The 72,089-nt window shown below is 37.0% G+C and overlaps 1 protein-coding gene across 1 annotated transcript; it reads left to right on the top strand.

Annotated features, from left to right (window-relative positions):
- Nucleotides 1-49,243: 49,243 nt before the first annotated feature.
- LOC142622473 (peroxidase 12) lies at nucleotides 49,244-53,144 on the top strand. Its single transcript, XM_075795941.1, has 3 exons — nucleotides 49,244-49,637; nucleotides 51,032-51,226; nucleotides 52,240-53,144. The coding sequence occupies exons 1-3, from the start codon at nucleotides 49,368-49,370 to the stop codon at nucleotides 52,864-52,866; spliced, it is 1,092 nt and encodes a 363-aa protein (XP_075652056.1). The 5' UTR covers nucleotides 49,244-49,367; the 3' UTR covers nucleotides 52,867-53,144.
- The last annotated feature ends 18,945 nt before the right edge of the window (nucleotides 53,145-72,089 follow it).

Here is a 72,089-nt window from a genome sequence, read left to right as displayed (position 1 = left end):
TCAGAGACTTAGGACCATCACAAGCAGAGAAAATTGACCTTGTCACATCGTGCATTGCACCTAATAACAAACTTATATTAGAATCAAAGAATAAACTTGTTTGGAACTACTTGGACAAGTTCAGTGGCTATGTCTTTCACGCTAGTTATAATGGTACCAGCTATAACATTGACAAGAAACACATTCCAGATGTTGAAAAGAAAAAACATTATAGAACGCTTTCTCCTTCCTCTCACTACTGGAAATAGACTTCTCTATTGAGGAAAATAACTTCATTTATATGGGGAACACCTTACAAAACTAAACTCAAGATGTTGCTTGGAAGGTAACCTATTACCAGCTCGTTATATTTCTTGCACCAAGGCACAAAATAAATTTACATTGCGACGACAGCCCCCAAGAGAAAATTTCTGTAGGGCTGATCTAAATCAAGGTGCTTGGTGCTTCTTTCCCAATTATAATTCAAGCCCTCTTAATAATTTTAAAATGTACAGAGATTGAGGGATTAATTATAAGAATATTACGTTTCTCGCAATAAACCTATGACTAAAAGTTAGAGAAAACTGAGAATATAATACCAAAATCGGGCTGGTGGTTGGATAAGAGAAAGAAATGTCATTAGTTTACTCATCAACCGAATGCACTGTTCAAACAAATTTTGTATCTATGATGGAAAAAGGATGAAGAGGCTCTACTGAAGGCCCTATTAAAACACATTCGTTAGTAATGATGGAATTGGAAGAATAATCTCTATATCATGCTCTAAATACAATCAAATGAATAATTAAATAACTTGGCAAACAACTGCAATGCTGAAGCCACATGAATAAACAGAAAGCACAACTAATATCTCTGAAAGGGAGACAAGTAGAAGTCTCAATATCTTATAGTATTAAAAAAAATTCCAATAATTTAAACGAAAAAATTGTAGAAATAAATTGATAATATCAATTATTTGTGCAATTTATTACAATGAAAATCTTGCAGTGAAATTGCAACAAAGATATATTATTGTAATAATCTTTTAACAATTATTTTACAATCTATTACAATGACAAACATGAAGTAATATGAAATTAATTGAGAATATTGTTGCACAAACTTGACTAGAATTATTTTTGTAAATTATTTGTATTTATTACAATAAGAGCTGTAAATTGATATCAATTAAGGCCTCTATTGCAACAAAAAATTATAATTTATTACAACTAATTATTTTTTATACAATAATTTACCGCTTTTAAGTTACTATTACAACAATAGTAATTTTTGTTGTATTAACAATTGATGTAATAGAGTTATTTTTGTGTAGTGAATCTAAAGAGTTAAGATTTGGTCTCTAGAGTTAAAAAATGGACATCTATTTTTTCTCAACTTATTTAATGTTTACTTGACGAAAGGAATTTTGAGACACCTCATTTTCAAGTGGTCAAATCTATCCAACCACATGTTGAAAGACTAATATTGTACCAATCCCACCTACTGCCACACATCTTTAGCATGATTGTTACTCCATAAGTACAAATTTTTGTGGGGGGAGTTGGGGGGCAAGAATTTCACGCACATATATACTTAGATTATGTTATAGTAGAATTTTATCTCAGATTATAAATAAAAAAAATTTGAACCAATGCAATAATTAAGGCAACAAAATTGAACCAACACCATATTTAAGAGACCAAAATCAAACTAATCAAATTAATAAAGGGAAAAAATTATTTCCTTTTTGAATTAATTTTAAAGAAAATCCAAACAATTTAAATGAGGAAGGAGCCAAACTAGACTTACCCTAAATGTAAGGGATCAAGGGTATAATTCTCTCTCTCTCTCTCTCTCTCTCTCTCTCTCTCTCTCTCTCTCTCTCTCTCTCTATATATATATATATATATATATATAATATTGTCAAATTATGTAAAATTATTATTTTTATAAATATATAGTTGTATTATAATTCAAAATGCTTTTCCTTTATCATATTCTTCCTCTCTATGAATAATAAAATAATGGTATTTGTTTTTCAAAGTATTAATTTTTTAGGGAGCTTTTTACTTCTTATGCAACTTAGGTTGTTGGAATTTTTATGCAACCATTACGTAGCGGTTAAAAAAACTACCTACATCTATTATTTAAGTCACATGACTTATTAAATATGTTATATATACTATTTATATAAAAGGATTTCCCTCCTTGAGCTACATTTTTTTAAGTAAAAAATAACCTAATCCAGTATCCAGTAACTTCTCTTATAAATGTTTTAAGAATATGGTCAATAATGTCAAAAAGAGAAGTCCTAAATTTTAGGTTTTTTTTTTCCTAAAATTTCTCTCACGTTCTTCCCCCCCCCCCCCCCTAAAATTTAGCTCTTTTTTATTCATTTCTCCCCCTTTATGTTGATCTTTTTATTTTCCCTAAATTTTAGATTTTTTTTTTCTTTTAAAAAGAGAAGTCCTAAAATTTAGGTTTTCTTTTTTCTTTTTATAGGACGGTTTTCTTTTCTTTTCAAGTTTGTTTTATCTTATTTTTTCAAATTGTGTTCAATAGAAAATTATGACACTAAACCCTCAAAAAAAGAGCCTCATGCACGTGCAGAGCGTGTGCAATGAGGCTAGTTTTGGTTACAAATACATATGGATGATTTTTTTATTTAAAAACTCCTTCAACCTAAATTCCATAAAAACCTTATCCTTAATTTTTCTATCATTCCTACCAAACAACCACAATGGAAAATGATAATATTCTTTTTACACTTAATTTTCTATCAAACAAAATTTCCTTCTTTAAAAACATGGGAGGCATTCCAGAAGGTAAAATGAGAAAAGGTTGACTTAATATCACGTATGGTATCATCTATTCTATAGACCACTATTGGCCTTTGTTAAAGTAAGGATGTAACAAAAATATATCATCGATTGCAAGGAAGATAGAAAATTGGGTGGACGGAAGGGATAGGAAGGTTAGGCCGCCTCTGAGCATCCACATCAGTAGATGTAAAGTCTTGCAAAATGCAAAAAAACCCTTCATTTTACACATTTTGAACAAAAAAACACCCACTGATGTGGGTGTAGAAATGTGCATAAATGCACAATTGCTACAGTAATCGTGCATATATACACGATTACTGTAGCACTTGCATTTAATATTTTAGTATTTTTTTTTTCTCTCTTTGTCTTTGGTTGCTCTCCATTTTTCTCATTTAATATTCTACTCTGCTTTCTTCTTAGCCATCCTCTGCTTCTTTTTCCTTCTCTCTTCTCCTTCTGGCTACAACCCTTGCTGATCTCTCAGCTCCTATGGCGGCTTCGATTAGGAGCACCACGTCACTCGCTCGACTCGCTACCGCTCCAACTTTGGCCTCACCATCCTCGTCATTGACGTTGCTGGCTTCGTCGGAACCCATATCTCCATGGCCTTGAAGTGATGAGGCGACGGGGTTTTGGGTCTTGACAACTTTAACCTCTATTTTGAATTGAGTGGGTTTCAGCTTGAATGGGTTCGTTTTCCTTGATGATGCTGGTTGGGTGGGTGATGATGGTGGCTGGGTGTGGAGTGATCAAGTGATGATGATGATGGTTAGGTCTATTCGCCGATCGGGGTAGTGATGATGGTGGTTGGGTCTGAGAGAGAGAGAGAGGCAGTGAGTGAGAAAATAATAAAAAATGGTAAAAGAATGAATATTTTTATTTAATAAATGTGTAAAATAGATAGACTGATGTGGGTGTTTTGTAAAAGTGGATATGTAAAATAGAAAAAGTAATTTTTTGTGAGCAAAATAGATGAAAAGTTTGCATCCATTGATGTGGATGCTCTAATGTAGCTAAATGGGGTTTGTCTTGTAATTTCTTGGGAATCATTCCCATCTCCTCTACGATGTCCTAAAGGAACGAGAAGAAGGGGGCTGTTGCCAAGCTTTTTTGGGCTAGTTTCTTTGCAATAAAGCATTTTTTTCCAAAAAAAATGGCCAATATCGATTTATAAATAATACCATATGTGATATTAAGTCAAACCTTTCTCATTTTGCCTTTTGGAATGTCACTCATGTTTTTAGAGTGTAATTTTGTAACCCATAATCTAGCTAAATGGGCTTTGTTTGGCCAAAATGGCCAAAAACCACCATTTTGCAAAATATTTTGCAATACACCACTGTTTGTGAAATATTTTGCAACCTAACACTTTTTTGAAACTCAAGTTTGCCATGTAACTCAAGTTCTATAAACTCAAGTTCTTTGAAAAAATAGCTTTCAAATTTGACAAGTTTTTTTCCATGGAACTCGAGTACCATGGAAAACTCGAGTTCCCCAAACTTGAGTATTTAAAAAGTGGTAGATTCCTATACATTTCCCAAACAATGGTAGATTGATATATATTTTGGTAAACAGTGCTATTGTGCCATTTTGGCTGGCTTTGTCTTGTAATTTTTTGGGAACCATTCCCATTTCTTCTATGATGTCCTAAAGGAAAGAGAAGAAGGTGGCTGTTCCCAAGCTTTTGTGGGCTAGTTTCTTTCCGATTAGGCTTTTAATAAATAAATAAAAAATTAAAAAGGGAAAAAAAGGCCAACAATGTGATAGGTCCTAATTACATAATTAGTTATATACTGAATTTTAAGTAAGTTTGGGAATGCTATGTTATTCAAGTTGAATCGAATCCCCCCCTCCCCCTTTTTTTTTTTTTTTTTTTTAATGGTTAGAAATACTTACATAATAGCTCAAACTCACTCCCCCTATTCCACCAAGCACTATATCAACCTGCCAAGGTGGTAAATTGAATAAAATGTAGGGGTAATTATAGATAATGTACTTGAGGTTACTTGTTTTCACTTTGCCTACATGTGTATCAAAAGTTTGTATTTTATCCACCTAAGGTAAACTCTGTTAAACTTCTATAACCCATCTAATGGCTTTTATCATTAAAAACACACAAAAAAAAAGAAAAAAAGAAATAAAGAACAATAGAACAACTAGCTTTTTTCCTTGTCTTTCTATTAAAAATCTCATAAAATCTCCACTCCTTTTAAGTACACATAAAATAAAGTGATAGAATCAGAAATTGAATACATTAAGATTTTGAAATTCATGGAAATACGATTTATTTGGAAAAAACACTGAAGCATCCAAATAAGTTTGACTGGAATCCAAATAAGTTCAAACTATGCAAAAAAACAAGGATAACCATTCAATGTTCTCTGTCACACAAAATAAATATTTACATAAAAAAATAAAGAATTAAAATTTTTAGCAATTGAATCAAGTATCAAGACCTTCTCCAAAATTTGGGAGTAAAAAAAAAAACCAATTTTAGGGAGCCTTCATGATATGAAGGTAGGAAGGAACCAAGTAAATTCAATCACTTGTTCTGTTCCATTATCCATAGCTCCATCTCGTGGGTTCCAGTTAGTTCAACTGGTAAAGTTTCTGATGGTTGTATAAGAGATCTGGGGTTCAATCACCGCCTACACCAAAAATTGATTAATGTCTTGGTTTGATGATAAAAAGTTATCATCAGGAGCGGACACTATAGGTTGAAACTCTCTAAAAAAAAAAACCATAGCTCCCACCCCTTATTTGGGTCAAGAACATGCACAAAAAATCCCAGCCATCCATGATCCTCTAATCAAGATCAAATCATTTCAAATCACCTCGAATCGGACCTGTAAACAAAACCAAGAAAAATCACGCCCATAAAACCTCACATTTTCCTAAGAAACAAACAAGTTCCTCTCTCTCTCTCTCTCTCTCTCTCTCTCTCTCTCTCTCTAAGCTCAGATTGAACCTCTTCCTGATCTGTCACAATTGATCTACTTCGAGTCTCCTCTCCTTTCCTTCGTCTTTAGCTTTGCAATTGGTCCGTCACTCGGTTTCATTTGTCTCTCCTTTAATCTGGAGCTTGAAGGCCAATGCTCTCTTGCTTTAATTGCTGCTATGAACTTGCGATTGTTGCGGCTTTGCTCTTAATTCAAAACACTAATTCGTCAAATACTAAAAAGCATAAACCATAGACCTAGAACCCTAAAGCAACTTTTGGTTTCTCCACTGCTAGTCTCAACTTGAGAAAGGCTTGGGCTTGTTTGGGGGTTCTTTGATGGTGGGTTTTTTGCTTTGATGGTGAGTCTCTTTGATGGTAGATTTTTAGATAGTGGGTTTCGATTTTATTTTTTGTTTGAAGAGAGTTCTTTAGGTTTGGATTGGTGGTGTACAGGTCTCTTTTCCATCTCTCTTTTTGGGTTTGTGTGAATATGAAATTTTTGTTTGGATTGATTGGCTCAAGATTGTTATTACCAAGAGGAAGAGTGTTCTACTTTACGATTTTAACAAATATGTTTAGATTTTTTTTTCTGTGTTTTTGTCATTTTTTATATATATTTTTTTTTTGTATTTTTAATGGTGAAAGGAATGAGATGGATTACAGAAGTTTAACCGAGTTTACCTTAGATATGTAAAGTGTGAATTTTTGAACCAAAGTTAGGCAAAGTAAAAAAAGGACATAACTTTTGGTGATTTATTTGTAATTATCCCTAAAATCTATTATTCTTTTTGAAGGGTGCAGCTTGTGTCCAGCGGCCAGTGCCACTGGACAAAGCTCCTCCTTCTCTTCTCTTTCTCTCAGGTAAATGCCCAAGATCATGGCTTGCAATCAAAGTTCACCTCAACTGCAAAACATCGGCTTAACCAACAAAACCAAACAATTTAATAAAAGAAAGAATTCTTCCCTTTCCTCTCGTTCTCTTTCTGCCATAAAGGGTGTAGACCTAAAGCTTTTTGGTCTACAAATGATCATAGAGTTGAAATCAAACTAGTATGCCAACATCAATAATTTGAAATCATTTAGATTTTCAAATATAAGTGGTGAAGATAGTGTTCCATAAGCTCAAGCATTTAGCCAAATGTCTCTACCCCAAGTTGAATCCACAGCTAAGAAAATACAACGCAGCACCAACTTCTCCGTCCAAGAAGACAATCTTCTTGTGTCTGCTTTCTCAATGTTAACCAAGATGTAGTGCAAAGTACTGTGGGTGCAAGTGGGGAGGGGGGGGTACACCTTGGTCGAGTGGACCGGGGTGGAGAAGGAAAAATGGAGTTGTCACCTAGATTAGGTCTAGGAACCATAAATATAGTATCCTTCATGGAATGATTGATCTACTACCAAAGCACGAGTCCGAAATTAGGTATAGGGATGAGAAAGTGTTACACACCCAACCCCACCCGACCCGTGGGTCAGCTTCCATTCATTGTATCTTATGTCTTAATCTTATTAAAGACACATTCAATATTGTCATTTTAGACTCACACACACACACACACTAGCATACATCTAGCAATCAACATAGCATTTTTCATCCCAAACCCCAACATACATCTATCGTGCACCTCATTACATTTTAAACCCTAACATACACTTATCATACATTTCATCACATCATATCCAAAGGCAGTAAACAAAAAAACATATATCATATCTAAGGCAAAAACATAGGCATGTTAAAATCAAACAAACATGTTATCATATCCAAGGCAAAGAATTTGCAAATACTATTCATATTCATCAAAGTAAGATCAAGATCATATCTCAAATAAATGCATGTTCATATGAATGCATGACTTACCTTACTTACCTTACTGCATCACAATACCTATGCATCAATGCATGATCGTATCATATGCATATTCATGGCAAAAAACAAAATTGGAAGATAAAACCCTAATCTAGCATGCAGAGAACAAACAAAGCAAACAACATGGAAGCAGAGACTCAAAAGCATAAAATAAGACAAGGAAGTGGCATCTGATATAAACAAGACAAAGAAACAGAAGAAAAAAGGCTCGGATTAGAGTTTCTGGGCACAAGTATGTGTGCGCATACATAGGGCTATGTGCGCAGCCCAGTTATATTCGTACACATACTTCGAGTATGAATGCACGTGTAGTAAGCATGCGTACACATACACGCCCTAACCCTAACTCAGAAAACAAGAACACAATAGACAGAAACTTTAAATCTAGCAATCTAGCATGCTTAAAAATAGAAAAAGCTACATAAACCTAAACTAAACAAACATGTAATAACATAAACAAACAAGCGGAACAAGAGAAAAACATAATTAAACAAAAAAGAAAAGGAGGAAAGAAAAGCTGGAACCTTTTCCTCCAAAATAAAGGCTCATTGGCTTGATTTTGACCGTTCCCTTCAGCCAATCTATTCACAACCTAAATAAGATTAATTAGCAAACTTTGAAATTTGAAGACCAAGACCAGAATATGTCCCAATCAGAAAAATATTGACTTGAGGATGTTTTGTGAAAACTCCATCTTTGATTCATTGTTTCTAGTGAATCTTATATTTTCCCTTATGATTTTTTGTGTGTTTTGCAAAGGTACCACGTATGGATTTTTATTGTTCGAAAATGGGGGTTTGGTATGGCTCCCATACGATGTGGGATTCATTCCAGAACCTAACTTTAATGCAGAAAAACTTGTCTTTCATAGTTTCTGGAACCCTAGCATGCGCACGCAGGTTGGAGCATGCGTGTGCATACGTATGTATGGGTATGCATGCCCTAAGGTTTCCGTTACCTTTTTTTTTTTTTCCAAAAATAGCTTATTTAGTTCATAAAAGAGTTGCATTTTCCAAAAATACTTTCCTCAAGTTAATTTTAATCTGATCGGGCTTTAAACTAACCTTGGGCTTCAGAATTCCAACATCATTAGGGAATGGGGGTCAAGTTGTAAGAGGTACAAAATGCAGTGTCTACAAGTACTAACCAAAAAAGGATCTTACTAGTATAAAATTTGAGAGTACTACTAGAAGTGGATGGCCTTTAAGTCTACGTGTACTCAAAATTCTCTAATGAATTGGTGGTCAATGATTCAATAATGCCCCAATAAATTTTGTGGGTATTTGTCACAAATTGAATCAATGAATCAAAGTGGTATGATTGAGGAAACCAAGGTACATCTTACGAAGAAACTTGTGTTAATTTGCTTATTTGTTCCAATTGTTTAAAGATCTATAATATATTTGTGTGAATTTGCTAATTTGTTCCAATTGTTTAATTATAATTTGTTTCAATTTTTCTAAAATATTCTTTTATTAGAAGAGTACGCTCATGCAAGAGGTATTCTGTTTTTTCTTCTTTCTTTTCTTCTTCTATTAATTTTGATATGGTTTGATGCATGAATATGTTTTGCATGTTTTATTATGTCTTGTTCTTGATATATAATTACCATGCTTAGATACTTTGCTAGAATTTTCTTTAACATGTTCTTAGATGGTTGTTTATTGTAATTCTTTTTCTTAAATTTCAAAATCTGCTAATGACTATCAAAGATTATTTTAAAATTCAAAACCTGATTTGTATTTTCTTAAATAAAAACTTATCAGTATTTTCAGAACTGATTTTTTTTTTTAACTCAAAACCGATCTATATTTTCAGATCTAATTTTTTAACACAAAACTGATCTGTATTTTCATTAAATACAGATCTAGTTTTTTCAACTCAAAAACTAATTTTTATTTTCATTAAATACAGATCTGATTCTTTTAGAAATTTTTTCTTTGTTACAAAATTGCAGATTTTGAAATTTAAAAGAAGGGATTGAAAGTTAGGTTGAAGTCTTCTCATGAATGTGAATCCTCTTTCAAAAAGTCTTTTTTTTTTTTTCCCTAAAAACAGATCTGATTTTTCTTTTACAAACCAAAAATTATTTGTTACTTTTCAAAACAGATCTGGTTCTTTTTGATAAAACCCCATTTTTTTTTTCTTTTACAAACAACAGATCTGATTTTTCTTGACAAAATCACTTTTTCTAACTTTACACAAAAACGGATTTGATTTTTTCAACAAAATCTTATTCTCCTTGTTTCCAAAAACAAATCTATCCTTTTTTTTAACAAAACAAGTCTTAGTTTTTTTAATTTTCAAATTGATCTGATTTTTCTTTAAAAAGAGGACATATTCATAAGGCAAATTTATTTAGATTAATTTTTTTCAAGCGTTTGTCATGTGTGTTCAATGTATTATTCAAAATCATGCAAAAAATGGTATATTGGTCATTAGAGTCTAAAAAACCAGACTCTATCTGGACGGAATGGGTGTCTAATACCTTCCCATTCCGTAACCTAGCCCTTGAGCTTAGGGTTTTTGGATAGGAAGATTAGTATTTTGTCTTTTGTTTTTTTTGTCTTTTTTTTATATTACTTTTTAATAATTTCTAGTAGATTGTAACTAGGACCAAAGTTTTGTATTCTTTTGCATAGATTGTAACTAGGACCCAAAGCCTTGTAAGGTTAATTTACCAAAATTGTATTTTTCTTTATTTAATTAATGACACTTGAAGTATTTTGAATATGTATTTTGTATTTAGTTTTTTTTTTTTGTATAAAAAGAATAAGTGGTGACTCGACACCATTACCCTAAAAGAGAGGTGCCCTCACAAGCACCTGAATCTCTTTTTGAAAGGTTCCAAATTTTGCGGCCTCTCATAGGTTTGCATTTTTTTTTTGTAAGGATGATTTTTGGGTGCTGTTTTGTTTATTAATTATGGGTGTTCATAGGGTTTTCCTTTTTTTAATCTATGGATGATTGTTGGATTTGTTAATTTTTTTTATTTTATAACGATGATTGTTGGATTAGGTGTTTATGAAATATGGATGATTGTAAGGTTTGCCTTGTTATAATCTATGGTTGATTGGGGGATTTGCATTTTTTTTAGAAGGATGATTGTTGGGTTAGGCGTTGATGAAGTTATTCAGGTTGTAGGGTTTCATTATTTGAAATCTATGGTTGATTGTTTGGTTTGCTTTTGTAATTTTTCATTTGTTAGAAATACTCAATTTAATAGTATTGTATTTTTCACTGAAATAATATACATGAGTGCCTTTATATAGGAGGCATTTGAGTGCTGTACAAGTAAATAGAGTGCAGTACAAGTAAGAGTGTAGTACAATGTGTGCTATACAATTAAGTAACCTAGTTGGGCCAAGCCCACAATACTATGCATACGTTAACATCATTTAATTATACGCTATGGAGACACATTCAGATGATGTTGTTATTAGGAATATTTGTAAGAGGTATTTCCTATGTTGATGGTTCATTTTTCATTTTTTTGGTTGGATTACAGGTTGAGGTGTAGATTGTTGAGGATAACATATTTATTTTTATATCTTGCCTTTCATAACCTAGCTGAAAAGTGTGTTATTGCATTGTGTAGGTCACTTATAGCGTCGGAAAATGAATGGTTAGATACATTCCTACAATATGACTTCGATGATGCCTACTTCAACCACGTTGATTCTAATAATGTCGGTGAAGATATTTACGATGACTGGATGGATTCAGAATGTGATAGCAAAGAAGAATCAGAGTTCAATTAAGTGAATCCTATAGTTGGGGAGATGTATGCCTACATGCAGTGGCATTTCGATAAACAACCAATGCGTACAAGTATGTTGACCGGCAGTGCATATATGGACGAACTCTATGAAGGTAATCCACGTAAGTGTTGTGAGATGTTCTGTATGACACGTCCATTACTGGATCATTTAGTGGACAAGTTGAATCGGCATGGTTATTTGAGGGACGGACAGGGTGGGGTGAATGCCACCTAGGTGATTGCCATGTTATTGTACATACTTGGGCACAACACCTGTTATAGATGTGTTGCAGACAGGTTTCAGCACTCAACTAAAACCGTGTTCCGGCATTTTCATCGGGCGTTGCGGGCTGTCCACTCATATGTGAAGCATTTGATTAAACCTGATCTGGATGTTGTGGGTCTCCTTGAACATGTTCAAGTGAACAAGTACTGGCCATGGTTTGAGGTACAATAAATTCCCCTACTTAACTAACTTACTACCCTGAACAGTAATATATCATGCTATTTAATATGTGGTACCTAAGATTGATGGAAACTTTCATGTGTAGAAATGTGTAGGAGCGATTGATGGCACACACATGAGCACCCGACCTCTTGCAAATGCGACTCAGGCACACAGGAGCCGCAAGAGTACTATAACAACCAATGTGTTGTGTGTATGTAACATGGACATGCAGTTCACTTATGTCCATGCTAGGTGGGAGGGCAGTGCCAATTACTCAAGGGTACTCAAAGAAGCGATTAGTGACCGAAAGCATGGATTCCCATGGCCACTAACAGGTACTATCCAGTACTGTGACTTTATCTGTTATTCGGATTTTGTTATATGTTTATGAAAGTAATAAGTGCGTACTGGCTGATTATGTGTGTGTGTGTAGGGTCATATTACTTGGTGGATTCGGGTCTACCAATTGACACTAGTTTTCTTTCCCCTCAGAAGTCCACTAGGTACCATGCTCAGGAGTTCTGCTCGAGCAATAGACGACCAACATCCAAGAAATAGTTATACAACTATAGACACTCGTCATTGCAAATTGTTATTGAGCGATCTTTTGGAGTGATAAAGGCTCGTTTTCCCATTTTGAATTTAATGCCAAACTTCAAGCGAAGTAGACAGCGTTCCATAATTATTGTGTGCTATGCCCTGCACAATTTCATACGCATTACCAATCAAGGTGATGAACTGTTCAGCACATGGGGGGATCACACACAGTCTGAAGGAGGTGAGTCCAATAACGAGGGCAATGACAATACTGGAGCATCAAGTAGCTTAGAAACCCAAAGGCATGTAATGGAAATGTCAGATGAAGCGAAAAGACTCATGGCCCAATTTAGGGACGATATCACTGTCGCAATGTGGGTTGATTACGTTGACCGCAGCCATTGACCTTTCATGTTGTTGCATTGTAAACGCTACTGATTTTTCAACTTATGAACTTGGTAGCCTATGTCAAGTAATTAGCATTTACGTAAGCGGATGTAGGGATTAGTTATTTATGTAACATTATTGCACTATTTTGCAACAATATCACAATGCGCACATGCATGCGTGTAATATATTATCAGCATAATTATGTAATATTATTGCGCTATTTTGGAACTATAGGTTTTGTAACGTGCACATGTATGTACTATAGTATTGGTATAATTATAAACTTGTTATGATGCTGTCATTTCTGTCAAGAGATGGACATAGATTTCATTGACTAATAAGCCTTTCCAATATATATATATATATATATATGCGCGCGCGCGTGTGCAGCTATTGCCAATAATATAACAAATATTGGCATTACTTAATTGCATTGTAAGAAATGTCCAAAATGGTACCCCTCCAACTACTGTTAAATATATAGCTTAATAAAATATGCCAAGGAAACAGTGTCAGAAAATGAAATCATGGCAGGCACAGTCGCATCTGTCCATGGCCCCCAAATACAGTAGAAAATACAAAATACTCTCCAAGAACAATCTAGGACATAAATAAAGCCACCCTATACTTGTACAGTTTCTCTTCAGCAATCTAGAGTGCGAGTTTTAGCCCTGCGCTTTGCTATCCTTTCCCGCTCCTGAGCTATTCCATTGCACGGGCATTATCCTTCTCATTTCTAGCGGCCTCAGTCTCAGCTGCCAGCCTTGTAAACCTTTCCCACACAATTGCTGCTGTTTCACGGCCACGAGGACATTTGTTCTTGTCTAACCATCAAAAGAACTTACAATGCTGATCGGAGTCTTACAATAAAATGCATACCATATATATGATGGGCAACTAAGGCGATTCAGAAGTTTACATAAAAATATAGTACAATACTAAAAGGATATGAAAGAAACTGGCGACCAATGTTGACATCCATAAAACCTCCTTTCAAAATTCCAGGGAGATAGGGACGTCCTAAGCACACACCAGTCCATGTCACACATATGCCGACTAGAAGTGGAGCTGTAAGTCTGTAACTATTGGCCTCAGACATCGTCTGCGTCGTCCCCAAGAATACAAAACAACACAAACAGGGAAAATAGTAGAAATTGTTACGCTCAACTTATATAGCAGTCCATAGCAACAAGTGTTATTAATTACTTCTATCGCTTTATGAAATAAAGCTATCTTCATGCTTGTTTCTCACGTACTCTCCAATATTATGATACCTAATCATAGAATTGGAGTTTTAGACAAATTTTAGGTTGTAAAGGAGATATTTAATTTAAAATTTTATTCAACTTGTTTGCAAGAGACCTTGAGGTTAACTTTTGTTAACAATATCCAAGTGTATATAACATTCTGTAGCATATAAATTAAAATGAAAATGAAGACATTAAGCATATTTATGTGATACATTATTTGCAAGAGTACCCAGCAGGTCACAGCCTGCATCAATTTTGAAACAATCACCCAGAAACAATCACAGCCTGCGGGGTCTAATGAATTTTTTTTTTCAACATTTTGAACCAAAATATACAATGAATTTAGCATACTTGTTGGGAAAAATTATTCTTAACACACACAAACTACTTCTGACAATAATGTGGCTCTCTGTGTCTCTCTTAATAATTGAAGATTGTTGCAAGTAATGCAATCTATTATGCTTAACTTATAACTTTTTTAAGTTCTTTTTTTTTTTAATTTTCATGACCCAATGAGAAGAGGATTGCAACTCTGAACATTACCACCACAAAATAGTACCACATTTTGTACATAACACAAAATCAAAATAGGAAAATTGACTGAAGCAAATCATCAAACGCTAAAGCTACAGAATGAAGTAAAGACATATTCAAGAACCCATACTAATTACACATTCACAGCGAGCAAGTGTTATCAATTTTTTTTTATTTTTTTATGTATTAACGAAAATTGAATAAAGAAAAATTTACCCACAAAGGGACGATGGTGATCAGAAATTTCACGGGGCAAGGATCGGTGAGGGATACACACAACATTGAAGAACCCATAAGTAATAATCACACATTTACAGCGAAATTTGTGTTATCAATTTTATTATATATTAAAAAAATTGAATAAAGAAGAAGACGTACCCATGGAGGAACAACGGTGGGAACAAAACTAGGATTCAAACTTATGAGGGGCCAAAGTTCTTTATTCAAGAATTTTAGAAGTTGGAATATTAATATTAGAGGTTGACAAAGATGCATTATTAGAATTTTTTTTTGTATTTTTTATTTTATTTTTTTAAATCAATAATAGATATTTATAATTAGAAATTCTGTAATAGTTAATTGACACGTCTTGATATTTTCAAGGTCTGAGGTTAGACCAATTCTTTATTCTGTCCACATTATAATTTTTTTTTTAAATCTATTTATTCTTTTCACATAATTCTATACTTAATAACTTCATAATGCTATATATAAAAGATTCTAAAAAAATAAATACAAAAACCATAGTTAAAAGTTCAAATCCATGTCTAGTATTACATTAATAAAACAACTAAAATAATGGTTAATCAACATCATGCACTAATATTCAACGAAAAAAAGAATGAGACAATTATTGGTGTCTTCGTTAAAGAATTTTTTATTTATAATTACTTGGTTAAGGTTGAGATAGCATAAAGATGTGAGATTTTTTCCGTAAAAATTTTCCATTTTGAAAAAGTAGTAAAAAAATAAAAGAAAAAGAAATCTGTTAAACAATCACATGATAATGAACGGTAACTTTGAGTCTTCAACTTTGTAAATAACAAAACTTTTCCCATCACTACATTAATTTAGCTAAGGCACAAATTTGATTACCAATAGACTAATCATACACATGTTTTGGTGACATTTTAGGTTAGGTACAAAACAATAGATTGTTGTTTTACACGTGTATTAAATTTATGCATGCATTCCAAGTGTGTCCAAAAGTTAATAATGATGGAAAATTACATGTTTGTATCGCATACAAAATATATGCAGCTGAAAAATAACGGATCTACTTCATTCGCAATTGTTAACATGTACTATGCAAATTTCAGAATACAAGAACAAGAGAGCGTACCTTGGTGTGGTGAAAATCAAAACCAAAGTCAGAAATACTCGGGAACACTTTTAATCTTCACTCTAATTCCACTATACGCCTAATAAGTGTAGTCTTCCAATCAGTTTCCAAGGGAGAATGAAAATGTGTCTCACTTTCACATACACACTATTTCACAATGATGTCTCTCTTTTTCATACATTAAAATTATGTATGTTTCTCTCCTTATAACTGATTATCTAATTAGGCCAGCCTTTTGAGCCTTTCCAATTGGGCTTTAGTGTGTGGCTTGGAATGGGACCAAAAGGGACCAATAAGACACTAGCTCCAATGGGCCTTAAGCTCTTCTGTCAACTCTTGACAAGTCCAAAGTTACTATTAACTATATTTAATACCACTATATAAATATAGTTGCATTTTAGACCTTATTTATAAATTATATTTCAAGACTTTATTATACACGCAACCCCTTAATAAAATATTCGTAGTAATATAAAGTTATGAATGTAGACTACCACTTTGTAAATTATTACATCTTATCCTTGAGTACCCGGTTTAATCCTTTAAAATTATTCATTATATATTTATGAAATCCAATTTCATAAATATATACTTTAGTAACTTCCTACCAAAGTGGTTAGGCCTAACTCTCTGAATAACTAAACCCATTAAACTTATCTCAAGAGAATATTTTATATCTCCGCTATGAGATAATGAATTCCATCTTGAGAATATATGTTCCATCAACACTAAATGTGGCTGTCTAACATACTGAGATTTTGACCGTTAATTTAGATCTCACTCCTGATATATCAAAGCAACCTACATTTCATGATCAGGTCCATTATCCTATCAGGATTAAGAGTTCAGGTAAATAGAAGTCGTGAGATTTATTATTCATTTGACAGTCATTAGGAGAATAATAAATCTCACAGCGGTCCAGTTCAATATGTCTTAACTCTTAAAACATATCAACAAATCAACTAGAAGTCTACACTTTCATGATCAAGACAAATCATCTTAGTTGATATGTTATAGTCTTCGCAGATGAAATGCCCAATTTCATCACCGACTACGAACTACAATTCTGAATTTACAAAGAACTTGTGATTTATATCTTCTGTGACTTTTCACGTAAATCACATACTATGCATCTCATAGACTATATGATAATGTCCCATATCCATGTTACCATTATTTTAGATAATAATAAAACGACTTTATTAATCACAACATTAAGTCATACATAATGTCAAACATAATAACGTACATAGTATCATAGATAGCATCATACAATAGGATTTAAAAGCACTAATCCTAACAAATAAAACATTAAAAATTAATAAAATTCTATCATTCAAAGAAAATAAAAATTTTCCACGGGTTGTGTTAAAGAGTAGCAACTCTTTAAAAAAATAATTTTTTTTAATGGGTTATGTTAAAGACAACAACTGATCCAAGTTACTGGTGACACTAATTGGTGTGTGGATAGAGTGATTAGTAGCATAGGAGTTGTCTTTGTGACTATGGGATGGAGGCATTTGAGAGGGACAAAGTGCTCTCAAATTAAAGGTAAAAATTGGGTAAAGGTTATTAGGTTTTTGTGATTTTTTTTGCTAAGATTTATAATTGATTTGTTATATTTTTTTTTTACTTAGACCGTGTCCAAAGATTTTTTTAATTATCTAAATATGTGAATTGTTTTGTAGATTTTCCTTGTTGTCCAGATTTGTAAATTGTCCAAATATTTAGCTAAATGTTTTTCTCGATATTCTTGGAACATCCAGACAAGGGATGATTTGATAATTTTTCATTTTTGGTTTCATGGGTTGGCTTGTAAACTGTTTGGGAGAGGGGGGCCAAGTATATTAATTTTGGAGCCAAAAATAAATTTTTATGCGAATATATATACTAGGGAATCTTTTTCCAGGGGGGGCCATGGCCCCCCTCAACCCCTAGGTAGTTTCGTCCCTGGTCTCTTCAACCACCACCGACAGAATCGAGGAGCAGAGCATGAATGGAACTTACTGCTGGGTTCAGTTTCGGCGCTGAGGACAGAGGAAGGACATTGTGATGCTGTTGTGGGTTTAGTTTCAGGGAGGAGAATGGAGGAAGAAATCGGTGGCATCATTGGCAACGTCGGTGCTTGTGGGTGACGATTGAGTGGAGGACGTTGGAGGTGTTGAGGCTGCGAGGGGAAATGGAGAAATCTAGTTTGGTAAAGTTGGGTTTTGGGGTGAGTGGAGTTAACAAGGGCCGTATAGGGGTTCAGGTGCACAGGTAGCATAGGTCAGAGTGTGGGTCCCAATTTTTTGAGTTTTTGATGTTGAAAACAGAATTGGGTTTCAATGCCAAACAGGCTTTAGGAGATATTTGGAAATTATTGAGCGATAAGAAATGAGTTATAGAGTGATAATGATGATATTTGAGTGATGAGTGATCATTTTTTTTACACCCAAACAAGGCCTTACTTTCTTAGTAATGGAAAGGACAAGCCAACGTGACCATCGACCACAAAAAAATATAATTTACTTAGGGTTAGTTTAAGATCTGCTTATTTTGCTAAAATTAAAAATTTTTTGTGTGAAAGTACTATAGATAAAGGTAAAAGTTAGCTGAAATAGTACAGTGACACCTATGAATAGTACCAGAAAGTGTAGTGGCACCCATGAATAGTAACAAAAATAAGCTGAATAATAAAATAAGATGGTTTTTTAATTTGAAGTTAAATGCACACTAATGATCCGTTTGAATTGAGGAAGAGGGAAGGGGAGTAGAGTAGATTTAATACATAATTAGCTTATTTTTAGCTAACTTTACTCTACTCCTCTTCACTCTCCCTTCTTACCCCTCCATCCAAACAGGCCATAAGAAGATTAAGTTCTTTGTTGCCATTTTATTTGTACCAGGCTACTAGTCAAGGAATATTTTAGTTATATAAAAACACAACTTCAATTTTAATTTATGATTAGTTTTACTTTTCCTCTTAATAGATGTTGAAAAAAAAATTCGCCCTGCCTACCCTTTTTAGTTATTTATAAAAAAGAAAAAAGAAAAAAAAAAGAAAAAAAAGAAGGTGTTGAGAAAAAAAAGTTTGATAAAGGGGTTATTAGGCTTAAACAAAATAAAGAAAGATTTAAAAATGTGGGGTACATCATGAACCATCATGATGGTATTGGTGGGGGAGTGGCATTTGTTTTATATGTTTTTTGTTTTCCACAACATCATACACAAAGCTATAATTATTAACGAAGGGGGCCCAGTCCTCATTTTTTACTGAAAAAATGATGGGAAATGGCGGCCGACGCAACAATATCTTGCAAGTAGCAAGTAGAAAGTCGCTAGAGGTCAAAAATCTAATATCCTTTCCTTCCTTGGGTAACCTGGTTTAATGGTATTAGCATTCAACACGATACGAGACTTTTCATCTAAGGCTGTGTTTGTTTAGGGGTAAATGAAATTTGGAAAATATTTTACACCAAGCAGCGTATTTGGGTGCACATGTAAAATAAAATTTTCTGAAAAATCTTAAACTTTGACCGTAAAATAAGGCCTTTGACCCGGAAAATCATTTACGCATCCCTTTTACCTTCAAATGATTTCTGAATTTAGAGACCCGAAGAGAGAGAGGGAGAGAAAGAGCAAGAAGAGAGAGTAAAAAGAGTGAGCTAGAAGCACAAATAAGCCATCAGACCACCGCCCCAACTCCAGATGTACCGCCGAGATTGCAACGCGAGATTGCGCCGCCGAGATTGCATAGCGAGATCGCGCCGCTGAGATCGCACCGCGAGATTGCGCTGCCGAGATCGCACAGCAAGATCGCGCCGCCGCCGCCGCCGCCGCCACCCTCTAGATCAAACTCTCATCGTCTCAATCTCGGTGCTGCCTGAAGCTTGCCGCCACTTGACCTTTCTCGTAGCCCATGACTGACCCATGTCCGATCTCTCTCTTTCTCGATCTACCTCGCCCTTTCCCTCACTTTGTGATCACTCTTTCTTCCTCCCTCTCTCAGTTTGACTAAATTTTTGAGTTAAACGAATGGTTTTGTTTTGATTTTTGTTTCTTTAAGATTATTTATTGAAATTTTCTATTATAAAATTTGTTTGAAAGATGAGAAAATGTGAGAAATTAGTAGGAAAATAGCATTTTCAGAATGCAACTAAACACCTGAAAATATTTTCCAAAACAATTTTCATAATGCAGCCAAACACTTGAAAATATTTTCTTTTCCCAAAAATATTTTCACCTGAAAATATTTTACACTCGGAAAATATTTTACATATTGCCAAACGCAGCCTAAGATGACTTGATTGAGACCTCTCTTTGTAGCTTCCTTTTTTCTTTTTCTTTTTTATATTTATAATAATTTGATAGTTATCGTTAACATTTTATACTATAATTTTTCATTCAAAATTTCAATATTACTGGATCATTTAAACGATGCTAGGGATATTACAAGTTTAACTTTTACTATATAGGTCTTACAAATTGACATATCATCAATTTTATTTATTTAAAAGAAATCAAATATTCATTTATTTTATTATCTAAATGTCTCCAATTATCAAATCAACTTGCAAGTTTTTGCTCTTAAATTTATAGTAACTTTAAAATTTTCTATTCAACTTAATGATGATTTGGTTTGATTTCTATTAATTTATATTTTTCCTCTAGAAAAGTACCAAAATTATTATAATTTTACTTTAAAAAACCTAAAAGCTAATTTAGAATGAATGTAATTGATAGCATATCAATAACATAATAAACGAGTATTTAAATTACTTTTTTTACTTTGCGATATATCAAATTTTTGGACATATATAATGAATTTTAGTATTTCTGAAATCATTCAATTTTTTAGATCTTAAAAGTGAAAGAAAAAATATAATCACTCATATTTTTTTAATAATAGTAATTTTAAAAAAGCACTTATTCACCCACATTTTGGAGGCCTTCCTTTAGTAGGGGGCCCAAAAATATGACCTGAGTGGCCTAGGCTTAGGGTCTGCTCTAAGCATAATGATCTTCTACATTACATATGTAACAATTATTCTCTTATTACTTATTTGTGTTTTTTTTTTCTCCTAATAATTTTTTTATTATTATTTATAAAGGAATTCTGTTTTGACTTTTTACAAGACAACAAGAGCAAGAAAATAAGGGCCCGTTTGTTTTCCCATTTCAAACTCATATTTTTACATTTTAAACAACATTACACACATTTTCACACACTTTTTTACCACACGTATTTCAAAAAACTATAAAAAAAACTACAAAAATCTCATCTTAAACTACTCTACCAAACACCCCCTAAGTTTCTGCTTTTGTTTGGCAAATCGTTGAATGGGAAGATTTGGTTTGCCAACTGGGAGCTCAAGTAATGCAGCAATTAGCTTGGATAAAGTTTCTTTGTTTGAAGAAAGAGCTTGATCTACCACGCATTTAAGATCTTTGAGCAGCCCATTAACCACTAAACTGCTTGGCTTTCTTGTGTCACCCATATTTATTTTAATTTAATAAGATTAATAATTTTGCATTTACCACTGCACACCCTTGGTGTAGTGGTCACTCCACAAGTATAAATGCTTGTGGGGTGTAAGGGGCAAGAGTTGGGGTTCAAGTCTTCAGGAGGGAGTTTCCCATACATATACACTTAAATTAGGCTAGAGTAGAATTCTATCTTGTATTTTAAAAAAATAGTTTTGCATTTAATTTTATTACTATTTACTTAATAGTATTTGCTAAATTTATTTGAGATCAGGAATTATGCTTTTACATCACTACATGTGAATAATGTGAAAGACAAGATTACCTTGGCCCCTCGAAAATTAATAACACCAAGATTGACGTTGAACTTAAGTTTTGTCACTGAGTTTCTCTGCAGCTAAGAAAAGGTGCTCCTCCTTCCCTTAGGTAGTAGAATTGTTGTTCCTTCCAGTAAGGCACTGTAGTTCCTCAAGTAACACTTGTTACTTGGAGGCTAGTTGGGATTTTTTCGTGGGGTTTGGGAAACACAAATAGGTTTTTTTTGGTTATTATACTTTACATCATGGAGAATCTTATGAAACATTGGGGCCAATTATCACTGAATGATAGGAAAGGTGGAGATTTTGGACTAGGTGAAGACAAAGGTGTGGCAGAATATACCATTGTAGCAAAGTTTCTCACAAAAAGGGCTTTAAACACTGAGTCAGTTGTTAGAACTTTCAATGCCATTTGGAGATCCACTAATGGTTTTAAGGTACGTAATGTTGGAAATCAGATCCTACTGTTTACTTTTGACAACAAGGAGGAAGTGAAAAAAATCTTTGAAGGTGAACCATGGAGTTTTGATAAACATTTGGTGTTGATTCAAAGATATGACTATATCACCCTGTACGTGAGTTAGTCTTTGACCAAGTATCTCTGTGGGTGCAAGTACATGACATTCCCTTCCGCTACCTAAGTCGTAAGGTGGCTGAAGATCTGTGTGCAGCTGTGGGGGTGGTGAACATAAATTTGAGTGATGTAGAGGTTGATAAGGGGTGTGTCATGTGAGTCTGAGTCAGGGTGGATGTATCTCTTCCCCTCTGTAAAGGCAGAGTTTTCTTATTGGATAATGGATCAAAGGGGTGGGTTTCCTTCAAGTATGAACACCTCCCTAATATCTGTTACTAGTGTGGTCGTCTGAATCACTTTGATAAGGATTACGATTTATGGATAGAGAGTAATGGCACATTGACTCAAGCAGATCAACAGTATGGTCCCTGGATTTGGGTTGCACCAATGCTTAGTAAGAATAACGCTATAATGGTGGTTCCTGGGTACTACGAATCAAAAAGAAAAGAGTGAGCTGCTGGTAACATGCATTGGGGGAAACCAACACCACCGAAACAAGGTGGAGCTCATGGTGCCAGCATCTCTGAAATGCAGCCACAGGAATTGAATGCCATGCAACCAATGGGAAATGTTACGAAAGGTGTAATGGCAACTAAAATTATTGGTGATAATGACAATGCAATCCCAATAAGTAAGGACACAAAATATTAGGAGGAGTATTTTAATGCGAAAATCATGAAAATTGATCAAGAGTTATTGCAGTTTGAATCATGTGAGGGAGGAAATCATGGGTCAGAAACAGATAAGGAAAACATATCCAACCCTAAAACGGAAATAATTGGAGTGGTCTTCCAAAGTCCATCCGACCAATTAATTCCACAATGAAAGGCCGAGGATCATGCCAGTCATGTGGACAAAGGAAAAAACCACAAGCCACAGGAGGTATCCAGTGAGCCTAAAGCTTACACGGTACCAAAGTGGAAGAGATTGGTGCAAAAACAAAACCGTGAAAATCAGGAGGTGTTGCCCTTTACCTCCCAAAAACGATCAAGTCCTAAAACTGATGAACATGAGCAATCTAATAAACGGAGGCAGGTTTTCCATGACAATCAAGAAAACTTCTATGTATTGGCAGAGGTTGTATCTCAACCCTGCCAGGAACAATGAGTCTCCTTTCTTGGAACTGTCGTGGGCTTGGGAACCCATAGACAGATCAGGAGCTTGGAGATTTAATCCGGGCATAAGATTTATTAGTCGTGTTCTTGACCGAAACATAGCTTGATAAAGCAAGGTTAGAAGAAATCAGGGTTCGATACAAATTTGGTGGTTTGATTGAAGGCTCAAAAGAAAGTAGAGGTGGTGGTGTGGCGGTTTTTTGGAAAGCATAGTATGATTTCTCTATGGATACTTTTTCTCTAAACCATATTGATGCAATAGTAAACAAAGGTAAGGAAGGCAAATGGAGGTTTATAGACTTTTATGGAGAGCCGGACACATTTAAGCGTCATGAATCATGGGTGAAGCTGCGAAGACTGAAAAATAAATATTTGATGCCATGGCTATGCATAGGAGATTTCAACGAGATTTGTAGAGCACATGAAAAATTGGGAGGCCGATTAAGGCCACTCAAACAAATGAAGGAGTTTAGAGAAGCGTTGGACGAATGTGGGTTTCAAGATTTGGAGTTTGTAGGAAATAAATTGACATGGTGAAATGGTCATAAGGAGGGGTACGGATCTGGGAACGGTTGGACAGAGTAGTTGCTACTACAGACTGGGTGTCTAGATTTCTAGCAACAAAAGTCCTACATTTAGAATATGGGTCGTCAGACCACAAACCATTGGTCATTCTACCTATGGGGATGCCAAAGAAAAGACGGAAGCCATGGCGATTCGAAAAATGTGGTTAGAGGATGAGGGGTGCAGAGACATTGCAAAATTGGCTTGGAGGCAACTATCTAGTGGTAGACCGATGGACCGAGTGGAAGAAAAAATAAAAATCTCTCAAGCAAAGCTGAGTAGGTGGAGTCGGGTTGCCTTTGGTAATATTACAGGGGCATTGACTGAAAAGAAAAATCAACTAAAACATGTGGAGGAGAGGGCAATGCAGGGTGGTCCAATGGATAGAGTGTGCCATCTAAAGTGGGAGATAAAAGGGCTGCTAATAAAGGAAGAGAAGATGTGGAAAAAAAGATCTAAGACCCTATGGTTGCACGAGGATGATCAAAACACTAGATTCTTCCATAGTCTTGCTTCCCAAAGATTTCGGCAAAACCAAATTGTGGAGTTAGAAAATTCAGATGGAGTGTTTTGTTCATATGAGGAAGAGATTACTAATATTCTGGTTCAGTACTATTAGAACTTGTTCACTTCAGCCAAACCTCAAAACTTGGAGGAAGCACTAGCAGCTGTACCTGAGGTGATTACGGATGAGATGAACTCCATGCTCACGGTAGAATATGTGAGAGAAGAAGTGGATGAAGCACTAAAGCATATGGAGCCTCTTAAAGCACTTGGGCCCGACGGGTTACCTCCCTTGTTCTTTCAAAAATTTTGGCCGAGCATAGGGGAGGAAATTTCTCAAGCAGTGCTGACTTGCTTGAACATAGGTTCTCTACCATCCTTTATTAATCACACTTTTATCACGTTAATCCCTAAAGTTAAAATTCCATCTAAAGTCTCTGAATTTTGAACCATTGCTTTATGTAATACTATTTACAAGATTGTGTCAAAAGTCATTGCAAACAGGTTCAAAAAAGTCCTTCCTCACATTATCTTTGAATCTCAAAGCACGTTACAAACTGACAAGGCTATCTCAGATAATATTTTGATAGCGTTTGAGATGCTTCACCACATGAAGATTCAGAAGTCAAAGAAAGCAGATTTCATGACACTTAAACTGGACATGAGCAAAGCATATGATAGAGTGGAGTGGCGATTCTTGACAGACATCATGAAGAAAATGGGTTTTTGTGAGACATGGATAAAACTCATCTTTAATTGCATTAGTTCAGCCTCCTATTCAATCTTGGTTAATGGTGAACCGAAAGGAAACATAGTCCCAGCACGTGGGATTCGACAGGGCAACTCCCTTTCTCCATACTTATTCTTATTATGTTCTGAAGGGCTGAACAAAATGTTACAAAAGGCAGCCCAAGAAAGTCAGATTTGAGGTTATTCCTTATGTAAAAAAGGCCCCCAGGTTACTCACCTCTTTTTTGCAAATGACAGCTAGTTATTTTGCCGAGCAAGATTGGCGGAGTTGGAAGTAATTCAAGACATCTTGGTGGTGTATGAACAAGCCTTAGGACAGCAAGTCAACCAAGGAAAAACCACTCTCTTTTTTAGTAAAGCTGTTGCCGAAGAAAAAAAAAAGGAGGAAATCATTAATTTTTTAGGTGTGCTGAAAATCAAGGAGTATGAAAAATATCTTGGACTATCTGCAATCGTAGGAAGAAAGAAGAAGGCTACCCTCAATTACACAAAAGAAAGGGTGTGGAGCAAGCTACAAGGATGGAAGGAGAGATTACTTTCCCAAGCCGAAAGAGAAGTCCTATTGAAAGTAGTAGTGCAGGCCATCCCCACCTATGCAATGAGCTGTTTCAAACTACTGGTAAGATTATGTCATGATATTGAAAAGCTTGTCCGGAAATTTTGGTGGGGGGAGAGTGGTGATCGTAGAAAAATACATTTGAAAAATTGGGGGACACTATGCAAGCACAAATCTGATGGACGGTTGGGTTTTCAAGAATTGGTCAAGTTCAATGATGCGATGTTGGCCAAACAAGTGTGGAGGTTGTATACTGACAGTACCTCGCTATTTTTCAAGGTGTTTAGTACTAAGTTCTTTCCATATGGTTCAGTGTTCAATGCAAAAAAATCACAAGGGTCTTACTCTTGGCAAAGTATATTGAAGGGGATGCAATGGAGAATTGGGGATGGTAATCACATTCGGTTGTTTCATGATAATTGGATCCCTGGACAGTTTCCAACAAAAGCAGTACCTAGCAAGATAAAAGTCCTCAGTGAAGCCGAAGTCTCCACCATGAAAGACTCGGAATCAAGAGAACGGAATGTAGAGCTACTGAAAATTTCTATTGCTCCATTTTTAATAAACAAAATTCTATCCATTCTGATCTGTAGAATAGCCCAAGAAGATATGCTAGTCTAGCCACGCAGCAGGTGTGGATCATACACAGTTAGAACAGGTTACCAACTCCTCTGCGAGTTAGAAAACTTTGAAGATACGTTGAGCTCAAATTCAACACTGAAGAAGGCCTTTTGGAATCGCATATGGAAGTTAAACTTACCAAATAAAATGAGACTTTTTTGATGGCAGGCCTGCTCTGAAGCCTTACCAACACTGCAGAACCTCCACCACCGCAAAGTGATTGATTCTCCAATATGCAGTACTTGTGGAAAGCTTGAGGAAACTACCCTCCACGCCCTTTGGGATTGCACTGCCATTCAGTCAGTATGAGGACTCAACTTTAATGCCATTTGAAATGATGCTCAAGGAATTTCATCTTTCTCGGATTTGGTAGGCTTGGTTGGACTACATCAGGAGAATTTGGAGCTCTTTGTGGTGGTGGCATGATCCATTTGGCTTAGAAGGAACAAAAGCAGAGTTAAAGAGTCTTGCATCCCTATTGGTAAGATCTTTGAAGTAGCACAAACAACCCTCCTCGAATATTAGACTAAGGCTTCACTAAAACAACCCTTAGCACCCCCTACTAGTGTGAAATGGAAGCCACCAAGGTTAGATTTCTACAAAGTTAATTATGATGGGGCTATGTTGAAGGATTCGGGTGAAGCAGGAATCGGAGTTGTGATTAGAAATGAAAATGGAGAAGTGATGGCATCTCTAGTAGAAAAGATCACCAAACCAGATAGTGTTGAAGTATTGGAGGCCTTGGCAGCTAGGAGAGCAATATTATTTGCAACCGAAATGGGTCTACAACAGGTCATCATTGAGGGAGATTCGGAAATTTTATTTAAGGCCCTATCCGAAGTATGTTCAGATCGCTCAAGTATTGGGCACATCATCAAAGACTGCAAGTCTATTTCGGGTTTGTTTCAAACCCACTCCTTCTCTCATACTAGGCGGCAAGGTAACTCTGTGACCCAAGCCTTAACCAAAAGAGCAAGGAAGTCTTTCCCCCTCTTAGTTTGGATGGAGTTGGTTCCACTAGACATTTCTTATTTAGTTTACGTTGATGTAACCCCTTAGTTCTTGCTTTAATAAAATTATAGATTTCTTATAAAAAAAAAAACATGTGAATGTGAAATTTGTAAATTTATATCAACAATGATTTTAGTTTTAATCAAAATGCTTCTTATTTGAAAGATTACTAAACACAATTTTTTTAAGCTTATTTATATTTTATTATTTTCTATTCATTTTATAAAAATAATGAAAATTAATTTGAAATTTGTTTAAATTGCTTTTGTAGGGACGTTGGGCCCAGTAATTTATAAAGGATGGCCCAACAAAGTGTATTGGGCTAAAAACCCAATCCGAGGACATCAAACGAACTAGGAGTACATTAGTGTACCTCTTAAAGGAAATGCCAGGTAAAGATGTGATAAAAGAGTGAACAATTGAGTCCGAGGAAGATATTAGTTCTCGGATATTAAAGCCGAGGCCATAGGAAGGAGGTTTAATATCCCCAAAGCTATGTTATAAACAATCTTATGGCTACGGGAAAGATACGACACGTGGAAGACGAGAAGGGCGGTGGAATATCTAAGTTAATGCTGCTACCACCGCCCACACATAAAAGACTACAATTGATATACTGACTACATTAATGGAGGAAGGAGACCTGAGCATGGGTTTTGGAACTTGGTCCCTGATCCTAGAGGAATTCGGGGAAATTTGATGGGACAAGTATCCAAAGCCAGCGTTATAACCATGAGGTGGAGGATGATAGAGATGGGGAAGAGGGAGTATAAATAAAGGAAAAGACCTTCGGAAGAGAGAGGCTCTTTCTTTGGAGAAGAAAGACAATAGTATATGATAATCTAACGATCTATAATTGTAATCACCCTTGAGAAGCAATACTATAAACTATCCTTGGATTGTGTCCGAGGAAGAGATTTTTCATTCATATTCTTATAGTTGATTCCTTGTTTGTGCCATTGGGCTCGAGGCTCGTTTATTTTCTGTTGTTTAAACCACCCTCAAAATCTAGATTTCAAGCCCACTCTCTACAAATTTATTGCAAAAGGCCTTTCAAGCCCATTCCCATTTAATTATGGATTGAAGGTTCGAATTGTGTCCTCACAATTGGCGCTGTCTATGAGAATTTAGTCTTTGAGGAAGTTTAGAACATCATGGTGGGCTCAGGACCACAACGCAGTGCGGAGTCTGTAGGCTTCCAGCATGAGGATCACTCATTGCATCCTGATCACGGAGAGAACAGGGAAGGTAGTGTACATACTACGCACACTATCAGAAGTACGAGTCATTCACAAGGAGGAAGTAGAGGTCCTCACGAGAGGAATACCAAGGCCATGCAGAAGGAGATTGACGGCCTGAAAAGAAAGTTGCGTCACGAAAGGCGAAGGCGAACTCCTTTGGAATTCGACCCCTCTTCGGAGGGATCCGAGGATGACAATTACAGGCAGAGGTCCAGGACTCCCCCGGGTGAATATTTTTCTTCCGAGGAGGACAACCTGCATGGGAGGCATGGTAGGGACTTCTCCTCGAAGGGCTTGGGAAATGATGCGATAGGTAGGGCGTTGCACCAAATCTCCAAGTCACCCTTCACGCGCAGACTGGAGGAAGGAAGGTTACCTCGGCGCTTCACACAACCGGCCTTCACTATTTACAATGGCCAGACGGATCCTGTGGAACACGTGAGCCATTTTAGCCAGAGAATGGCAGTACATTCCAGGAATGAGACCTTGATGTGCAAGATCTTTCCCTCTAGCCTGGGGCCCGTGGCCATGAGATGGTTTGATGGCTTGAGGGCAGGCTCTATTAGTTCTTTCAAAGAGCTTACTAGAGCATTTGGTTCCCGCTTCATCACATGCAGTAGAGTTCCTCGGCCATTGGATTCATTATTATGCATGGCCATGAGGGATGGGGAAACCCTGAGAACGTATTCGGATAGGTATTGGGAGATGTTCAATGAAATTGACGGAGACTTCGATGATGTGGCGATAAGGACCTTCAAGGTCGGCCTACCGATGGAGCATGACTTGAGGAAGTCTTTAACAAAGAAACCTGTCAGAAGCGTGCGCCGGCTCATGGATTGCATCGACGAGTACAAAAGGGTTGAGGAAGATCAGCAGCAGAGGAAGGGTAAGGCGAAGGTTATCCCACAAGAAAGGAGGGATTTCAGGTCGGACAGATACAACAACAATAGGCTCCGAAGAGATTTTTCCCCATAAGCTGGTCATATGCCCCGCAGTGTGGTCGACACCGTTTTCAAAGAACAGTGCAACAGCTGTTGGAGAAAATCAAGCATGAGTCTTTCTTCAAATGGCCAAATAAAATAGCAGGGGACCCTTTGAGACGCAACCAAAATCTCCATTGCCATTATCACCAAGAGAGGGGTCACACCACCGAGGATTGTCGCACTCTGTGGAATCATTTGGAGCAGTTGGTTAAGGAAGGAAAGCTAAAGCAATTCCTGTATCAGCCTAATGGGCAAGAAAATCAATCAGGAGTGGAAAACCACGGGGGCCCTTCGTCAAGGCCTCCTCTAGGTACAATCAATGTAATTTTCGCAGCACCTGGAAGGACTGGCTCAGCTCCTTTTAGGGTGATGTTAGTGGCTCGGACTTTGGCCGAAGAATCAAGGGATCAGCCGAAGAGAATTAAGGCGAATATCCTACCAGTTTTGGGTTTCTCGGAGGAGGACAAAATGGGGACAATCCAGCCTCATGAGGATGCCTTGGTGGTAACCCTGAGAATAGGGGACTATGGTGTGAAAAGGGTGATGGTCGATCAAGGCAGTGGCGCAGATATCATGTACCCTGACCTGTTTAGAGGTTTAAAATTAAAGCTTGAAGATCTTACGGCATATGACTCACCCTTGATAAGCTTCGAGGGAAAGGCTGTCGTTCCAAAAGGGCAAATTAGACTGCCTGTGCAATCAGGCCCAGAGGTGGTAAACGTAGATTTCATCGTGGTGGATGCCTACTCTCCCTACACGGCTATTGTGGCAAGACCTTGGCTGCATGCGTTGGGAGTTGTTTCCTCAACCTTGCATGTCAAAGTTAAATTTCATTCTGGAGACCAGGTGGTGGAGCTACTTGGGAGTCAGTCTGTGGCTCGACAGTGTGTCACGGCTGCAATTCTGCGTCAACCTGAGCCGGAATCCTCGTCTTCAGCTGGCGGAGAGGCATAGCAATCAATGTCTTTTGGCGCAGCCAAGGTAGATGAACCTGCATGTGAGGAATTGGAGAAGATTCTCATAGATGACGACCCTGAGAAGTTCTTTCAGGTAGGGGTTCAATTGCCACAGGAGGAGAAGGCAGAGCTGATTTTGTTTTTGAGGAAAAACATGGATGTATTTGCATGGAATGCTTATGAGGCCCCTGGGGCTGATCTGAATTTCATTTGTCATCATTTAAAGGTCAATCCAGCTGTGGTACCAAGGAGGCAACCACCTCGGCGGTCCTCCAAAGAGCATTCCGAGGCTGTGAAAGAGGAAGTACTGAAACTCAAAAAGGCGGGTGCTATCAAAGAAGTTTTTTATCCTGAATGGTTAGCCCATACGGTAGTGGTGAAGAAGAAAAATGAGAAATGGAGAGTTTGTGTGGACTTCACAAATTTAAATAAAGCTTGCCTGAAAGACTCTTTCCCAATGCCTCGGATTGATCAATTGGTGGACTCTACTGTTGGACATCCTCGGATGAGTTTTCTTGACGCTTTCCAAGGTTACCACCAAATACCTTTAGCTGTGGAGGACCAGGAAAAGACTGCATTTGTCACTTCCACAGGAAACTACCATTATAAGGTAATGCCCTTTTATTTAAAAAACATAGGGGCTACCTATCAAAGGATGATGACGAGAATGTTTGAGACACAGCTGGGAGAAACTATTGAGGTATCTGTGGATGATATGGTGGTAAAGAGTAAAACAGTTTCTACGCATTTGGAAGATCTAAGCAACACTTTTCAAACGCTAAGAGAGTATAAGTTGCGACTCAATGCCTCTAAATGTTCTTTTGGTGTGGGATCGGGCAAGTTTCTAGGCTATATGGTAACTCACCGGGATATTGAGGTGAATCCTGCTCAGATTAAGGCCATTAACAGCTTACACCCACCTCGGAATCCTAAAGAAGTGCAGAGACTAACAAGTATGACCGCTGCCCTCAACCAATTTATATCTTGGTCCGCGGACAGATGCAGGCCTTTCTTTCAATTGTTGAATAAATGGAAGGGTTTTGAATGGACCGAGGAGTGTGCGGTGGCTTTTCAACAGCTTAAAGAGTATCTCTTGCAACCACTCATTATGTCTCGGCCAGAAATTGATGAAGTTCTGTTTGCATATATTGCAGTAGCTAACCATGCAGTTAGTTTGGTTCTTATACGAGATGATAATAATATCCAGAGGCCAGTTTATTATGTAAGTAAGTCGCTACATGAAGCCGAGGTGAGTTATTTTCCACTGGAGAAAGCTATTTTGGCGGTGGTGCATGTTACACGAAGGCTTCCTCATTACTTCCAATCCCATACGGTGGCTGTCCTTACGCAACTCCCTCTTAAATCTATACTTCGGAGTGCGGATAATATGGGAAGAATTGCCAAATGGGGCACTATCCTAGGAGCTTTTGACATCAAATATATGCCTCGCACCTCTATAAAGGGGCAAGTCATCGTGGATCTTGTGGTGGAGTTTACTGAACCCTCATTAGAAGAATATATTGAAGGATCAGGCGTGGGTAAAAAATCAGTAGGCATGATTTCACACAAAGAGCCTCCGTTGTGAAAAGTGCACGTTGATGGAGCAGCAAATCAAAGAGGATCGGGTATAGGGCTAGTTTTGGTATCCCCGGAGGGAATTACTTTTGAGAAATCTTTGAGATTGGGGTTCTCAGCCACCAACAACGAAGCAGAATATGAGGCCGTCCTCGCAGGGATGAACATGGTTCATAAAATGGAAGGGAAGACGGTACAAATGTTCTCGGATTCATTATTGGTGGTAGGCCAAGTAGAAAGGAAGCTAGAAGCAAGAGATTCAAGAATGTAGGGATACCTAACTCAGGTCAGGTGTATGCAATCTAAATTTGAGTCTTTTTCTTTATTACATGTATCCAGATGTTGGAATACCCATGCCAATTCGTTAGCCACACTCGCAACGTCCTCGGCGCAAAGCCTACCGTGGGTTATCCTTGTCGAAGATCTGTTGAAACCCGCTGAGACGAATGGTAACGTCAGTTGAATTCTCCAAATTAGGACGGGGCCTAGTTGGATGGATCAAATAGTAACATTTCTCAAAAATGACATCCTGCCTGGAGAAAAAGTCGAAGCAGATAAAATTCGCTGGAAAGCAACTCGGTTCTGGTTATCCGAGGACCAGAAATTATACAAACGCTCTTTTTCGGGACCATATTTGTTATGTATGCACCCCGAGACAACGGAGTTACTTTTGGAAGAGTTGCATGAAGGGATTTGTGGAAGTCACACTGGGGGAAGGTCTTTGGCTCATAGAGCCCTTACTCAGGGCTATTGGTGGCCCAATATGCAGAGGGAGGCGCAGGATTATGCGAAGAAGTGTGACCAATGTCAAAGATTTGCTCCAAACATACATCAACCAGGAGGTGTCCTTAATCCTCTATCTAGCCCTTGGCCTTTTGCTCAATGGGGCTTGGACATTGTTGGACCTTTCCCAAAAGCAACAGGAAACAGGCGATGGCTCATCATCAGAACGGATTATTTCACCAAATGGGTTGAAGCTGAGCCACTATCAAATATCAGAGACATGGAAGCAAAAAAATTTGTATGGAAAAACATCGTTACCAGGTTTGGCATCCCTCATACTCTCATTTCGGATAATGGCCTACAATTTGATAGCAGAGCCTTTAGAAAATATTGTTGTGATCTGGGCATCACGAATAGATATTCCACTCACCCCCCGAGGAATGGCCAAGCCGAGGCTGTCAATAAAGTGATAGTTAATGGACTCAAAAAAAGGTTGGGTGACGCTAAGGGAAGATGGGTGGAAGAACTGCCACATGTCTTGTGGACATATCGAACTACCCCACGAAGATCCACAGGAGAAACACCTTTCTCCATGACTCATGGAGCCGAGGCAGTAATTCCCCTGGAAACTGGGTTCCCAACCCTAAGGAAAAGCTCCTTCGTTCCAGATAGTAACGATGATCTATTGAGGAGAAATTTAGACTTAGTTGAGGAACGACGAGAGAATGCCATGGTTCAACTAGCTTATTATCAACATAAGCTCAAGCAGGGGTATGATTCTCCTGTAAAACTGCGACCTCTTGCACCTGGCAACTTGGTATTGAGGAAAGTTTTGGGCACAACAAAGAACCCAGCATGGGGAAAACTGGGGCCCAACTGGGAAGGACCTTATCGTATTACTTCGGTCGCCGGAATAGGGGCTTACAATCTTGAGGATTTGGACGAACATGTTGTACAACATCCTTAGAATGTAAATAACCTATGAAGGTACTATTATTAAATGAAAGGCACTTCGGCCATTTTTGTTAAAACTGCCTTGCATTCATTGCCTTCGTTCATCTATGTATCAAACTGAAACTTGGTGTGCCTGGATCCTCGGACCACATACCTCGTCTAAATTGATATTTTTACTAAGTGTTAAACATTACCTTAGTTATGTCTGGTCCTCGGATCATCTACTTTGGAAAAATTAACATTTCAATTGGTTCATCTAAGTATCAAACTGAAACTTGGTGTGCTTGGATCCTCGAACCACATACCTCGTCTAAATTGATATTTTACTAAGTGTTAAACAGAACCTTAGTTATGTTTGGTCCTCGGATCATCTACTTTGAAAAAATTAACATTTCAATTGGTTCATCTAAGTATCAAACTGAAACTTGGTGTGCCTGGATCCTCGGACCACATATCTCGTCTAAATTGATATTTTTACTAAGTGTTAAACAGAACCTTAGTTATGTCTGGTCCTCGGATAATCTACTTTGGGAAAATTAACATTTCAATTGGTTCATCTAAGTATCAAACTGAAACTTGGTGTGTCTGGATCCTCGGACCACATACCTCGTCTAAATTGATATTTTTATTAAGTGTTAAACAGAACCTTAGTTATGTCTGATCCTCGGATTATCTACTTTGGGAAAATTAACATTCATTTTCTTTTTTATTAAAGTGTCAAAGCTTGGTATGCCTTATTTCATTTATTTGACGTAGATCAACTAGATGAAAAATCAACTGCTTAAAGTCTCCCTGACATAGTGATAAATGGATAAGAAATCCATAAGCATCACTTAATGCATCTCCTGGCATATTGAACCTACCTATGGTATCAAGTTCGATCCAGGTTATGGCTTTGACTTTAGTAAATTAATAAGGGCAAAAAGATTACTGTTCTAAATATATAGCAAAACAAATATGAAGCGATATGATCAAAACAAAACAAAAGTGAACGCCATCAAACAAAAAAGAACTTGCGCTTACATTAGATTCAGAAAGTACTTTGTAAATACAAGGAACTTGCGAAATTACACTTAGCAGAAAATAAAGAAAAATGAACCAAAGCTAAGGAAAGGCAGTCACTGCTTCAATTTTATCTTTAGAGGGCCTTTAGGGTCTTGAGGAGGTGGAAGCTGCGCCAAGGCCTCATCGGCAATTCCTTTGCCTTTGGAATCATCCTTTAAGGTTATCGGATTTGCTTGATCACCCAGCTCATCCTTGGAAGATTCCTGAAGGTCACTTAAAGGTTGTATGTCTTCTAGTGCCTTTTCTTGTATGGGATCAACTTGCTTGAGGAGATCTTCAGAAAGAGCTGAGTGTTCAGCCTGTTCACCTCTCTTATCCTCAGATGATACCTGGGCAGCTTCATTGCCAGCTTGAGGAATGTCAGAAGCTCGAATTGCTGGAGGATAGTAGACACTCTCTGCTTTACAAAGAGTAGAAGAGGCATCAACCCCAGCCTGGGAAAGTGCCTCGTTCCACACTTGGAGGCAGTAATGTCTACATACCTCGGGAACCTGAGCCTTGAACGTTTCTGTGGTCTCCTTCACACCTATCTCGTAACCTTCTTGTTTAGCTAGCTCCTTTGAATTCTCGGCCTCTTCTTTTGCCTTTTCAGCTTTTTCCTTTTCTTCAAGGGCTTTGCCTTTTCCCTTGATGGCCACCTCCTTAACTCTCTCAGACTCCTTCAGATCTTTTTTCAGATCCTCAATAAGCTTTCGTGCTGCAGCGAGGTTCTCGTCGGCTTGTCGGAGCATTAGTCTCTGGTCCTCGGCCTGTTTAGTGGTTGTTTTGAGATTGGCCTCTAAACCTGACCTTTCACTCTTTGCCCTAACCAACTTGGCTGAGACCTCCTGTAGCTTCTTCTCCTGAATATCCGAGATCCTTTGGGTGGCTTCATGCCTTGATTCCTCGGTTCTCAGAGACTTGTATGAGCTGATGGCAATCTCTTCTGCCTTATGGGCAGATTGAATAGCCTGTGAACAAAATATATATATATATATATATATATATATATATGTATATAAGTTTTTATAAAAATAAAAATATATATATATATACAACAGATAAGGTTTAAAAGAAAAACTTACCATAGCAAGCTCCTTCTTCAGAATCATGAAGACATTGTGGTCTCTTTTCTTTCTGAGCTCACCCATGTCCTCAGGGAGCAGCAACGCTTGCTCCAGTACGTCTACTACGCACGCAGCAGTGCCCTCATCGGAGTTTCTGATGGACGCGTCAACAGTAATGGCCCGGTCGTCCATAGTCATGTCTGGGAGCCATAGTGGAGCGTGCATGGCCACTTGGGATTCGGTCCGTTTGTTTGTCCTCGTCTGTACGGTGCGGGCCTGCTTCCCACCTTTTTCAATCTTGGGCTCTTTAGGAAGAGAGCCATTTCCTACCTCTATCACTTCCTTTCCCTTTTGCTGATCCCTTTTCCTTTTAAGGTCAGTCAGGTTGGTACGTTGAGGTTGGGAAGGAGGAGGAGGAGGAGGGACCCTAGACTCGGGGCCTTTATCAGCACCCTTATCTTGGGGTCTTGGACGTAGTTCCTTAAGAGGCTCTTGGGAACCTGCGTGACCCTCAAGTACGTCTTTTAAACTGGGCTTGGCCTTACGTTGAATGCCCATACTATCAGATTGTTGAACAGTATCTTAGAGGACTTGAGAAGGGTTGCCGAGGATATGAATTGGGTCTTCGGGAGAGTGGGGTTGATTGAAAACCTCGAACTCATCCTCGGAGTCAGATACCTCGACGATGTTTTCTTCTTCCTTTACGATAGGATGGGAAGATGTGTCTTCGCCAAGTATGTTTTGTGTTGGAATAGGGATTAGGGGAATCCCAACTGGAACGGGTTGTGGCGGTTGTATAGGTTGAGTAACCAGAGTACCCTGAGGAATAGGAGCCCCCTCGGGTAGCAGGAAACCTTCAACGGCAACGCTGATCCGGGGAAGGCGGGGGTCCTTGGCTTTGATCACACACTTCAGCGCCTGGAAAGCTTTGGATATTGGATCGTAGCCGAGGATGAGATGAGCCGCTCGGAGTTAACCGTCTGAATGCACGAAAACTTCGGCTTGTAAAATTCTGTCAAATCGCCCAAAATCGACGAGGAAAGGATGACGATCTGCTGCGTGTGGATCTGCAGAATTGTCCGAAAGAAGACAAAGGTAAGAATAAATAAGTGGATAAAAGGGATGGTTTTTAAGAGTTTTAAATAAAAATCCAAAACTTCACCTAGGTCCCCTCCCTTGTCGGACAGGGTAAGCCGTCGTGCCAATCTCCTGATATGATCAGGAAGTCGTTTTTTAGACCCTTATTGGATTCGAGCAGACACTGAATTAACCTAACTGCTGGATGTCTAGATTTTAGGTAATACTCATCTTTTTTTGTTAGGTAATGGAGGTTATAAACCCAGTTCACATCATGATGAGTGAGCCCTAGGTTCATTTTTTCATTTAAAGCATCTATAGAACCTAGGATCCTAAAGACGTTTGGGGCGCATTGGGTAAGGGCTAGTCTAAAGGCCCTAAGATAATCCCTAGTCACAATCCCCATTGGAATTCTCATTCCTCCTTCGATGAATGCAATCATCGGGATTACTACCTCCCCCGTTTTTCTTTTTTCAAAATACTCCTCTTTGTTACAGTATCTAATTGATACGTTCGAAGGAATTCGGTATTTAGCCTTAAATTGCTCTATTTTTTCGTTTGAATCCACCAAGGATGCAAATCTACCCATTTTTAGGAAAAAAATGGGGTGTAAAGTAACTAACTAGACTAAGCCGAGGACAACGGAGTACAGAGAAAAGGAAAAAGAAAGGAAGAAAAACAAAAAGAACAAGAGCTGATAAGAAATGGAGAGAGTAGGGGAGAACTTACTTTAAGAAAAAGAAGAAGTCACAGTCACCTCGGACAAGGTATTTGGTAAAAAAAGAAAGCACGTGGAGTTGGCAAATTATGGCAGGTACGATATAGGAGTGTTGTAGTGTGTAAGAAGATTTGAAAGAAATTAGTATTTATATGTCAATAGGCATTATGAAGCGGGAGAATTCCCGCCTCATCCCAAGAACAAATCTCAATCGTTGGATATGGGTCACATCGCTGAATGTGGGGAACATAGAGACGCCAGAATTTAATTCAGGGACGCTTCGCATGCCGAAGCTTCGGGAATATGCGATGAGTAGTTCAAAGGTCATTGTCCCTGTCAGCAATATTGCTAGAAATCCGCAGGATAAAGGGAGATTTAAGTCGAGATCCTCTTTTCATCCCGAGTTGAAGAAATAAGAATCTCGAGGGGCTATTGTAGGGACGTTGGGCCCAGTAATTTATAAAGGATGGCCCAATAAAGTGTATTGAGCTAAAAACCCAATCCGAGGATATCAAACGAACTAGGAGTACATTAGTGTAACTCTTAAAGGAAATGCTAGGTAAAGATGTGATAAAAGAGTGAACAATTGAGTCTAAGGAAGATATTAGTTCTCAAATATTAAAGCCGAGGTCATAGGAAGGATGTTTAATATCCCCAAAGCTATGTTATAAACAATCTTATGGCTACGGGAAGATACAGTACACGTGGAAGACAGTAGAAGGGCGGTGGAATATCTAAGGTAAAGCTGCTACCACCGCCCACACATTAAAGACTCTGCAATTGATATACTAACTACATTAATGGAGGAAGGAGACCTGAGCATGGGTTTTGGAACTTGGTCCCTGATCCTAGAGGAATTCGGGGAAATTTGATGGGACAAGTATCCAAAGCCAGCGTTATAACCATGAGGTGGAGGATGATAGAGAGGGGGAAGAGGGAGTATAAATAAAGGAAAAGACCTTCGGAAGAGAGAGACTCTTTCTTTGGAGAAGAAAGACAATAGTATATGATAATCTAACGATCTATAATTGTAATCACCCTTGAGAAGCAATACTATAAACTATCCTCGGATTGTGTCCGAGGAAGAGATTTTTCATTCATATTCTTATAGTTGATTCCTTGTTTGTGCCATTGGGCCCGAGGCTCGTTTATTTTCTGTTGTTTGAACCACCCTCAAAATCTAAATTTCAAGCCCACTCTCTACAAATTTATTGCAAAAGGCCTTTCAAGCCCATTCCCATTTAATTATGGATTGAAGGTTCGAATTGTGTCCTTACAGCTTTATATTTTTTTGGGTAATTTTCCATTTTTTTACACATTTAATAGATTTATTTGTATTTTAATTAATATTAAACTAATTTTGACATCATCACGATTTGATTTTGGTTGAACCTTAGTTCAACCTTAAAATCTTGAATCTCTCATTTTTCTGGTTTTTTGAATGGTTTGTGTTTGAAAACCATGCATTTTTTTTATCTTCCCTTTTCATTTTTTGTTTTGTTTTTGATTTTGTATTTTCAAATTGAAGGACATTTGACAACTACTTGGCAGCTACATTGGGCAAAAATAAAATTGTAATATGTGTGTTGGTCATGTTAGTTTCTTCCATCCATCTTAATGGCTTGGACGATTTTGACACAATACCAACAATTAGCAATTAAATTGACACATTTAAAGAATTAGGGTCTATTTTAAGATATATATTAAATAATGGTGTAAGGACTCAAAAAATAAAGGCCTAGGCCCACTTAGATTAGTGGTACCTTGTCCCTCAAACTAAGCCCAAGCAATAGTATTTTTTAAGAGAGAGAGTGTCTAATTCAAGTGCAATGCTAGGATATTTCCAAATCTAAGGCCGAAGAGTCCAAAGTAACAAGTAAACACAGTTTACACAACAGTTGAGGAAAATATCCTCCTCGGGTAGATCAAAGGATCAAGTTCTTATATGCATGTTCAATTCAAATGCTACACTAAGCAACTCCCTATTCTCTTTCTGGATCTCTTGGTTTTTGGAAATTGTTCATCCCCTTTTTTTGGTGGGTTCCTTTCCTTTTATAGTCTTCCTCCATGCATCTCAGCCCTTCACTTATATGTCCCCAGGCATTTCTCAAGATACTTGTCCCATCAAGGCTCTGTTGAAGGTGGTAGAAGGAGCTGCTAGCTATGAAGTTACTGTTCAGGAGTTATTTCCACATTAATGCAGGTGATAAGGTTAGTGGAGGGGATTGAATGCAGAGGTGGAAGGTATATCCTTCAAGAAACTTCCTCCCACCATCCTTATCCTTGTTGCCATATCCTTTCCTCTTCTCTCCTTGGGCCTTTAAGAGGTATCAATTGTCCTGATTCTCTTATTCTCCTCAAGTTGGCGGAGTTCTCGGAATTCGTTTACCCTCTTTAGCTTGGGTTGGGAAGATTATTCCTCGATTAAAACTCCTTCGTCCTCGGACCCCACACATATAGAATTACCAAGATGGTCTCTCTCAAAAAAAAAAAAAAATACCAAGATTGTAATTAACCCTAACAATCATTTATTTTGGCTCTGTCACTTATTCCAAAGTAAATTCTTAGGTATTCTTGGAGTATGGAAAATATTGTTCTCTTTTTTCACATTCATAATGGGATGAGATCCACCATAGATATGAGAGAAGTGAGCCATAAGTACCATTGCACTATACAATACCTATGAATTTTCCTTTATTATACTCTTAGAGCATTCTCATCAAATGTGGGATAAATGCTAAAAGCTATTTTTAGCAACAAAACAACTAAAAAAGCCCCTACATCAATGGTGCTAAATTTTAAATTTTTTAGCACCTTGCTACAATAAGATGTTATTACTAAGAGCATTCACATAAAAAAAATGCTAAAAAAATATAGTATTTAGCATCTCAAAACACTACTTTATCAATTTTAACACCTCACTTTATAATATAACCAATATCAAAAGTCTTATATTTTTTAACACTTCATTAAAATATTATTTCTTAATTATTTTATAATTATTTATTATTCTCAATTTCATCTATTCCTTCCTCTTTATTTCTTCATCTCTCTTTTTTACGTGTATCTTCTCCAAAACAGAAACACCCAACCCACAGTAAACCCAACCCACTACCACTAGCCACCACCACTGGCACCCACTACCACAACCACACCCACCACTATCGACAACCTCAACCCCCAATCACAAACAAAAACAAACCTAAAACCAAATCACAATCTCAAAACCAATCACAAACCCAAAATCAAATCACAAACTCAAACCCACACCCACTGCCACTGCCACTACCACCAGCCACCATTGCAACCGGCCACCACGACCACAACAGTCACAACCATCATCAATGAAGTCGAACCCACCCACACCACAACCTATAAAAACCCACCCATCATACCCAAATTCACGAAACCCAAACCCACAAATTTCACACAACTCAAACCCACAAAACCCAAAACAACCACCACCATTCCACTTTGATGACCCACAGATCTCCATGCCGATGATCCACGCCGATCTCACCTCAACACTGATGCCCACACCAATCAACACACGGCAAAATACCCAACGACAATCAACACACGGAGGAAAAATCTTTGAACGGAGTCAATCCGAGAGTAAGATCTGCATGCCGATCTCCACACCGGTGCTGATTTGGAGCAGGAAAAAAAAAAGCTTGATGTAAGAAAGAGGGAGATGGAGAGGCAAAGAAAAAGAGAGAAAAGGGTAGAGAGATCAGAAAGAAAGAGAAAGAGAATGAGAGATCAAAGGAAAGATAAAATATTAAAAAATTATAACATCTTGTTACAGTGCGCACTGTAGCAAGATGTCAAATTTTTTACCATGTGCAATCTTTGATGCAGTGGATTTTTGTCATTATAAATGCTAAAAATAACATTTTAGTACTTATAACACCCTTGATAAGAATGCTCTAACACACTACTGTAACAATTTTCTACTCATTTTTTATTACTATAGCAAGATATCAAATTTTTTACCATATGTAATCTTTGATGGAGTGGATTTTTGTCGTTATAAATGCTAAAAATAGCATTTTAGTACTTATAGCACCCTTGATAAGAATGCTCTAACACCCTACTGTAGCAAGTTTCTACTCATTTTTTTATTATTATTTTTATTCTCCTTTTCTCTCTCCCCTCATATTTCACTCTCTACTCTCTTTCAAAAAGAATAAAAAATGATAAATAAATAATTTTTAATGAAGTAGTAAAAAAAATAGAAATTTTGATGTTAGGTGTATTATAAAGTGATGTGTTAAATGTTATAAATTTAATTTTATTATAAATACTAAATGCTAAAATTTCCAAAACTCAAGGGGTCTATTTGTGATCTGTTTATTTTGCTGAAACTGAAAACATTTTGTTGAAAGTACTGTAAATAAAGGTAAAAGTTAGTTGAAATAGTATAGTAGGACTCATGAATAGTACCAAAAAATGCATTAGGACTCATAAGTAGTATAAAAAATAAGCTGAATAGTAAAATAAGTTAGCAAAATTAATCATGCCAAATGGACACTTAAGTTTATTTGAGATTTACTTATTTTGTTAAAACTGAAAATTTTTTGCTGAATGTACTGTAGATAAAGATAAAAGTTAGCTGAATAATATAGTGAGACTTATAAATAATATCAAAAAATATAGAAGAACTCATAAATAATAGTAAAAATAAACTAAAGGTTGGTTTGGATAGCGCTGAACACGTCCAGCGTTCAGTGTTTTCCCTTTTTTTTTTTTTTTTTCCTCTGCTGCCCGTTTCTGCTTTTAGGGGACAAGTTACTGAGCGCGCACTGTTCACGTACTGTGCGCGCATTGTTCACGTACTTTTTTAGTAATTTTTTAATTAAAAGTGGGTCTCACGGTACTATTTACACATTTAAAAATTATTTTTCTACAGTGTTTTCAGTTTTCAGTTTTTAGTTTTCAGTTTTCAACTATATCCAAACAGATTCTAAATAGTAAAATTTACTGAATTTTTAATTGGAGCTGAACACACGCCCATATGAATGCTCTTCATCACTGCAGCGTTTATTGCCCAGGAAAGGATACTTCAAACAGAGATGGGCCTTTCTGAGTTAAGATTGGTTTGGATACAGCGTATAGTGTCTACGTCTTGAGTTTTCTGCGTTTTTTGCTTTTTTATTATTATTATTTTTTTTTCTTCCTCTGCTGCCTGTGCAGGGGGACAAAGGCTACTGTTTATGTTACTGTGCATAAACAGTAGTTGCATTTTGCTGACTTTTCAGCACATCAGTAGGTCATGTGTACTGTTCACGGACCCACAAATTTTACATTACATAATTTTTTTTATTAAAAGTAAGTCCCACAGTATTATTTACACATTTAAAAATTATTTTATTATAATGTTTTTAATTTTTAATTTTCAACAATAAACTTTATTCAAACGGATCCATTTTAAAGCGATTCTCTGTTTAAAGAAAAGAAGACGCACGTGGGCTGCTAGCCTGCTACAGTTGTTGGTTCTGGATAATAATTTAAAAGTGAAACAAGAAATGAGTGAAGTAAAAGCCGGGTAGGTGATACCTCATAGACCGTAGTCTAGAGGCACGCAAATCGAAGTTCCATACGGATTGCTCTGGGGACTATATATTTTAAAGGAAATGTTAACGAGCACCGTGGTGCTTGTTAACATTTTTTTTTTTTTTTTTTATTTTAAAAGGAGAAAAAAATTATCAAAAAAATTATCAGAAGGTATAAAAAAAATTTGCTTAAAATTAAAAACGTGTCAAAATTAAAAAAAATTATATAAAAATTTATCCAAAATGTATGATTAACAGGTATTTTACTGTGCTCGATAACCCCACCCATATTTTAATATAGCGTTTGTGTTTGGTAGGGGAAAAAGAAAAGGAAAAAAAAAAACTTCTTGTCCTTATTGATTCACGAGATTTAAAAATTTCCAATCAATGATACAAAGCTATTGTATGGCTGGCAGTGGTTCACACTTTACAGATAACGCGGTTAACTTTTTTGGATTGAGACCCGATCCAATTTTTATGAATGGTTGAGATGGATTTTTGTAAAAAATAATTTTTAATTTTAGGGTCTGTTTGGATACAGTTAAAAATTAAAAACTGAAAATTGAAAATACTGTAGCAAAATAATTTTTAAATGTGTAAATAGTATCGTGAGACCCACTTTTAATTAAAAAATTGTTGAAAAGTATGTGAACAGTGCACACATTGTGCACGCACAGTAACTTTTGTCTCCTAAAGGACATATGCGGACAGTGAAAAAAAAAAAAAAAGAAGGGGAAATGCTGAACGCTTCCAACGTTCAGCATTACCCAAACATACGCTTAATCAATGATTAAAAAAAGTTAAGATAAAAATTAAATAAAAAAATAAAAGTTAACAATATAAAAAATAAAAAAAAAGTTTATGAATGGCTTGGATGAATTGCACCGGTGCAATAACTGATTCTAATTTAACTTTTTTGGGTAAAAAATGGCAGGTTAGTTTCTTTAATAGTATGTAGTACCATAATGAATCATTATATTTATGAAATTTATTCTGTGGATTGGTTTTTTTCTTTTCCTTTTTGTGAAAAATTACGGTACCTATTTTTTTTATTAATGATTACAGTACCAAAAAAAAAAAATGTCTATCATCTTAAAGTTTTGCAAATCCATTAAAAAAAATAGAATGAAATTCCTATTTTACCTTCCAATTACCCGATTGAGGATTTTTTTAGTTAAATAGAATAAGTAAAGTAAAAATAAATTAGAGTAGCATTTATATTAGTGGTGCTAATAAATTTAGCTTTTAGCATATTAAAAAATTACTTTATTTATTTTTAACACATTTTTTCTTATGGTTTTCAGACATTGACCATTCACAGAACCGTAAAATAGAGAAGTTCAAGGTTTTTGAGGTCAGACTGAGGTTCAATTGATGTCAGACCGTGATGATATTATAATTAATTTAATAAAGACAAAATAATATAACAAATTTGTAAAAATGAGTAATCTTGATTAAAAAGAAAAATATATAGAGAAATTAATTAATTTTCAAGCACATTTTCACAAATTTTATATAAAAAATATAGTATTAAAAAATACAACACAAACAATTACACGTAATCCTTATAAAAAATAAATAATTTTGATGTTTCACATATAATAATGTTAAGTATATTAGTCACAATAAAATATTTATGATCATAATTATATATCAAAATTATATATTTATAATCAGACCATTGGATTCTTTTTTAATATATCTAAGTTTTTGAAAATTAAGGTAAATCCAATATGTTTTCACTTTAGACCGCTGCCTTAGTGGTCAGCATTTATCTTGGATTATTTGTTACTTGCGCCTAGGTTCTATTCCTACTATTTGATACTTTAGCATATTGAGCATGGTTTGAACAATATTTGAACCGAGTCTTGTTCCAAAAACTAGATGGTTCAACAACAGTTTGAGTGATTCACGAACTTTAGTATAATATTCGGTTCTTAGGACTTAAAAGACCAGCTTCTAGGCCAGTTCTCGGGTAACTCGATTGGACTGCCTTACATTTTTCACATCACAACCAACACTATTTCTTTCGTTCTTTCTTTCTCACTTGCACTCTCTACCACAAAAACCCAACAAACCCACACAACTAGCCACAAAAACCACTAGCCACAATTGCCACCTAGCAAAATGACCCACCAACACCTACAAAAACGATTCCCACAACCTACCACCACTACCACTCACAAAACCCAACAACCAACCACCATCGCTACACACTGTGGGTGCCTTTTGCGTGTTTGGGCCTTGGCCCTTCTGCCGTACTAAGGTCTGTGAGTCTGGAGTAAGGGAGTTGGGATTAACCTAGTTTGGGTTGCACTGTAGGCTAGCTTGTGCACGAGTTGGGCTCACCCAATGTAGAGACAAGCTGTTGAGGGCACCACAAGTTGAATGCAAGGTGCAGTCGTAGTTGGATAGCTATTACAATAGAAATATAACAATAGAAGTATACTGCGGTAGAATGTTATAGTAAATTATGTTAAATGGAGTCGTAGTAGGCAACTGACACCGTAAGTAAAATAAACAGAGTTACAGTAGAACAACTGATACAACAAATAGGAAAAGAAAATAAACACTACAGTAGGATATGTAATACTAAAACAAAACTAGTAACATTAATACTACTAACATAAACCAAAAGGGGACTGTCATAAGACACCTAGTGATGCAATAAGGATAGCCTTGTTTTCCCTAATCTTGGGCTTGGCTGCTTAGCAGAAACGGGTCCAAAAGGGAGCCAATCTCCAATGTAGGTAATCTCAACATAGGTTTTTGCTATAGAAATTACTTGTGTTGGGATAATGGCATAAATGGAATTGGGTTCTAGATTACAGGTTACAAAGAGTGGGAATGTTAAGGAGAGAGAAAAGTCGATTTATTGATACATGCCTCTATTTTTGCCATAACTCTCCTTGCCTTACCACTTGATTTTCTTATTCTCTTTTTTGTTAAGTTTCTTTCTTTTCTCTTTGTGTATATTTTCTTTCTCCCTCTTCTGTCCTCTTGTTTGTGGCTACCTCTATCTCTTTTATACTTGCTTAAATTCGTGGGATTTCTCCCTTTTGTCCCTAAGGCTGTACCAACCATTTTTGGTCTCTTATGGGCATCTCTTCAGGACTACCCACTAACATGTTGGTTGCCCGGCCATTACCTTTGCTCAGAGTGTACTTGCCACACCACTCTCCATTTCCAGATAAAAGTTCTTGTATTGTTTCCCTCCCGCTCACTACTTGCCTCCCCAAAATGGATAAGGGTTGAAAGCTCTCCATACCTACCCCTATGGCATGCATCAAATGATTCCAGCCTGTATATACATCTTTTGGGAGAAATACCATCCCAACAAGGCATTTTTCTAAAAGGAGCCTCGGTAAGAACCCCAGAATAGACCTCTTTTCTCCCCACTGCCAAACCACACCCCCTGAATCCTTTAACTGAGGACACACCTCTCATGTATTGGCTGGGTACACGTAGGTGGCGTCCTAGGCCTTGTGCGAGTGCCACTACCATTTGCGTTTGTTTTCTTTCATCCCCACGCCGTTTCAGTCACTCTTGCGTCGTATTCTTTTGCTGCGCATACTGGTTAATGTTTGGCTTTTGTGGCGAGAGGAATGTGTGGGCTTTTGGGCTTGCATTACCTCTTTTGCGTTCCTCCATGGAACGATCATTGTTCAAACAAAGGCCTATGCCCGTATAACCTATTGGGTTTCCATTCTTATCATTTCTCTTTTTACCCATGGGCCTGCTAGCTATCATTCCTGCCATGTTGGCCCATTGGGCTTGCTACCTCTTTTCTTGGGCTTCCTTAGCCCATTTACTTAGTCATAACCTCTTATTCTTCCCATGGGCTTGCTGATTGTCATTCCTACTACATTGGCCCTATTGAGTTTGCTACTTTTTTTCTTGGGCTTCCTTGACTCATTTACTTAGTCTTTACCTCTTGTTCCTCCCATGGGTCTGCTAGCTGCCATACTTGCCACGTTGGCCCATTAGCTTGCTATCTCTTTCTTTGGGCTTCCTCGGCTCATTTACTTAGCCTTTACCTCTAATTCCTCCCATGGGCCTGCTGGCTATCATACTTGCTATGTTGGCCCATTGAGTTTACTAACTTGCTTTTACCATTCATGTTTCTTTTTCCTTCCACTTCCCTTATTGTTGGGCTTCTTCTGCTATTGGGTCTTTCATAAAATATGGGCATCAACACTTACAAAACTCAGGAGAGAGAGCAAAAAGAGAAATTTATAAAAGGAGAATGAAGAGAGAAGAGATCGACTATGGGTTCGGTAGAGAAAGAGAGAGTTGGTTCAGTGTTCAGTGGGTTTAGGCAAGAGACAAAGAGAAGAGAGATATTTGTGAGAAAAATGAGTGAATATTTTATTGAGAGAGAAATAGAGATGAATAAATTGAGGTTTATTTTAAGTAGTTGCTACAATAGCTGCTGTCTATAGCAGATTACTGTAACAGGTTGCTAAAAAACTTTAGATATAGCAACTCAAATAAAGCTTTGTTTTTGTTGTTTGCAGAACTAAAATAACTTGTCTGCTAAAATAGAATCTCCAATGTGAATGCTTTAATGAGGCATCAGTAAATTAAGAATTATCACTTAATTACAAAAATATATATATTTTTTAAAAGATAGTAATAATTTGATAGTTATAATAGAAAAACGAGATTTAAATTTTAGAAAATGTGTCAATCAATTGAGTTACAAAACTTTTGATACTAAAACAAAACTATATTTTTAATTTTTATTTAAAGCTCAACAAATGGGACTAGGGATGGTTTTAATAGAGGGGAAAAAAACAAAGAGGAAGGAAATGGTCAATAATATTGCAAAACTATGAAAGTCATTGTCCTTTTCTTATAGGTTAAGGATGAAAGTTTAAATTTTTTTTTTTTAATTAATTTTTTTCTTCCTTTACGCGTAGGACGTCTCACTAACTTTCCGCTTACTTCCTCATGCTTCCTTTTCAACTTAATTAGATGAGGTCGATTATTAATGGTTTCCCTATCATTTCTTCAAAATTAAGTTACAGAGAGTAAATTTGATAAGGCCACTTGCTATTGATCATTTACCAAATATTTATTAAATCATACATCACATATATACTTAAAAAAAGAAGAAGGAAAAGATGAAAAATAAAAATAAAAATAAAAACTGCCTCACCCAACCCTACTGAAACGCATTTGGTGGATGATGTATAGAAAAAGAAAAATAATTAAAAAGAATAAATATTTTAATAAAATAAGTATAAAATAGATAATTTAATATGTATTATTTTAAAAAGTGAGTATCTACGTAAAAAAAAAAAAACTATTATACTATCATAGACATAAAATTTTACAAACATGATAGATTTTTAAAACTTATAAAAAAAGAAAAATATGATAGATTGAGTGTCCGTTTAGCACAACTTATTTTTGTCAATTTATTTTACTATTCATATTATTTTTATTACTATTTATGAATTTATCTATACTTTTTGGTACTATTCATATGTACGATTTTAGTTAACTTTTATCTTTATTTACCGAACTTTCAATAAAAAATTTTCTGTTTCAGCAAAATAAACTAATCAAAATCGACCTAAAGATGTCAAAACCGACCTAAAAATGTCAGATTTGTGGGCATTGCTTCGGACTAGGGAACAACTGATAGACCGGGTATTATCGTATTCTTGGCAGCCAAGTTTGATTAGAGAGGTTTTTTTTATTTATTTTAAAGTTGATTAGAGAGATTGGGTAGGAAAAAAGACCCAGGCTCTATATTTCTTGTATTTATAAATTCTAGTCCACCATGATCAATTGGATAAGATTTTTCTATAATGTGACCTTTCACACAATTTCGAACATCAAGTTGCAATGCGAAAGAGAAAGATCAAACGATCTGTGTTCAACGCGTGGCTTTTGGATATTTTGAAAATTTCTGATGTTCTATATATAATTCCAACATTGCCCTTACCTCGAAAAGTCAAAAAAAAAAACCCAGAGTCCACTTTTACCAGCATACCCTATGAGACTATTCAAACAACTAGATAGAGCTTTTCTTCCTTTCTCTTCTTTAAATAGTGACCTTCATTGCTCTTTATCTTTCCCCAACTCAACAATCAACAAAGAAAACCCAACATCAACATGGCTGCTAGTTTTACTTCTTCTTCTTCTTTTCCCTTATTCATGCTTTTGATCTCTTCTCTTTTACTACTGGCTTCCTTTGCTTCTGCCTCAGAGAAACAATACGGTGCCTCTGCCCCTGTAAAAAAAGGACTGTCATGGGCATTCTACGAATCAAGCTGCCCTGACCTTGATTCAATTGTCAGAAAACAGCTTAAGAAGATCTTCAAGAAAGACATTGGCCAAGCCGCTGGCTTACTGCGTCTTCATTTCCATGACTGCTTTGTTCAGGTAATAATTAATTAATTATAAATCCAACCTTATTATTTTATAAGCTCATCATGACTCACTGTTACTTTATTAGGGTTCCATGATCGCTACTTTTTACTGCCAGCGTTATTTTTAGTGGATCCATTTTGTTAAAATGCTAAATTTACCAGCAAAATATGGTAAAAGTGGGCTGCATTAACAGAGACAAACTTATATTTTTTTTTAGACTGAGCTCCAGTACTGCCAAAGATATATTATTTTATTATTTTATTATATTATTTATATTTATTGTGTTTAATACTAAAATAAAATTACTTAAGTGTTTTGTAAAGTTGATAAAATAAATAAAGTTACTTTTTATAGTGTCAAATTGCTTAATTTTGGACACTACTCATCTGATACTCTAACGATCACGGCCAAAGCTTGCGCTGGTCCGGTACCTATAGCACTGATCAATCGGTCAAAATGGTGACAGAAGTCCAAGTTGTGCCACATGTCATCTTCTTGATGGTTCTGCTAAAGCAAGTCCTTGCAAAACTTTATATATATATATATATATATATACATATGTCCAATTTAAATAATAATTTGTAGTTCTTTTTCCCAACAGAGTGAACTTTTTTGCCCACTGATCGAGCGCCTTTTTAGATAACAAACTTTTATTCATGACAGCTTAAAAGCCTTAAAGGATGAAATTATATAAATTTTTTTTTTGATAGGAGATGAAATTATATAATTACTAGACCATTTTGTAGCATATAATAATTAATAAGGCGATCGTCAACTATATATGGTATGGAGAATGTATTTTCTGTATGCCAGTGCCTGCACAGAATATTAGTTTAGTTAGTAAAGTTACACTTAATAATTTTCACAATATATATAGTTGATCAGACAGGTTTTTGTTAGTTCTTGTAGTCTACCGTTAACTTAAATTTATTATCTTTTTTTTTTTTTTTTTTTGAGAAGGAATTTATTATCTGTTTCTATCTTCACTTAGCAAAGAATAGTCGAATACCTACCACATAGAAAAGGGGAAAAGAAAAAGAGAGAAATAATTATATTAATAATATATATATATCTAACTACAGCCAAACCATTTTTGTTAATTATTTAACAAAAACAAAAACATCTGAACTCACTTAATTAAATAAAAGAAAAAGGCGACTAATTAAGGCAGATATTAATTAAACAAGTTTTTGAGCATTGATCGTAATTGCCAATAAGGCCTCTATATATATATTTTTTACTTATTTATTAATTATATATTGCATACGAAACTGAGATATTCTTATATATGGATATCGATCAGGAATCATATGATTTGTTTAGGGACTATTTGTTTGTGGGACCATTATAATTTGAGTATGGGTGAAATATATATGAGGTGTTTGTTGTTGTAATTTGGGATGCAGGGATGTGATGCTTCGGTGTTACTTGATGGATCAGCCAGTGGTCCAAGTGAGCAGGACGCAATTCCAAACCTGACTTTGAGGGCTAAGGCATTTGAGATCATTGAGGACCTACGTGAACTTGTCCACAAGGAGTGCGGAAGCGTTGTCTCTTGTGCCGACATAGTTGCTCTCGCTGCTCGTGACTCTGTTGTACTGGTAAATTAATCTATTAAATGCTTCCCTCAACCTCTTTTTCGTACTATATTGTATTTGTGCCACTGCTTATTATTTATTGTATTTTTTTATAAGATTATTTATTTATTTATTGTATTTGTACCATTTTCTTTTAATAAATCAATTATTGAGAAAGATGGTATTTAAACCCTGAATATCTTGCATAAGAATACCAATTAGTTAAACTACAAATTCTTTAGTCTTATACTCTTATGCCCTTATGGTTTATGTCACACTCATAAACATCTTAATGGTAGTGGTTATGTTGGTTAGGTTTAGGCGGATGTGGTAGGAGTACAGGAAGTTAAAAGTGTAGTAATAGATATATTATTGAAGGATGTTGCTGCCTTATCTTATTATTTTTTTGTAAGGTATTAAATGCTAGAATTAATATCACAACTAGCCCACTAGATTGTCTACGGTGACCCGTTCAAAGTTGGACTAATGGGACACGCTTCTCTCCCATTTAACGCGGAAAGATTGGCTTCTTTTAGAAAACAATGTTCTTTCTTTTACAAATGCATTAGAAGAGACAGTATAGGCATATTCGATCCATTTGTCATTTTTGTCAAATACTTGGACTTTTGTGGTCCTTCTCATTGGGACATCTAGAAAGCTTTAGTTTGGCATATTTTTCTCACACATTGACATCATTTAATAACATATTTTCTAACCAGACCAAATAAAATAAAATAATTTGTAACGGTTACCGTCATATCATTTGCCATAAGTTAATAATGTGATTAAGTTAATAATGTGATTAATTGTGAGTAGTGATTATTTTTATACGAAGTTTCCACATTTTTTTTCTTAATCACTCACTATTAATTACTTCAAAATTGTGATACAAAAGTTTTTTTTTGGTTGTTGTTGTTGATGAGGTGATACAAAAGTTGTGGTTTAAACTTTGTCTATCAATTTTGGTACATATATAACTTTTTATAGGTATAGAAAAAAAATTTCTTCTCATGTGACTCATGCTTTCATGAATGCAGTCAGGAGGCCCTGAATACAGTGTGCCATTAGGAAGGCGGGACGGACTAAACTTTGCTACACAAGCCGTAACACAGGACCTCCTACCCGCACCCACAAGTAACGCTAGTACCCTTATTGAAAAACTGGCCACCAATCAAAAACTTGATGCCACCGATTTGGTAGCCCTCTCTGGTGGCCACACCATTGGTCTTGGCCACTGCACTTCTTTCGACGAGCGGCTCTACCCAACCCAAGACACTACTATGGCCAAAACATTCGCCAATGAACTCAAAGAAGTATGTCCCAAACCAGATACCAATGCCACCACCGTGTTGGACAAGCGGTCTCCTAATAAATTTGATAACAAGTACTATGTTAACCTCATGAATCGCGAAGGACTATTCACTTCAGACCAAGACTTGTACACGGATAGCAGGACTAAGGGCATTGTTGAAAGCTTTGCTCTTGATGAGGAGCTTTTCTTTGAGCAGTTTGCAAAATCCATGATCAAAATGGGACAATTGAGTGTGTTGACAGGCAAAAAAGGAGAAGTTCGGGCAGATTGCTCTGTGAGGAACTCTGATAATCCAAAACTGAAAACCGTGGTGGAAGAGGATGAGGAGGTGGAAGCTCATTCTGAGTTGTAAGATAGTATTGTTGCTGTTGTTGTTCCATGTGTGCTGTGCACTTTGTTGTTTAATATTATGTATTTCTTTTGTGTTTTTGTACGTGTTTTCAGACTTAATTTGTATTGTATACTCCTCTCCTACTTGCTTGTTTAGTTGTTTAATGTAACACCTACCCCTAGTAAAATGTGTCTGCAGGCCGTGTCATATTAATAAATTTCACTGACATATTATTTAGAGGATGAGGATATACAACTTTCCAAAAGAGAATAAATACCTGATAAGATATTTTATTTCTACCAGTTGGATTTAGATATTTTTACTTTTGTCTTATTCTTTTGTTGCTTGCTTGAGAAGATTCAACGATGGAGCGACTTTTGTTGGCAAGAATTCACGAGGACATTATGAAAGCAAAAAATGGATGATTGGAGGATGTTTTTTTTTTTTTTTGTTGTATCCTCATTAACCAGATAATCACTGTTTCGGAGAGCCCGAAGGGGTGGAATTCTTTTCAAAGTTGCTTACGATGTGTACATTGCATCTGATGCTCTATAATTTCTTCTACAAAGTTGCTTAATTAATTCCAATGCGATCAGTTAATCTAATAATAAGTAATTATCACTCTTGCAAATTAAGGTTTATATAAGTTCATAGGGGTAACAATCATTCAAAAGGATGCAACTTTTTTGGGCCTATGGCATCCAACCTTTCTTTGTTTTGCGTCAATGTTCTCTTTGTTTATCTTTACGTACATGGATGTCTATAAATAAACACCAAATTATCATGCCATTAATGTTGCAGGTTTGAATCACATACAAAACCAAACAACGGAAGACAATGGGATCTACTTCTATTATACAGGATAATCATGTAAACTTTGAATCTTAGAAAAACAGTTTGAAGAAAACATATATACCCTCAATTTCATAGAAGACCTAGAGTGTGGACTCTACTTGTCAAAAAACTTCTCTCTTTTTAAAAAATATACCACATTAAAACTTCTGTAGCAATTTTTTTCTTTTAAAACAAATAACCATTTGCTTTTCTTTTTTAGTCGAAATAACTAATCAATTAATAATTTAAATAGATTTTTGGGCTTTAGGATGTGACTTGATCAGGTGGGACCAAAGAAGAAGATAAAACTCTAGCTCTAATGGGCTTTGGGTTTCTTATCAACTCTTGACAAACTCAAAGTTATCATTAATTATATTAGTTACAACTATGGAAATAAATTGCATTATAGATTTTATTAATGATATTAAATCTTAATTAAGACTATTATAAAATCAATCGACTGCTCCATGAAAACATCCATAGTGATACAAAATCATAAAATAACTATCACATTGTAAATCATTATTTTATTTTTTGAATCCCCGGTTTAATTTTTTAGTTATTTTTATATTATATGAAATCTAATTTTATTAAATAGAAATTTTAGTAACTTTTTACAAAAGTGGCTAGGTTTAACACTTTGAATAACCAATTCTCATTAAACTTATCTCAATGTTTGAAACTAGGTTATAAGTTATATTTTTGCCTTTTAGCTTTTATGTACAGTTTTTAAAAACCTTACCTTTTTTTATAAAAACATTTTCTCACCATTTAAAAGTATAAGTATACTTTAGCACATTTTTAGTAAAATTATTTTAGCAAAAATCTAAATAAGTTGTTCCCAAATAAACACGTCGACATGCCTCTTATCAATATTATGGATTTTGTCTTGAGAATATGAGTATTCCTCCAACATTACATGCGATTAGCCAACATACTAAGATTGTGACCATTATTTTGAGATCTCAAACCTAATATATCTCGTTGTTGGTTTAAGTGTAAAAAATGTAGGAACATTCCTCACTTTTCCTAAATTTTCATGCAATTTCTTGACAACCAAATACATTAACACATTCTTGATTTTTCTATATTAAACCCTTGAATTCATAAATACATTTTACAACTTATCACACCTATATAATTGAGAAACATCCATATCAAAAATAGGCAAAAAGAAATTTGAAATTTTAGAATACAAACAAATCTAGCAAATTTTCCATCAAGCAACAACTTTTCTAGTAACCAAATAGAAAGGGCTTCTCATTTTAGGTTAGTGTCTCTGTGTTGGGTTAAATCCAGTAGCTTTGACGGGGACAAATCCAACCAAAAACTTTTACTAAAAACCCAAATTGTGAGGGCAGCCAAATTTCTACACAAAGCCCTTAAAACCTAAATCAAAACTCCAAATTCATGAATCTACAATCAACCCTAAAACCCCATTTTCCAAACCCTAACAATCAACCAAAAGGAAATTCATTACGAAGGAAACACTCTTGCTCATCAGGGTTCTGTGATGAGGTTCTCTGTTCGGCGTTAGAGTTTAATGGATGGTGATGACACGAGGCAAGAACAACGATAGTTGTGCAAGGCAAGAACGATCTTGAATTGTCCTAGTCTGGAGCACGTTGGTGTCGGGGCGTGGTTGGATGTTTCGCGACACAAAACCCTAAGCTCCGTTATTTGTCTTAGAACTATTTAGAGATCTTATTTTGTCAACAGCAATGGAGAATGGTCTCGAATCGTCTTGGGCTAGAACATGTAGGTATCATGGTGTGGCTGGCAACAATGCAACACAAAACCCTAAGCTTATTTATCTTTCTTCAATCTATTTAGAGATCCTATCTTATTGAAGTGGGTAAGGAGTCCAAGCTTTGTCACTATGACCCATTTCTCCTTCTCGCAATGGCCACGTTGGGGTCCTTTGCATTTGTGGTCCCTTATAGCGTGTTCACCACCAGAGCCTCGATCGGCCAAAATCATTGTGGTCTCCTTTTGTGCCACTACACTCAACGATGCTTATTTGGAGAGAGAGAGAGAGAGAGAGAGAGAGAGAGAGACTAGTAAATTTGATTTTTGTGTCTACCAAATTTGAAATTGCTAAATTTTAATTTTATGTTTGTGTTTTGTTGTCAAGAAAGTGCAAAAAAAAAAAAAAAAAAAAAAGTTAGGTGTGTTCCAACATTTTTTCTATCCTTAAAATTGAGGAAAAAAAGAATTGTTTTTTATTTTTTTCAATGTAAATGCTAATGTGGACTTTTTAAATATTTATTAAAATTTATTATTACTATTTTATTAGTCACGTCAACTTCAAATGTGTTAGTTGTGCATGTTATGTGCCACATATGCATTTTTCATTAGTGAATTAACGATAGATCCAAACTCATTAAAAATTCCTTAGGTCTTGGAAAGTGGAAGCCTCGACTTGTGTTTTTTCACGCAAGATCTAAACTCTTCCAATCTGTGATACCCGATTGTCGTAGGGGATTTTTGTTCTTTGTTTGATCTCATTTGGTGAAAAGCCCTTGGTCCTTTGACAAGAGATTTAATGACGTCGAAATCGTTAGTTAGAATGATCGTCCAGAGAGAGAGTCGTCCAAGACTGCCAAAAATCCTGCAGGAGTGAACGAAGGGTGAAAGGTATATGGGTCATCGGTGTGGTGCCTGCCACAAAGCCTCCGATGATAAAGTCAAATAACAGAGAGAGAGAGAAAAGAAGGCCTGATAGCAAGATGTGAGAGTATATTATGTAGAAAATCTGTACCTCATTAGGTCCTAGGATGTTGGTATATATACACTTGCTTCTTCTTCCTAGCCGTTGGAGGTGCTTTAATGGTGGTTTTAATGTGGCATTCGTAACGCCTCTGTGTGGTGTTGATGACAAGATTTTTGTCTCTCCAACAGGAAGGAGATTTATTACTGTTATGTTACATTTCTCCATTGATTGGTAGTGAACGACCTTGTCTTCAGACATTATATTGGACGGAGACTGATGTTACCTTCGTCCACTAACTCTTTCTATGGATGAGGAGATCGCTGGGTCTATCAGCTGCCCCCTATTCCAAGGCCGTCCATTTTTTGGGATGACCATGGGAATATGAAGAGTTATTTATTTATTTATGATAATTATGGTGCTTGGAGTTCCACCCTTCCGCATTAATTGCTCAGTGGCGGCGTGTTATGCGACGTGGCCACGTGTTGCGTCGGATTGGCTGAGGGGTCCTATTTCCGATGAGACCTTTCAGCTGTCCTGCATTTTTTGAGGCAACATTTTTAATCCCTGTCTTACCCTTCTTATTTCTCCATTTTCCTTCTGCGTTTTGCTTTTAGTTTCTTCCTTCTCTCAGGGACACCCTTTTTTACGCCTTTTTTTCCTTTTTTCCTTTTATTGCTTTCCTTTCTTTGTGCTCCTTTTTCCTTTTAGAGTTTTATTGCTCACCTTAATGGTTGATTATTCTAAAAATTAGGTGCACTTCTCCCTCTATTGCCTTCTCTTTTGCACGTTTAGGTGCACTTTTAGACTCCTTTAGTGACCATCGCCCACGGGTTGGGAATTTTGTTCTAGGTGATAGTAGCCTGGTTCTGGTGTTGGGTAATCTGTACTCACTGTTGCACCAATCTTTAGCTTGGTTTAGGTCTATGCATGAGGTTTTAAGGAGGGAGAGTATGGGTTCTGAGGTTAGATTGAGTGACTTGGAGAGAGGCTTGTCATCCAGTGCTAGCAGGGCTAGGGCCGAGACGGACATAGCTACCTCCGTGCCTTCTTCCGTACCCTCATCTTCTCGTCCCTTCGTTCTTGCTATGCCCCGAACATTTCATGCCCTTAAAGAATAATGCTCTCTAAAAGTAGATACCCTTAGTAGGTTTAGGGATAGGTTCTAGTTCCCTACGGAGACTAGGGTTTGTCTTTCTAGGAAGGGCGAGAAGTCCTGTGTCATTGCTTATAGTAAGGTTTGTTTTTATGAGGTTGTGTTCATATGCGGCCTTAGATTTCCTGTCCACCCATTTATAATGGAACTTCTCCACCACTTGAACATAGCTCCGGGGCAGCTTATGTTGAATTCTTAGAGAATCGTCATAAGCTGCATGGTGATTTAGACGACCATAGCTGACGAGGATATGATCACGCTTAATGAGTTCATCTGCCTTTACCGCTTAAAAGAGTCCAAAGAGTTTGGGTATTATGAGCTTGTGCCTTGGGATATAAAGTCTCGTCTCATCGTCAACCTCCCATCGTCCTTCCGTTATTGGAAGTCTAGATATTTCTTCGTGTCGGGTGATGGTTGGGAGACCCTTTCTGACGACTTTTAAGGGGACATCTCTAGGTTGCTGTGTCGGTGGGAGACCCCTCAGCTTGGTGCGTTTGCCTCCCATGAGATGTTTTTCTTTCAATTTACTACTTGTATTGATCATCAATTCTAACCTTGTGTATTCTTCTATTTTGTAGTGAAAGAGCGTCTTGTGCTTGAGAGCAGGTTCGAGGAGCATGTTTAAGAGGCTGTTAAGTACGCTAGTACTATTGAAGATTTTGACAATGGTTGATCCGCAGACTTTGGCTCGTCACTGTTTGGGGCCAGAGCCTTCTCATTACATCCTCCGCGCCATCCATCGGGAAGAGAAGAAGAGTAAGTTATCCTGAGGCGAAAAATGGATCATCTTTTCTTCCTTTCGCCTTCTTTTTCTGTTTTTTACTCTTTTTTTTCCCTTTTCACAGAGATGACAACTAAGTTTAACTAGGAGTTGTATGCCAAGATTAAGATGAAGAAGAATGAGCCCCTCTTCAGTATCGGTATGCGGCGGTTGAGGGTTGTAAAGAAGGAAAAGGACAAAGAAGTGACGGAGAAAGGTTCGTCCACTCCTACCTTGGACGAAGGACGCGTTGCTTCCCCTGCCATTCCCCATGCCAAGAAGTGCAAGACTGGAGATAAAAGGAAGGAGAAAGTAGGGGCTAGCGTTTGGGAGAATGCTGGGACGGCTGTGGCTCGGGCAAATGAGGTTGTGACTCCCGAGGAGCTAAAGGAGATCTCTGGCGTGCCCTCCCATGAGGTGGTGAACCGCCATGTTCATAAGCTCGTCTAGGTAGCTTATCATTTTTCTTTTTATTTCTTCTTTCTTTTGTCCTTAAGCATAGTTGTCTCAGCTGATCTTTATTTATTTTTTTTGTGCGATTGTGATTGCCAGGTGTTGGGGGAGACGATGCACATTACTTCCTAATACTTGATAAATGAGGAGAAAGTTGTGGTGGCCACTTCCAACGCGGAAGCGCTGGAGGCTGAAGCTTCTGGCTTGAGGAAGGACTTGATAGCAGCCATGGATGCCAACAACATGTCTAAGGAAAATATCTAGGCTTTGACTGAGCAACTGAACGCAGAGAGGTTGCATGAGAAGTAGAAGGACGAACAGATTGCTACGGCTAACCGAAAGATGAAGAGCGTTGTTGTTAAGGCCGTCTATGCCTTTTAGCTCGCGGACGAGAATAATGCAATTTTATTTGGTTAATACTTTAAAGGTTTCGAAATGTTGAGGAGATACTTAGTGATGCACGGTCCTAAGACAGATTTTGAGGCCATAGACAAGGAGATTGAGGCAGACAAGGCGACGCAGATTGCCTAGGCTGTTGCTGGTGAAGATCCTCCAGCACTTGAAAAAGGGAACGACGCTCCTCCAGCCTAGTTTTATTACTTGCTTTTCTTTTTTTTGGGGTGCCCTGCATGTTTTGGGGCTATTGAACAATTCATTACCTTTTCCTATATATATGTGCTTACTTTATTTGCGTTCATGTGATTTATGAATGGTTTATATTTCTTGTCTTGCTATGGTTTGCTTTGATGGGGCATGCCCTTTGTCCCTCTTAGGACTTAGAAAATTTTTTGTTGGGGCATGTCCTTCGTCCCTCTTAGGACTTAGAAAATTTTTTTGCTGGGGCGTACTCTTCGTCCGTCTTGGGACTTAGAAATATTTTTCCCACTTATGAATTTTACTTTGCCTTTCTACTGCCTTGGCCTTTGTTTTTAATTACATGACTTTCACCCATTCAAGGTCTTGGCTTCTTTAAGGAATCTTATCCTCTCCACTTTGTGGGAAAGATGTACATCCGTTCAAAGAGCCTTTTCGTCATTAAATGGTGTGGACGACGTATATCCATTTAATGAATTTTGTCGCCTTTGCTGGGTGTGGACGATTTACATCCATTTAAGAAATCTTATCGTCTTTGCTGGGTGTGGACGATGTACATCCATTTAAGGAATCTTATCGTCTTTTCTTTGTGTAGAAGATGTACATCCATTTAAGGAATCTTATCATCTTTTCTAGTTAATATTATTTACATCCCCTTGAGGAATCTTATCATTTTAACTAGGTTGGGATTTTTTGTATCCCGTTGGCGATTTAATTCAGACATGAGGGGAAAAGTTAAGCAGAATGTTTCTACTTGTAATACCTTTTCAGATGTTCAACATTCCGTGGACAAGGCAACTTGTTCCTATCCAGATCTTGTAGGTGATAGCTTCCACGTCGAGAGTAGTGGATGAATTTATATGGTCCTTCCCACGTTAGCCCTAATTTTCCTTATGCTGGATCCTTCATTGCAGGTGTCACTTTTCGCAAGACTAGGTCTCCAATGTTGAACCACTTGAGCTTTACCCTCTGGTTGTAGTACTCGGCCATCTTCTGCTTGTACTTGGCCATTCTTTCAGATGCTTAGTCTTTGACTTCGTCCAAACAATCCAGGTTCAGCTTCAATTGGTTATCGTTGATGTGTTCGTCAAAGAACTCCTTCTTGAGGCTAGTGAGCCCTATTTTGAAGAGGATGACTGCCTCTGTGCCATATGTCAAGTTGAAGGGTGTCTCTTCAGTTAGGGTTCTTGCTATGGTTCTGTAGGCCCATAAACACTTGGTAACTCCTTAGACCATGCTCTTTTTTCCCCCATTAATCGAGCCTTGATGATTTTTAGCAATGTCCAATTCGTTACTTCGGTCTGCCCATTGGCTTGAGGGTGTCTTGGGGTTGAGTATTTGTTCTTGATGCCGAGACTTGAGCAGAACGATCTGAATCCTTGACTGTAGAACTGACAACCATTATCCGAGATGATCGCCTGTTGGATCTCGAACCTGCACACAATGTTTCTCCATACAAAACTTCATACCTTTGCTTCTGTGATCGTGGCAAGTGCCTCTGCCTCCATCCATTTCGTGAAGTAGTCAATAGCGATGTGCAAGAATTTTACTTGCTTCTTTCCTTGTGGTAGGGGCCCCATGATGTCGATTCCCCATTGTGTAAATGGCCAGGGCGAAGTGATGGTAGTCATCTTTTCCCCTAGAACCCTTGGGATGTTCCCATACCTTTGGCAGCTGTTACATTTCTTGACGAAATTTGTGGCGTCTTGTTGCATTGTTGGCCAGAAATAACCCGTTCTCATAATCTTCCTTACAAGAGACTTTGCCCCTATATGGTCGCCACAGATGCCTTTATGAACTTCTTCCAAGATGTACTTGGCCTCTTCTTCCTTAATGCATTTCAGGTAAGGCTGCGAGAAACCTCTTTTGTATAGTTCGTCGTTGAGCACGGTGAATTTGGCCGCTCGCTTCCTGACCTTTTTGGCTTCTTTGGGATTGGGAGGTAACAGTCCATCCTTGAGGTAGGACAAGATGGGTTCGTCCAACTTGTACTGGTGGGCACTGGAAATGTTTGGAATTCCTCAATGCTAGGGGACTTCTGTTTCTCTAGCTTCCAATCAATCGTCTTTATTTGGTTATCTGATGACGCACTCCTAGCCATTTCCTTAGCTTCAGCATTTTGATCCAGTGGGATTTGAGAAAATTTTACCTAATTAAACCTGCTAATCAATTGTTTTTTCAACTTTAGATATCTCTGCATCCTCGATTCCTTTGCTTTGAATTCTCCATTGACCTACCCTATGACGAGCTATAAATTACTTTTTAGTAAAGCGATTCTTGCTCCAAGTGCCTGGGCAATCTTAAACCCTGTCAATATGGCCTCGTATTCTGCTTCATTGTTGGTTACAGGGAAGTTAAGTTGAACTCCATACTTCAATGTGTCTCCTTCAGCAGAGGTGATGATGACGCCTGCTCCTCCTTTCTTCTGAGTGGACAACCCATCCGTATATATCATCCAGAGATCCAATTTGTCCTGGTTGTCTTCGTGTTCGAGGGAGGTGAACTCGGCTATGAAGTTTGCCAGTGCTTGGGCTTTTATGGCCGTTTGGGGTCGATACTCTATATAAAATTGATTGAGCTCGATGGCCCATTGTACCATTTGTCTAGTTGCCTCAGGTTTGTTCATTGCCTTCTTAATGGGCTGGTCCGTCATCACTATGATCGGGTTAGCCTGAAAGTACGGGCGAAGCTTTCTGGAGGCTACTATCAGGGTGAAGGTGATTTTCTCAATTCATGGGTATCAGGCTTCAGCTCCTTGGAAGGCCTGGCTGATGTAATACAGCGGGCGCTGTATCCTATTTTCATCTCTGATCAAGGCTGTGCTCACTGCGGTTGCGGACAAAGCTAAGTACAGGAACAGGTGTTCTCCTTCTTTGGACGGACTTAGGAGCGGGGGGTTGCTCAGGTAACACTTTAGCTCTTGGAATGCTGCTTCACACTCGTTCGTCCAGGCGAAAGCCTGCTTTAAGGTCTTGTAGAAAGGAAGGCATTTGTTTGTTGCCTTAGAGACGAACCTGTTGAGGGCTGCCCTTCTCGTGAGGGACTATACTTCTTTGGTCGTCTTTAGGGAGAACATCTCAAGGATGGCTTTCTCTTTTTTGGATTCGCTTCTATTCCTCTCTGTGACACCATGAAGTCGAGGAATTTCCCAAAGGAGACCCCAAAGGCACATTTGGCCGGGTTTAGTTTCATACTATATTGCCTAAGTGTGTTGAACGTCTCCTTGAGATCGTCTAGATGATCCTTCTCTTCCTTGCTTTTGACGAGCATGTCATCCACATATACTTCTATGTTCCTCCCAATCTGCTTGCTGAAAATCTGGTTTACTAGTCTTTGTTACGTGGCTCCCACGTTCTTCAAACCGAAAGGCATGACCCTATAGCAATAGAGCCCCTAGCTGGTGATGAAGGCGGTCTTCTCTTGATCCTCCTCTACCATTTGTATTTAGTTGTATCTGGAGAAGGCGTCCATAAAGGTAAGAAGCTTGTGTCCGACCGTCGAGTCCATAAGCTGGTTGATCCTGGGCAGAGGGAAGCTGTCCTTCGAGCAAGCGCTATTCAAATCCGTGAAATCAACACACATTCTCCATTTTCCATTTAATTTTTTTACCATGACGACGTTGGCCAACCACTCGGGATTGTACACTTCCCTGATGAAGTTAGTAGCAAGCAGCTTGCTCACCTCATCCATGACTGCTTTGTTTCATTCAGGAGCAAAAAATCTTCTTTTCTGTTGGATAGGTTTTTTCTCAGGATCCACATTCAGGCACTGTTGAATGACGTCTGCTGGTATGCCAGGCATATCTTTATTACTCAAGGCAAATACGTCCAGGTTATCCTTCAGGAAGCCGATGATTTCTTTCTTCATCTGGGGGTTCAGACTCGTCTCTACTTGGGTCGTCTTTGTGGGATATCCTTTGACCAACTCAACAGTCTCCAGTTTTTCCGCAAGTTCTGGTGTCTTTTCTTCTATTATCCATGTATGGTTTTCTTTGGTCGCCAAGACTGCCTGGTAGCATTCTCGCGCCAACACCTGGACTCCTTTTATTTCCTTAATTCCCTGTTCTATTGGGAACTTCACCTTCAGGCAATACGTGGAAGTGGCTGCTTTCCAACGATTGAGGGTAGGCCTTCCTATGATCAAATTGTAGGACGAAGGTGAGTCCACTACCAGGAAGTTGTGTCAATTGGTTACTTAGAGGGGGTATAAGCCAGCCGTGACTGTTAACATCACTATTCCCCGTGGATACACCTTGTCTCCATTGAAACTGGCGAGGGGGGATTCAAATGGGAGAAGTCTTTTTGGATCTACTTTTAACTGCTAGAAGGCAGAAAGATAAATGATATCGACCAAGCTCCCATTGTCTACCAAAACCCTCCTGGTATTGAATCCCTCAATCATGAGCATTATAACCAACGGGTCGTCATGAGGCTGTTTTACTCCTCTAGCATCTTCTTTCAAGAATAGAATATCCTGGTCCATCCGCCTTTGCTTCAGAGGTGGCATCCTATGAACGCTACCCACTTGCCTCTAGTATGACTTCTTGAGGGACTTGAACGATCCCCCTGTGGACGGTCCTCCTATGATTGTCTTTATCTCCCCTATAGCACTTTGTGGACGAACGGATATATGATCTTGGTCGCTCTGAGGAACTTCGCGTTGACCTTTGTTATCGTCCCTGGATTTGCTAGAATCTCCCTTTTTTACGAATTTCTGCAACTTCCCTTTTTGTATGAGCTCTTCTATCTGTTCCTTCAGGTCTCTGCAGTCCTCTGTGTAATGCCTGTGATCCTTATGGAAATGGCAGTATTTTCTCTTGTCACGTACGTTAGGCGACATGTGTAACAGCCTAGGCCATTTAAGGTAGTGCTCATCTTTAATCTGCGCCAAAATTTGGTCGACGGGCATAATTAAAGGAGTGAACTTTACCGTCCGAGGGTTTTTGTCGTCTCTCTGTCTGTTCCCCTCAATATCCTGACGATCTGTCCGTTCTCTTTTTCGTTCTCTTCGGCCGTCCTCCTTCTCTTTACTCTTATCCTTGGGCTTCTCTATCCATTCTATTGCTGCTAGGGCGTCCTCAACATTTATGTACTTTTGTTCTTTCAAGAGCATTTTTGCCATCGTCTTAGAAGGATTCTTCGTGAGAAAGATCACAAACTCCCTGGACTTTAATCCAGCTTTGAAGGTCGTCAGCTGCACTTTGTCATTTGCTTCATCCACCTCCAAAGTTTCTCAAGTGAAATGTGTTACATACGACCTCGAAGTCTCTTTTTCCCCTTGCCTGATGGTAAGCAAATGGTCTGCTGACCTTTTCGGGTGCTGTCCATCGATGAAATGAAGGAGAAAAGAATTGCCTAGCTGCTCGAAGTTGTCGATGGACGACGTTGGTAGCATGGTGAACCACTCCCTTGCTTCTCCTTTGAGAGTGGTGGGGAAAGAACAACATATTATCTCGTCAGGGGGCTGTTGGAGACCCAAAGTCATCTTCAAGGTGTTGAGGTGATCCAAGGGATCCTTCAGTCCATCAAATGGTTCAAGCTGAGGTAGACGAAACTTTGAGGGTACTGGGCATTCCAAGACTGCCGTAGTGAAGGGTGAATCTGTCTACCTGACCATTTAGTCTAAGCTTCGATCAGTTTTTTCCTTGATTGCGCTCCTCAGCTTGTCCATCTCTTTTCTCATTTTCTGGAGAACGTCCGAGCTCGCTCCTTCTGGAATAGTTGATTGTCGACAATCATCCCTTCTCTGGTTGTCCCCGTTGTTGTCTCAGAATGATTGTCCTCTTGCTGTAGCTGCAGCCTCATTTCCTAGTTTTGTCTGGTAAGCTCCTCCACGTTGGCTGTGAGTGTCTGGATTTGGAGGGCTAATGCTGCAAGATCTTGGGGAACGTTGCACTCCATCTGGATTTTGTGAGTTGAATGGAACTACGCTTCCGGAACTAAATGCAAAAATGTGTTCCCACAGACGACGCCAAATTGATGATGCTAAAATAGTCAGTCAGAATGATCGTCTAGAGAGAGAGTCGTCCAAGATTGCTAGAAATCTTGCAGGAGTGAACGAAGGGTGAAAGGTATATGGGTCACCGGTATGGTGCCTGCCACAAAGCCTCCGATGATAAAGTTAGATAACAGAGAGAGAGAGAAAAGAAGGCCTGATAGCAAGATGTGAGAGTATATTATGTAGAAAATCTGTACCTCATCAGGTCCTAGGGTGTTGGTATATATACACTTGCTTTTTTTTCCTAGCCGTTGGAGGTGCTTTAATGGTGGTTTTAATGTGGCATTCGTAACGCCTCTGTGAGGTGTTAATGACAAGATTTTTGTCTCTCCAACGGGAAGGAGATTTATTACTGTTATGTTACATTTCTCCATTAATTGGTAGTGAACGGCCTTGTCTTCAAACATTATATTGGACGGAGACTGATGTTACCTTCGTCCACTAACTCTTCCTATGGACGAGGAGATCGCCGGGTCTATCAAGATTGATTCTTATGAAGCAGGTTGAAGGTGATATAAGGTCAAGTAATGTGAAGTTCCAGCATTCCCATTTTTGGATTCGGGTATTTCATATCCCAATTAAAAGCATGAACTAGAATGTGGGACATCGGATCGCTAAAGATGCAAAAAATAATTATCAAAAAACTAAATGAACTGATGCCAAACTCAATCATTTTTAAGGAGAGCAGCCTAAATTTCTGCATCCAATTTTAAACCTGCAATGAAGGGCACAAATGACAAATACAGAGGCCACTAGATTAGGTGAAGGGCGACATAATGACATATTTAAAATTTGACTAATGGCTTCCATTTAATAAAAGACTTGGCTGATAAGAAATATTGCTTTCTACATAAATAATGACCAATATTTTATTTTCTGATTGTACCTGATATCTATCGAATGGCCGGTGGAATAAAAAGTGGACGTCTATGTTTAACAACCCCAATTAAGTTTAGCTTTATGAGATATACTTTTTTATTTTTTATTTTAATAATAATATTATTTGTAAATGCTTTATGAGAGGTACACTCAAATAATAATATTATTTGGTGTATTAGACATAGCATAGAATTGGAACCAATGTTTATAGGGTTTATCGGTCCCTGATTAGAATGTGAATTAAAATATACATGACACATATTTCCCAAATTTTGAAACTTGAAAAGTATGCAAGGAATGAATACAGACGCAGCAAGAAGAACAAGGTCTTGCAGTTTGAGAGGCTGAGAAATTATCAGCGTCTAATCAAGATGATGATGGAAGGTGTCCTTACAATTTTCAATGAATTGTGGAATAGGTTTGTATATTGCACTTTACATCCATCAATCTTTCCTCCACCCCTTGATCAACAAGTTAAGGTCTGTTTGTTACTGTTGTTTAAACAACAGTTTTTAGTGTTTAAATAACATTACATGTATTTTACACACTTTTTCACTCACACGTATTTCCAAAAAATACAAATAATGTTACTAGAAGTCTCTTACCAAATGAGCCTTAAATATTTAATATTACATTTAGATTATATATATATATATATATTTGAGAAAGGTTTACATTATATTTTAAGCAGTAGTTATCACATGTAATTGAATATAAGTATGGATGGACTATAGAGGGGGACAACAATTATTCAATGAATAGTATTTTATACCTTAATTTTCTTCTTACATAGAATTCTTAAATTAATAGTCTGAAAAGAAGACTTTGAATATAGTCACTATAATATGACCTTTCATTGTTAAAATTAAGGCTTGTTTTATTTTAGACTGGTGATAGAAGTATGTATTTGATTTCAATATTATTCAAGGATAATGACATAATTAATCATATAAAATATAAAATAGATTTTTGCATATATTTAATTGGGGGGTTTTTGAGTTTAACTTCTTGTTTCTTTACTTCGCTTAACATATATTATCAATGTTGCATTAAATTTAAAAAAAAAAAAAGCAATTTGTGAAGTTTTGAAAGTTTCAACTTTAAGCAGATAGTTATCACATGTAATTGAATATAAGTATGGATGGACTATAGAGGGGGACAACAATTATTCAATGAATAGTATTTTATACCTTAATTTTCTTCTTACATAGAAATCTTAAATTAATAGTCTGACAAGAAGACTTTGAATATAGTCACTATAATATGACCTTTCATTGTTAAAAATTAAGACTTGTTTTATTTTAGACTGGTGATAGAAGTATGTATTTGATTTTAATATTATTCAAGGATAATGACATAATTAATCATATAAAATATAAAATAGATTTTTGCATATATTTAATTGGGGGGTTTTTGAGTTTAACTTCTTCTTGTTTCTTTACTTCGCTTAACATATATTATCAATGTTGCATTAAATTAAAAAAAAAAAAAAAAAAAAAAAAGCAATTTGTGAAGTTTTGAAAGTTTCAACTTTAAGCAGATAGTTATCACATGTAATTGAATATAAGTATGGATGGACTATAGAGGGGGACAACAATTATTCAATGAATAGTATTTTATACCTTAATTTTCTTCTTACATAGAAATCTTAAATTAATAGTCTGACAAGAAGACTTTGAATATAGTCACTATAATATGACCTTTCATTGTTAAAAATTAAGGCTTGTTTTATTTTAGACTGGTGATAGAAGTATGTATTTGATTTCAATATTATTTAAAAGATAATAACATATTTAATCTTATAAAATATAAAATAGATTTTTGCATATATTTAATTGGGGGTTTCTGAGTTTAACTTCTTTTCGTTTCTTTACTTCTCTTAACATATTGTTGATGCCCATTTTTTGAATCTGTACCCAAAATCCCATATGGAGGAAAGCCCAATGAAAACCAAGGCCCAAAGACCCACCAAGAAGACCGAAGAGCAAGAAAAGTCTAAAGAAAGAAGTGCAAGGGAAAGCAAGCTAGAGCAAAACGCAAATTTGCAGCAGATTACAAATTTGTAGCAGAATACAGAGCTGCCACAGAATACAGTTCTTTAGCAGAATGACTTTGATAGATCAAGGCAAATTGAATCCAAGACCCTTTTGATCTAGTTAACATTATTTGGCCCACAAAGGCCCAAATCCTTTTATATAAAAGGATAGGTGTGAAAACTAATATTAAGAAGCACGATGAAAAGAAACAAGGAATAGCAGGAAGTGTCAGTAGCAGGAATTACGTGAAGGAAAGAAAAGCCAAACTAAAGCAAATGACCAACATAGCAGGAAACACGTGAAGAAATAAGATAGACACGCAGCAGAACAAAACAAAGGCTAATCTACTACAACAGAAACGGCGTGGGAACGAAAGAAGACAAAAACAAAAGATAGTGGAGCAAGCATACAAGGGTCAGAGCACCACTAACTTGTACCCAGCTAATACAAGGGAGGTGGGCCCATGGTCAAGGGGATTCAAAGGATGTGGTTTGGTAGTGGGGGGAAAATGGGATCTATATTTGGTTTCTAGCCGTGACTTCTTTTGAAAATATACCTTGCTAGGATGGTATCTTACCCAAAAAAAGTAATAGATGGTTGGGACCATCTGATGCATGCCATAGAGTTAGGTAGTGAGGTAGCCCAATCCTTATCCATTTGAACCTAGAGGTAGAGGTATACAACAAGAACAAACAAAAAGGAATTTTATCGTGAAATGAGTAGTGGTGCAGCAAACATGTATTGAGCAATGATAGTGGTCGGGGCAACCAATGAGTTGGTGGGTAGTCCTAAAGGGATGCCCACAACAAGCCAAAAATAGTTGGTGAAGTCCTAAGGATAAAAAGGAGAAATCCCATTGAATCAGTTCACTATAAAAGGAGGAGGTAGTCATGGATGAAGAAAAAAAAGCACTAAAGGGGGGAACCCATGGTAAGAGAGCAGTAAGCATCTAAGGGAGGCACTTAGAGAGAGAGAGAGAGAGAGAGAGACAGAGAGCCAATAAAAGGAAAGACCAAAGGGGGAACAACCCACTACAAGAGAGTAGTAAGAAATTAAGAGTAAAAAAACAGAGAGAAAGAAAGAAAGAAAGTGGTGAAAATAAAAGAGAAAACACGATAGGAATATGGGCATGCACTGATAGACTTTTTTTTCCCTCCCTCTTAGCAAACCCACTCTTTGAAGTCCCCCAAAAGTAGTAGTCAATAGCCATTTAGGCCTATTCTCCAATATGCACAACTTTGATGGTAAAAACCTATGACAATGTTGTTCAAGTTGGGGTTTGGGTTCCTTTTTGGATTACTTATTCTATAAGATTTAATATTTTATTTCAATTGTAAATATATTGGATTTCATTCATTAAAACTTATATCTGTTATATTTAGTCATTCTGTTGTAGCACGTTTTTATCACGTTTACTGCATCAGTTGTCCTGCTTTGGTATCTTTACTTGTTGTACTAGTTATTCAACTATAGCACCTTTTTATTATTTTTACCATGTTAGCTATTATACTAGCTAAACCTTTTCTGCTGAAACTTTCTTATTTCTTTGTTATTACGTGTTTTACTTTTGACACAAACTAACATTATCCTACCGTAAGTATATATACATGTTAGGGTACTTTTTTTTACACCTAATTTTATTTGAGTACCACCTATTTATTTTCAAATACCACTAATAAGTTATTGGGTTTTTCCAAATATTTTTTGCTCTATTATTATGTTAATTACAAATATTTCATAACTCATTATTTAAATTGGGTCATGATATAAACCATCACAAAATGGCCAAAAATTCATATTTTTATCCAATTTTATTATCATTATTTAGCTAAGCCCAAAACAGACCCTATGAACCCAATACACACATCCTATTCTATTCAAAGCCCAAGAATATTTATGCTTGACAATATTTGGAAAGCCCATGATTCAAATCAATGGCAAAACAATTTTATCAATGGAATTCAAATCTAGAATCAAAGCCCATGATTTAAACCCATGGCAATTTATTTATCCAAAACTCAATTCACATTGGCAATATCAAAGCCCAATTCTCATTGGCAATATCAAAGCCCAGTTCTCGTTGGCAATATCAAAGCCCAGTTCTCGTTGGCAATATTTAAAGCCCAGTTATTGTTGGCAATATCAAAGCCCATTTTTCATTGGCACTATTTTATCAAAAAAGCCCAAGATTATTAACGCTTGGCAAAGAAAAAATATCATGGTATAATATTACCATGGCAAAAACCATGGCAATCATCTTATAAAAGCTCATTGGAGTTATCTTGAAGATTATGTTCTCATATTATAAACCCATGAAATACATGGTCATCATTTGCAGCACAACATCCATAATATATATACCTTCAACACACATGGTAAGTATTCAAACCCACAAGGTCATCATTTAAATTATGATGCAATTATTAGAAACCATGGACATTATTTACAATATGGAATTCATCATAGTAAATGTTATTTACAAAGGTATTTTGAAACTTGTCCTATTGTTTCAAACATTACAATTAAGCCCATTGCAAGTATCTATGAAAAACCCAAAAATATTTACTAATAAAGTCCATGAGGAATGAAAACCCATGGCAAACATGTGTTGTTAATGTCCATTTTGTAGGATGCACACAACCCAACTCAAAGGAACCAGCCTATGTGAGCAAGCCCAATCCAAAAGACCCCAGCAAGAGGCAGAGGATTGAAAGAGGACAAACCAGCCATTGTTCATCCCTGACCAAAGTATAGCTTGAGGCCCCTACAAGAGAACCAAGTCTTTGAAAATGAACTAAGGGCCGTCCCATCAGCTTTCTGTCACCCTCTACTTGACGTGCACAGTGCCCGAGGGCTATGATATTAGCTGAAGTCTAAAGGATGATGGAACTCTATCATCTTTCTCAAAACTGTACCTCCGGTGGAAAGGGAGCTGAAACTAAGTTATCCAAATCTCAACAAATTGATGCTATAAATGTCAAAAATGTTCAAGATATGATTCATGTGCCAAGCCTATGAATCCCGAAGAGGAAAAATTGGAAACATGTGGTTTGAAGGGCATAAAGGGATCTTTAGCAGAACCCCCTAAAGTGGATCTCCAGAAATCCTAGCATTTAATGCCAAACACTCCAAAATCCCGTCATGTGTCATATATTACCCAAAGAAGCAAGGCAGCCCTAAAGTAAATCTCCTACTTTTGGCCAAATCCTAGGAAGATTAACCTTGATTCACTGCCTTTGATTAGTCCTACGTTTTTTGGATTCTTGTTAATTAATACTTCTCTAAAACTTCATTATAAAAACATAAGCATCTCAGCCCACAAGGGGACAGCCACTTCCTTTGAAGTTCTTGATCCGTTTGCCATCTTTTGCTAGTGTTTTAGCTCTCCTTAAACTTACCACTTATTCCTCTTAGACTACACTCACTTAACCTCAGATATTTTTCTCCCCCCTTACACAATCACAGCTCATAAATGTCTCCCAATCAGTCACAAACAGCCGACTACTCAGTAAAGCTTTAACCTTAGTTTTAATCCCATCCCATTCACTCAAAACAGCCCACATTGCCTCATTCATGCTTTATGAATGCACACTCACCAAAATCTTAGTTTAATATTTGCTGCACTGAGCTGAGATCTCTCTCTCACCATGCCTAATAACTCCTTTTTCATCACTATGTAGCCATTAATATTTACTTATTGTTTTACAATGGGAGGCTATAATGTATTTGAGACTTTTTGGAATTTTTCCTTTATATTGATGTAATGATGGCTGAGAGTACTGTGGGCCCTATTGAACAAAACACACAAGAATTTTTTGAAATGAA

The sequence above is a fragment of the Castanea sativa genome, chromosome 1 (genome assembly GCF_040712315.1).
Source record: "Castanea sativa cultivar Marrone di Chiusa Pesio chromosome 1, ASM4071231v1".
NCBI lineage: Eukaryota > Viridiplantae > Streptophyta > Magnoliopsida > Fagales > Fagaceae > Castanea > Castanea sativa.
Note: the sequence above shows the minus strand (reverse complement) of the source record. Positions and strands in the feature narration are given on the sequence as shown.

What these genes read in the sequence shown, in the direction of transcription:
- LOC142622473 (XM_075795941.1), top strand. Translation starts at nt 49,368, where the DNA reads ATGGCTGCTAGTTTTACTTCTTCTTCTTCTTTTCCCTTATTCATGCTT. An exon ending in TCCATGACTGCTTTGTTCAG is followed by an intron (nt 49,638 to 51,031) that starts GTAATAATTAAT and finishes TTTGGGATGCAG; the next exon opens with GGATGTGATGCTTCGGTGTT. An exon ending in CTCGTGACTCTGTTGTACTG is followed by an intron (nt 51,227 to 52,239) that starts GTAAATTAATCT and finishes TCATGAATGCAG; the next exon opens with TCAGGAGGCCCTGAATACAG.